Raw genomic sequence first — 51,010 nt, forward strand, 5'->3', positions numbered from 1 at the left:
GGAATGATTAGATACTTGGGTTAGCCATGTTTCAAATATACTCCCCATGCCATTTTTGTGTTATTTATGCCCCCTAATAGTACCATGCTTTGATGTAATACATGAACGTTGTTTGCCAGGCCTGAGGTCTGTCTTTAGGCGCCCAGACAGCTTGGAGAGCTCTTAGTGCATGGGCCTTTCTTCTCCTCTAATGCTGAATCCATTGAGATAGAGAGGGCCTTTGTCTCTGAGCTCTGATTATTCTCAAATTAAAGTAGCAACTTACCTCTGTCATGCCAGCTTTCTAAGAGAGTCGAAGCAGAGGTCTTTGTGTGTGTGTGTGTGTGTGCGTGTGTGTGTGTGTGTTCATGCATACGACATTTGCATTTTCGATATCAAAGAAAGGCTCTTTCTGTCTTGGACAACCACATCACAGAGTGATTTTAGGAACTCCTATAGGTAGATTCCCTAGGAAGAGGCTTCCAATGTTCTCAGTGTGTGTGCAATATGTAAACAAAGACATTGAGTAAACATTGATATGGTGGGTTCGATTTAATACCAGGCTACGTCTGGTTATTATGCTTTGGGAATATAATGTAGTGTATAATTATAAACATTTATGATAATGTTCATATTTAAATGTATCATGTTTCATCTTGCTTAAATTGTGTTCTGTAATTATAATATTGCGTTTCTGATAGATTTCGTTCCTCAAACACACGATCAGTTGTGCTACACCACACTTTGGCAAAATGACAGCATGCCAACATTAGAGTGTGTGTGCAACATATGTGGTATGTGTGTGTATACGTGTGTTTATGTTTATGTGTGCATGACATGTAGGGTGGGCAGGGGACAGTCTGACTTTGATCACAAGCTGAGTCAGCTGCCAAGGGAGGTTGTGACACACACACACTGGTTCCCCAGCAGGCTACATCCTCATCTCGACCCACCTCCTGTGCCCCTGTGAATCCCTCTGGAGCCCCCACTAACCGCCCCACCCCCCACCCCACCCCACTGTGTCTCGCCACTCTCAGCCTCAATCGATACCCACATCAAAGGTTATGTGGAGGTAGCTAGTGAGTCAAATTCTTTGAAGCTGTTTGCGCAGAACCCACGTTTGCTAAGCTAACACTGCCGAGGAACCTCCTCCAATCGCCTTGTTTGCCAAGCATTACCTCTGTTTGCTGAAACACCTAGTGGATTCTAATAGAGAACAGACTTTGCTCCCTTCCCTTCTGTGCCCTCCTCTTCCTTTTTTCCACACAGCAGTTGAATCCATAAACCAATCAATGCGGCCAATGACTTTCACTGATCTGATAGGCCGAGGCGTGTCCTGCCAAAGCTAATATTTATCTAACATTTTATTGGCTGGGGCTTGTTGGAGACCGTAAGGAGGAAGGTGGAGGCAACGTCGGGAAAAGAACTACGTGGAAGAGGACAATAATAAAGGCTGCCTGCTGCACGGTGCCAAGTTCAAGAGAATGGGATAATTAAATGGGATAATTGCGGCAGGAGATGTAGGGGAGCGATAGCAAACAATGTCATTATTGTTGCTGGCTGGCATTTATATGGCGTTGTCATTCACACAGGTCCACTCGGTGGATTTGAATATGGCCCAGGGCCAACGTTTGATGTAGAAGGTCCGTTGATGAGACTTTGTCCCACAGAGGTGACATTGGACCGGAGGACATTTAGCCTCACTACATCCAAGGCTATGCGATGCGGTGGAGGGGGGTTTGGGGGTGGTCATGGAGGAAGTGGTTGACCATGCAAAATGGACAGGAAGTTACTACATTTTTTTTATGACGTGGCCACTGAAAGGGCATGTGAACACACAAAGAAGAAAGGTCATAAATGTAATCCCCAAGCACAAACATTCCTACTTCACAGTTTTAGATTACATTACAAAAAGTAATTCATTGGCTTTCTCTGAATAAGATGTAGAAGCAGCAAACAGTCTCTGCACACCTCCAGTCAGATGCATAAGGATTTTAATAGTAGCTGAGCTTTCCATCATTCGACCTTCATCAGAGCAATAAAATAAATACGCTGGATATTCAAGTAAACATCAATTACAGGTAGTCTCTTTCCAAGTATCCATGTAGTCCAGAACTCAAAGCAAACACTATGGGAGCAACACGGCACCAGAGAGTAGATGGGTCCTTTTGTTATTCAAATTCAGCCAAGGGTCATATACAAACAGCAGTCACATAATGGTGTACTCCCTGTGTCTCGTGTGCACATAATGGTGTACTCCCTGTGTCTCGTGTGCACATAATGGTGTACTCCCTGTGTCTCGTGTGCACATAATGGTGTACTCCCTGTGTCTCGTGTGCACATAATGGTGTACTCCCTGTGTCTCGTGTGCACATAATGGTGTACTCCCTGTGTCTCGTGTGCACATAATGGTGTACTCCCTGTGTCTCGTGTGCACATAATGGTGTACTCCCTGTGTCTCGTGTGCACATAATGGTGTACTCCCTGTGTCTCGTGTGCACATAATGGTGTACTCCCTGTGTCTCGTGTGCAGACGCATAGATTTATGTCAATATTTTTTGTATTTGTATCTATTATGATCCCCATTCTTCCTGGGGTCCAGCTAAATGAAGGCAGTTCTAAACCATTAAAAACACGACATTTCATTTCATTACATTTCACAACAGATTTCACAACACATTAAGTGTGTGTCCTCAGGCCACTACTCTACTACCACATATCTACAACACAAAATCCATATGTTTGTGTGTGTGTGTTTGTGCCTGTACCTGTGTGTGTGTGTCTCTTCAATATGACAAGGAGGGGTCATGGTGTGTTCCACAGCAGATGTTAGACCCCTAGTCGACCCTGTAATGTTGTCATTAAGTTGCTGTAAACCCTGGGATTTACATTCAGTCTGACCACTCAAGCTGAAACAACAGTCAACATGCTTTACATACTGTAAACCAATCAGGATAAAGAGGGCAAGCACACATGACCAGGAGATGGCAGTACTGTCTATCACAGATGGTCAATCAGTCTCTCTCTCTCTCTCTCTCTCTCTCTCTCTCTCATAGAAAAATAGGGTCTTATCCCTACCCAGAGCCACCTATCTCTCTCCCTCTCTCACACCCTTTCTCTCTCTGTCTTGTCCTTATCACTGTCTCATTCTCTCTCACTCACTCACTCACTCACTCACTCACTCACTCACTCACTCACTCACTCACTCACTCACTCACTCACTCACTCACTCACTCACTCACTCACTCACTCACTCACACACAGCATAGCTTCATGGCATAATCAGGCTATTGACAAATGAACAGATTATTTTACAGCTTACTAAGCATTAGTGACCCCCCCCCCCCCCCCCACACACACACGCAATACTGAGAAACAGCTGTATTCGTCAGCACTCCCTAGTACCACACCAGATACTGATGAACCTGTTGGTCCACTGTGATGACAGACCTACGGACAACAGCCCCCACCTTGTGCCTATCGCTGATTGCAAACACTTATCTGAGCAAACACGAATTCAGGCTAATGTTTTACAGCCACACAGCTATTCCTCTTACAGTAAGGCTTTTCACGATAAAAACTCCCAGGAGTAAACACAATAGAGCCAAAATGGTGATAAGAGAGAGAAAAGTAAATTACTTATTAGCTTATTGAGTTGCTGTGTATTAGGTAGCAATAACATGAAAGGTGGACGTTAGCCACTTTGCTATTGTATACCACATGAAATGCTAACACAGAGAAACTGGAGACCGCAGTGTCCCAACCTGACACCTGCTCAGTGTGACACAGTGTGAGAGGATGCCATCATCACTTCCTTTAACCCTATAACGCACACACACACAACCCCCCCATTGGGTCATAACCTGAGGGAACCAGTCCTATAGGCCCAGCCGAGGCTGTGTTATTTCACTGTTGTTGTAATGCTGGTTAAACATCATTTAGAATGGCCAAACTCAATAGTGGCAGTGTTAGGCTGCAGTGTCAATATTATCATAGCACACAGAGCGGGGGGGTTGCTATGTGTGTAGCCGTGTGCTAAGTGTACTCTGTCAACTCTGGCCACACAGAGCGGGGGGGGGGGGGGGGGTTAGAGCAGCAACAACAATAAAGTTGGTGGAAGAAAAAAAGAACAAAGACTGAGGAATTCAGACTCGCTGCGGCTTCAGGCGCTTCCTTGTTTGACAAAGAAATACATTCCTCTCTTCATTACCAGCCCTTTTTATGTTGTGCAGAAAATTCTTACCATTATCTCTCTGTTATGTCTACACTGGCTGACTTGTTGAGGCAAACTATCCCAGCTGTGGAGGATTTTGTCCCTACGAATGCCTAATAATAATTTTCTTCTATGTTGTTATGGTAGAGATAAACCTGGAAAGGGTTCTGATTCAGAGCCCATGGTAAAGAATTATAGATGAATGTAATGGCAAAGTGCAAATATCATTCTGACTGTGGCAAAGTTGGACCTGTTCTGCTAAACAATTATTCCTGGAAATTGTCTAACCAAGGCTGCGTCTTCAATTGCACCCTATTCCCTAAATAGTGCACTACCCTATGTGGCTCTGGCTAAAAGTAGTGCTATATTGGAATATGATGTCATTTGGCCCAAGTGTATTTGACCCTGACGTTTGTTGTTCTGCCCACGTACAACCTCACAGAATGAATGTGGACTGTTCTCCACTGAGCTTCCATGCATCTGTCGAGGTTTTGTGGAAAGGTTCAGTGACCATGAAGTGGACGGCCAAGTCAAGGACACCCTTTGTCAATACAGATAGCGCAGATCAATGATTACTGGCTATGCCACCACGAAAGGAGAAGTGCCTCTGTTTACATGTCTTCGTGGGGAGAAGTTGGGTTAGTGGAAAGAGTCAAATAACAACTATTCAAACAAACGGCTGAGTTGGGGGAGTTGGTTGGTTGGAAGTCATTTCCATGTAAAAGGACCCATGAGCACCAACGTGACGTTGATGGGAGCATGTCAAATTGGGTGTCAAATGAAAGCTAAGACTCTATTTGTTTTATTATTATTAAGGCATATACAGTGAGCTCCGGAAGTATTGGGACAGTGACATATTGCTTGTTGTTTTTGCTCTGTACTCCACCACTTTGTAAGTTAGCCGTGACTGTACGGCTAACTTACAGTCACGTCAAACAGTGTAGACAGAATAACAACACTGGCTGCATTGGTTTAAGCTGTTTTCTAGTGACATTTATTTGGATACATCCATAACAATGAGCTAATGAGGCACAATTTCACCTGGCATAGAAAATGTGTTCTCTCGTCAGGACACTGTTGTTCAGAGGAGCTAGCCAACAACACAGCTAACACAATCACTTCAAACTGAAGCGGGAAAGACTGCAAACTAACTGCACTTTGTTTCCTTTGACCTTTTTTCAATCGACATTTCAATATTGAAACAATGTTGCAAATGTCGGAGAGACAGACAGTCAGGTTTATACAAATCTCCTCTGTTGAAAACAAAATATATGTGAGATAATGTCTAGATGCTTTTTATAGTGGAGATCAAGTTTATAACTTCCCTGCCAGGGCTGATGAGACAGTGGATTGCGCAATCAGATGGAACAGAGTAAATAGGCATTTCAACATCATAGAGCCGATGGTAACTTCTGGAATTGAGACTGGCTGGAATGCACATTCAGGATTAGACCCACCCGTTGTATAATCTACTGTACTGAACTCTATTCTAATGTACTGAACTCTACTGTGTTGTACTGTACTGTACTTTACTGTTCTGTACTCTGCAGTTCTCTATTCTACTCTACTGTTCTGTTCTGTACTGTAGTGTCCGGTTCTGTACTCTACCGTACTCTACTGTACTCTAATGTACTCTACTGAGCTTTGCTGTGCTGTACATTGATGTCCAAACTTGTGAAACATAGACTTCTATGATTGGTTCAAATTTGGTCTTGTTTGGGGGCAGAACTCATTAAAATAATAGATTGTGTGTAGAAAAATACCCCAAAATTGTTTGCATATTTCTACCTTTGTGTACATATTCGGGATACATCACCATGAAGAGAATGATATTCATAATTCTGCATTTCTGTATAGTACAGATCAGAGACCCCATGATGAAATTCCCTTAACACAGTTCTGTTACCGGGTGTAAATCCACTTCACTTACTGTAGTTCAATAACCAAAAGAGATTTGTGTCAGTGTGTCATGTCATAGCTGACACTCCATTCTTTCTGCAGACATCGTTGAACATTCATTCGGAGCAGATATTTAAGAGTTTCTGAAAAACCTTACCAAACTTTGCATCTGCAAAGTTCTTCCAGTAAATGTGTTTTTGTAAAAATGTTCAGTGTAAGTTATTAAATGTAGTCCTTGTGCATAGAGAGAGTTGTATGGTTTGTTACAATTTGAAATCAATGGTTTTTGTTTGGCATACATTTTAATTGAAAAATCAGAGTCTCAGTGCAATTCTGTAAAGTGTACAAATGGGAAGAACTCAAGTGAGCAGCTGGAAAAATGTTTACGGAGACTTTTACCTCACCAGTTGGGAGGAAAGAGAAGTAAACACTTAACTGTTCCAGTGACACCCCTCTGTCTCACTGTTTGTTCTGGGCCTGGCCATAGAGAGCCAATGTAACTGATAGGCAAGACAAGCAAACAAACTGGTCCATTAGGGGACCTGTTGTTTTTAGGGTTCCAAGCCTCAAAAATTTGAGGCTTATATACTGTTTTGTTATTACAAACTCCCCTTCCTACTGCTGTATATTCTAATGGCTATAAACTTCCATTTCTACTGCTGTATATTCTAATGGCTATAAACTCCCCTTCCTACTGCTGTATATTCTAATGGCTATAAACTCCCCTTTCTACTGCTATATATTCTAATGGCTATAAACTCCCCTTTCTACTGCTATATATTCTAATGGCTATAAACTCCCATTCCTACTGCTATATATTATAATGGTTATAAACTCCCCTTTCTACTGCTATATATTATAATGGCTATAAACTCCCCTTCCTACTGCTGTATATTCTAATGGCTATAAACTCCCCTTCCTACTGCTGTATATTCTAATGGCTATAAACTCCCATTCCTACTGCTATATATTCTAATGGCTATAAACTCCCCTTCCTACTGCTGTATATTCTAATGGCTATAAACTCCCCTTTCTACTGCTGTATATTCTAATGGCTATAAACTCCCCTTCCTACTGCTGTATATTCTAATGGCTATAAACTCCCCTTTCTACTGCTGTATATTCTAATGGCTATAAACTCCCCTTCCTACTGCTGTATATTCTAATGGCTATAAACTCCCCTTCCTACTGCTGTATATAAACTCCACATCCTACTGCTGTATATTCTAATGGCTATAAACTCCCCTTCCTACTGCTGTATATTCTAATGGCTATAAACTCCCCTTCCTACTGCTGTATATAAACTCCCCTTCCTACTGCTGTATATTCTAATGGCTATAAACTCCCCTTTCTACTGCTGTATATTCTAATGGCTATAAACTCCCCTTCCTACTGCTGTATATTCTAATGGCTATAAACTCCCCTTCCTACTGCTGTATATAAACTCCCCTTCCTACTGCTGTATATTCTAATGGCTATAAACTCCCCTTCCTACTGCTGTATATTCTAATGGCTATAAACTCCCATTCCTACTGCTATATATTCTAATGGCTATAAACTCCCCTTCCTACTGCTGTATATTATAATGGCTATAAACTCCCCTTCCTACTGCTGTATATTATAATGGCTATAAACTCCCCTTCTTACTGCTGTATATAAACTCCCCTTTTTACTGCTGTATATTCTAATGGCTATAAACTCCCCTTCCTACTGCTGTATATTCTAATGGCTATAAACTCCCCTTCCTACTGCTGTATATTCTAATGGCTATAAACTCCCCTTCCTACTGCTGTATATTCTAATGGCTATAAACTCCCCTTCCTACTGCTATATATTCTAATGGCTATAAACTCCCCTTCCTACTGCTATATATTCTAATGGCTATAAACTCCCCTTCCTACTGCTATATATTCTAATGGCTATAAACTCCCCTTCCTACTGCTGTATATTATAATGGCTATAAACTCCCCTTCTTACTGCTGTATATAAACTCCCCTTTTAACTGCTGTATATTCTAATGGCTATAAACTCCCCTTCCTACTGCTGTATATAAACTGCCCTTTTTACTGCTGTATATTATAATGGCTATAAACTCCCCTTCCTACTGCTGTATATAAACTCCCCTTTTTACTGCTGTATATTCTAATGGCTATAAACTCCCCGTCCTACTGCTGTATATTATAATGGCTATAAATAAAATCAAACTTTATTTGTCACATGCGCTGAATACAACAAGTGTAGACCTTACTGTTAAATGCTTAATTACAAGCCCTTAACCAACAGTGCAGTTCAAGAAGAGTTAAGAAAATATTTCTCAAATAAACTAAAGTAAAAAATAATAAAAAGTAACACAGTAACATAACAATAATGAGGCTATATACAGGGGTTACAGGATCCGAGTCAGGGTGTGGGGGTACAGGTCAGAGGGAATTTGTACATGTAGGTAGGGGTGACGTGACTGTGCATAGATAATAAACAGTGAGTAGCAGCAGTGTACAAACAAATGGGGGGGGGGTCAATGTAATATTCTGGTTGACATTCGATTAATTGTTCAGCAGTCTTATGGCTTGGGGGTAGCAGAGAAAACAGTCTATAACTTGGGTGACTGGAGTCTCTGACAGTTTTATGGTCTTTCCTCTGACACTGCCTATTTTATAGGTCCTGGATTGCAGGAAGCTTGGCCCCAGTGATGTACTGGGCCGTACGCACTACCCTCTGTAGCGCTTTGCAGTCAGATGCTAAGCAGTTGCCATACCAGGCGGTGATGCAACCGGTCAGGATGCTCTCTGGTGCAGCTGTAGAACTTTTTGAGGATCTGGGGACCCATGCTAAATCTTTTCAGTCTTCTGAGGGGGAAAAGGTTTTGTCGTGCCTTCTTCACGACTGTCTTGGTGTGTTTGGACTATGATTGTTCGTTGGTGATGTGGACACAGAGGAACTTGAAACTCTTGACCCGCTCCACTACAGCCCCGTTGATGTTAATGGGGGCCTGTTCGGCCCGCCTTTTCCTGTAGTCCACGATCAGCTCCTTTGTCTTGCTCACATTGAGGGAGAGGTTGTTGTCCTGGCACCACACTGCCAGTTCTCTGTCTCATCATTGTCGGTGATCAGGCCTACCACTGTTGTGTCGTCAGCAAACTTAATGATGGTGTTGGAGTCATGTTTGGCCACGCAGTCGTGGATGAACAGGGAGTACAGGAGGGGACTAAGTACACACGCCTGAGGGGCCCCAGTGTTGCAGGCATATTGTTGCCTACCCTTACCACCTGGGGGCGGCTTGTCAGGAAGTCCAGGATCCAGAGGGAGGTGTTTAGTCCCAGGATCCTTAGCTTAGTGATGAGCTTCCTGGGCACTACGGTGTTGAACGCTGAGCTGTAGTCAATGAACAGCATTCTCACATGACCAGCCTTTCAAAGCACTTCATGGCTACTGACGTGAGTGCTACGGGGCGGTAATCATTTAGGCAGGTTACCTTCGCTTCCTTGGGCACAGGGACTATGGTGGCCTGCTTGAAACATGTAGGTGTTACAGATTTTAAACTCCCCTTCCTACTGCTGTGTATTCTAATGGCTATAAACTCCCCTTCCTACTGCTGTGTATTCTAATGGCTATAAACTCCCCTTCCTACTGCTGTATATTATAATGGTTATAAACTCCCCTTCCTACTGCTGTATATAAACTCCCCTTCCTACTGCTATATATTATAATGGCTATAAACTCCCCTTCCTACTGCTGTATATAAACTCCCCTTTCTACTGCTATATATTATAATGGCTATAAACTCCCCTTCCTACTGCTGTATATTATAATGGTTATAAACTCCCCTTCCTACTGCTGTATATAAACTCCCCTTTCTACTGCTATATATTATAATGGCTATAAACTCCCCTTCCTACTGCTGTATATTATAATGGTTATAAACTCCCCTTCCTACTGCTGTATATAAACTCCCCTTTCTACTGCTATATATTATAATGGCTATAAACTCCCCTTCCTACTGCTGTATATTCTAATGGCTATAAACTCCCCTTCCTACTGCTGTATATTATAATGGTTATAAACTCCCCTTCCTACTGCTGTATATTATAATGGCTATAAACTCCCCTTCCTACTGCTGTATATTATAGTGGCTATAAACTCCCCTTCCTACTGCTGTATATAAACTCCCCTTTCTACTGCTATATATTCTAATGGCTATAAACTCCCCTTCCTACTGCTGTATATAAACTCCCCTTCCTACTGCTGTATATAAACTCCCCTTCCTACTGCTATATATTCTAATGGCTATAAACTCCCCTTCCTACTGCTGTATATTCTAATGGCTATAAACTCCCATTCCTACTGCTATATATTCTAATGGCTATAAACTCCCCTTTCTACTGCTATATATTATAATGGCTATAAACTCCCCTTCCTACTGCTGTATATTCTAATGGCTATAAACTCCCCTTCCTACTGCTGTATATTATAATGGCTATAAACTCCCCTTCCTACTGCTGTATATTCTAATGGCTATAAACTCCCATTCCTACTGCTATATATTCTAATGGCTATAAACTCCCCTTCCTACTGCTGTATATTCTAATGGCTATAAACTCCCCTTTCTACTGCTGTATATTCTAATGGCTATAAACTCCCCTTCCTACTGCTGTATATTCTAATGGCTATAAACTCCCCTTCCTACTGCTGTATATTCTAATGGCTATAAACTCCCCTTTCTACTGCTATATATTATAATGGCTATAAACTCCCCTTCCTACTGCTGTATATTCTAATGGCTATAAACTCCCCTTTCTACTGCTATATATTCTAATGGCTATAAACTCCCCTTCCTACTGCTATATATTCTAATGGCTATAAACTCCCCTTCCTACTGCTGTATATTATAATGGTTATAAACTCCCCTTCCTACTGCTGTATATTCTAATGGCTATAAACTCCCCTTCCTACTGCTGTATATAAACTCCCCTTCCTACTGCTGTGTATTCTAATGGCTATAAACTCCCCTTCCTACTGCTGTATATTCTAATGGCTATAAACTCCCCTTCCTACTGCTGTATATTCTAATGGCTATAAACTCCCCTTTCTACTGCTATATATTCTAATGGCTATAAACTCCCCTTCCTACTGCTGTATATAAACTCCCCTTTCTACTGCTATATATTCTAATGGCTATAAACTCCCCTTTCTACTGCTGTATATTATAATGGCTATAAACTCCCCTTCCTACTGTTGTATATTCTAATGGCTATAAACTCCCCTTTCTACTGCTATATATTATAATGGCTATAAACTCCCCTTCCTACTGTTGTATATTCTAATGGCTATAAACTCCCCTTTCTACTGCTATATATTATAATGGTTATAAACTCCCCTTCCTACTGCTGTATATTCTAATGGCTATAAACTCCCCTTCCTACTGCTGTATATAAACTCCCCTTCCTACTGCTGTATATAAACTCCCATTCCTACTGCTATATATTCTAATGGCTATAAACTCCCCTTCCTACTGCTGTATATTATAATGGTTATAAACTCCCCTTCCTACTGCTGTATATTCTAATGGCTATAAACTCCCCTTCCTACTGCTGTATATTCTAATTGCTATAAACTCCCCTTTCTACTGCTATATATTCTAATGGCTATAAACTCCCCTTTCTACTGCTATATATTATAATGGCTATAAACTCCCCTTCCTACTGCTGTATATTCTAATGGCTATAAACTCCCCTTTCTACTGCTATATATTCTAATGGCTATAAACTCCCCTTCCTACTGCTATATATTCTAATGGCTATAAACTCCCCTTCCTACTGCTGTATATTATAATGGTTATAAACTCCCCTTCCTACTGCTGTATATTCTAATGGCTATAAACTCCCCTTCCTACTGCTGTATATAAACTCCCCTTCCTACTGCTGTGTATTCTAATGGCTATAAACTCCCCTTCCTACTGCTGTATATTCTAATGGCTATAAACTCCCCTTCCTACTGCTGTATATTCTAATGGCTATAAACTCCCCTTTCTACTGCTATATATTCTAATGGCTATAAACTCCCCTTCCTACTGCTGTATATAAACTCCCCTTTCTACTGCTATATATTCTAATGGCTATAAACTCCCCTTTCTACTGCTGTATATTATAATGGCTATAAACTCCCCTTCCTACTGTTGTATATTCTAATGGCTATAAACTCCCCTTTCTACTGCTATATATTATAATGGCTATAAACTCCCCTTCCTACTGTTGTATATTCTAATGGCTATAAACTCCCCTTTCTACTGCTATATATTATAATGGTTATAAACTCCCCTTCCTACTGCTGTATATTCTAATGGCTATAAACTCCCCTTCCTACTGCTGTATATAAACTCCCCTTCCTACTGCTGTATATAAACTCCCATTCCTACTGCTATATATTCTAATGGCTATAAACTCCCCTTCCTACTGCTGTATATTATAATGGTTATAAACTCCCCTTCCTACTGCTGTATATTCTAATGGCTATAAACTCCCCTTCCTACTGCTGTATATTCTAATGGCTATAAACTCCCCTTTCTACTGCTATATATTCTAATGGCTATAAACTCCCCTTCCTACTGCTATATATTCTAATGGATATATATATATATATATATATATATATATATATATATATATATATATATATATATATATATATATATATATATATAGTGGCCTGCTTCAGCAGCACTTACAAGGAGTGCCAAACCACACCACGTAGACATTGGAAGGTAGTGCTTTTAAAGTAGTTCTAACACACATGTGGGTAAGTGAGAGAGGTTGATACTTTCTAATAATAACTACAGTTACACACGTTTACCTCTATAGAGTATTGTTCAAGGTGAAGCTGCTCGATGACTACCTACCTATTTTGCTACATCTGCACATTTTACTGGGGCCAAAGTGTTGTTTTTTTAATGACAAATGCAAATAGAGACTTTATTCCTAGCATAGAAAGCAACGTTTCTGAAAATGTAAAAAAAATGTGGACACACACTTTTCATATTAGGAGATACATATTTACAGAACTGATCAAGTGTATTTAGTGAAGTCTCAAAACATAGTAGGTGAAAGATTTGTGATAAAGAAGGAACCAGGCAGGGAAGACCATCTGTTTCAGTTTCATTTCCTGAAACACAGTCAAATGATGAAGAGGTGTGGTTGAGTTTTTCTATAGTCTGTGGACACTTCCTCAAGCAAGTTGGTGCCGATATCACGATGACAAAATGTAAGTAACCTTATCGTTTACATTTCTAACGCTAACATAAGATCATACTTTTCACATCTTTGACTATCAAAGTTTCCATTAGACATCAGAGTTTCAATTCCTGTAACACAGTCACCTGACTAGCAGGTGTGGTTGGTCTTATTATCACAATGACCAAATGGAAGTAACATTTAACTATCATTTACATTTGCTAATGCTTAATAGGATATCATTTTCCCTGTCTTGTTAGATTATCCTGTCATCTATCACTTTATTGGATTGTAAATATTGCTGATCAAAGTCGTAATATAGAGAGCGTAACTTCCATAAATGATGGAAAGTGATGCTTTCATCGTAACCAAATGATATTGCAACATAGAGGACATCTATTATCTATTATGCTTTTAGGATATTGCGTATAATATGTTGCTATATGTCAAATGCCTCTGCTGATATTATGTAGAAAAGTGTCTTACATTTATTTAAGGGCAGGGTTTCATAATTTCACCTACTGAATATTTATTGGCTAAATTGATCAATAATTTCAAATTACTTATACTGATGTCCACAATTTATTTTGTTATAGCAGATGTAGGCCTAAATGTTTTTCAGAGTAAATGTACCCCACATTTAGCTGAATGTAATGTGCTTTTATGTTATCTTTAAAGTAGCCCTGGTATTTGTTTTTTATAGAGGAGCGAAGGTCATAAGGAGTGGCCTGCTTCAGCAGCACTGACAAGGAGTGTCAAACCATGCCACGTAGACATTGGAAGGTGGTGCTTTTAAAGTAGTTCTAATACACATTACATAGCTATGTTAATCTTACAACAACAAAATATGCATTTATTTTAATTTCTGCTTATTTCTTTCCAGACATCATTGATTTCCATTCTTGTTGCTACTTCACACCTGATCAACAATACATTAAGTAAGCAATTCAATAAAATGTTTCCCACTGCCATATTATTAGACAAACTGAATACAGTTTGTAGTTGACATTTTACTAAATCCAGAATTCTCAGCTTTTACCTCCAATGGGTACATCACAGAAAATTGACTTGAATGTCCATTCTAATAGTTTAGTTATAATTATATAATTATAGATACACTAACGTTCAAACGTTTGGGGTCACTTAGAAATGTCCTTGTTTTTGAAAGAAAAGCAAATTTTTTTGTCCATTAAAATAACATCGAATTTATGTTATATATAGAAATACAGTGTAGACATTGTTAATGTTGTAAATGACTATAGTAGCTGGAAAGGGAAGATTTTTAATGGAATATCTACATAGGTGTACAGAGGCCCATTATCAACCATCAGTCCTGTGTTCCAATGGCACGTTGTGTTAGCTAATCCAAGTTTATAATTTTAAAAGGCTAATTGATCATTAGAAAACCCTTTTGCAATTATGTTAGCACAGCTGAAAACTGTTGTTCTGATTAAAGAAGCAATATAACTGGCCTTCTTTAGACTAGTTGAGTATCTGGAGCATCAGCATTTGTGGGTTCGATAACACTCTCAAAAGAGTAAGATTAGCCGATTTCGGTATAGTCATTAAGCTTTTACCTGGATTCACCTGGTCAGTCTGTCATGGAAAAAGCAGGTGTTGACTTTTTCCACATTTTGTTAAGATACAGACTGAGCCTTATTTTAAAATGTATGAAATCATTTTTTACCCTCATAAATCTACACACAAAATCCCACAATGACAAAGCGAAAACAGGGTTAATTGTTTTTGGCACAATTACAACAAGAAAAAGGAAAACCTTATTTAAATAAGTATTCAGATCCTTTGCCATGAGACTCAAAACTGAGCTCAGCTGCATCCTGTTTCCATTGATCATCCTTGATATGTTTCTACAACTTGATTTTGGTGTTTTGTATTTTATTCGGATCCCCATTAGCTGTTGCAAAGGAAGCAGCTACTCTCCCTGGGATCCACACAAAACATGAAACATAATACAGAATGACATAATACAGAACATCATTTGACAAGAACAGCTCAAGGACAGAACTACATACATTTTTAAAAAGGCACACGTAGCCTACATATCAATGCATACACACAAACTATCTAGGTCAAATAGGGGAGAGGCGTTGTGCCGCGAGGTGTTGATTTATCTGTTTTTTGAAACCAGGTTTGCTGTTTATATGAGATGGTAGGAAGTTCCATGCAATAAGGGCTCTATATAATACTGTACCTTTTCTTGAAATTGTTCTGGATTTGGGGACTATGAAAAGACCCCTGGTGGCATGTCTGGTGGGATAAGTGTGTGTGTCAGAGCTGTGTGTAAGTTGACTATGCAAACAATTTGGGATTTTCTTATAAAAAGAAGAAGTGATGCAGTCAGTCTCTCCTCAACTCTTAGCCAAGAGAGACTGGCATGCATAGTATTGATATCAGCCCTCTGATTACAATTAAGAGCAAAACGTGCCGTTCTGTTCTGGGCCAGCTGCAGCTTAACTAGGTATTTCCTTGCAGCACTGGACCACAGGACTGGACAATAATCAAGATTAGACAAAACTAGAGTCTGCAGAACTTGCTTTTTGGAGTGTGGCGTCAAAAAAGCAGAGCATCTCTTTATTACGGCTAGACCTCTCCCCATCTTTGCAACCATTGAATCTATATGTTTTGACTATGACAGTTTACAATCTAAGGTAACACCAAGTAATTTAGTCTCCTCAACTTGTTCAACAGCCACACCATTCATTACCAGATTCAGCTGAGGTCTAATACAATGCTCTTAGTTTTAGAGATGTTCAGGACCAGTTTATTACTGGCTACCCATTCCAAAACAGACTGCAACTGTTTGTTAAGGGTTTCAGTGACTTCATTAGCTGTAGTTGCTGATGCATATATGGTTGAATCATCAGCATACACGGGCACACATGCTTTGTTTAATGCCAGTGGCAGGTCATTGGTAAAAATAGAAAAGAGTTGAGGGCCTAGAGAGCTGCCCTGCGGTACACCACACTTTACATGTTTGACATGTTTTACCTGAGGTACATTCAATTGATTGGACATGATTTGGAAAGGCACACACCTGTCTATATAAGGTCCCACAGTTGACAGTGCATGTCAGAGCAAAAACCAAGCCATTAGGTCAAATACATTTTCCGTAGAGCTCCGAGACAGGATTCTGTCGAGGCACAGATCTGGGGAAAGGTACCAAAACATGTCTGTAGCATTGAAGGTCCGCAAGAATACAGTGGCCTCCATCATTCTTAAATGGAAGCAGTTTGGAATCACCAAAACTCTACCTCGAGCTGAACGCCCAGCCTAACTGAGCAATCCGGGGAGAAGGACCTTGGTCAGGAAGGTGACCAAGAACCCGATGGTCACTCTGACAGAGCTCCAGAGTTCCTCTGTAGAGATGGGAGAACCTTCCAGAAGGACAACCATCTCTGCAGCACTCCACCAATCAGGCCTTTATGGTAGAGTGGCCAGATGGAAGCCACTCATCAGTAAAAGGCAAATGACAGCCTGCTTGGAGTTTGTCAAAAGGCACCTAAAGGACTCCCAGACCAAGAGAAACAAGATTCTCTGGTCTGATGAAACCAAGATTGAACTCTTTGGCCTGAATGCCAAGCAGCACATCTGGAGGAAACCTGGCACCATCCATCCGGTGAAGCATTGTGGTGGCAGCATCATGCTGTGGGAATGTTTTTCAGCGGCAGGGACTGTGAGACTAGTCAGGATTGAGGGACAGATAAACGGAGCAAAGCGCAGAGAGATCCTTGATGAAAATCTGTTCCAGAGCGCTCAGGACCTCAGACTGGGGCAAAGGTTCACCTTCCAACAAGACAACGACCCTAAGCACACAGCTAAGACAACGCAGGAGTGACTTTGGGACAAGTCTCTGAATGTCCTTGAGTGGCCCAGCCAGAGCCCGGACTAGAACCCGATCGAACATCTCTGGAGAGACCTGAAAATAGTTAAGCCGCAACGCTCCCCATCCAACCTGACAGAGCTTGAGAGGATCTGCAGAGAAGAGAAGAATGGGAGAAACTCCCCAAATACAAGTGTGCCAAGCTTGTAGCGTCATACCCAAGAAGACGCAAGGCTGTAATCGCTGCCAAAGGTGCTTCGACAAAGGATTGAGTAAAGGGTCTGAATACCTATGTAAATGTGATATTAAAGTTTTTTTTTTTTTTACAAATTTGCAAAAATGTCTAAACTGTTTTTACTTTGTCATTATGGGTTATTGTGTGTAGATTGATGGGGGAAAAAACGATTTAATCCATTTTAGAACAAGGCTGTAACGTAATAAAATGTGGAAAAAGTCAAGGGATCTGAATACTTTCCGAATGCACTGTACATTATTTTAATAGCAGGACACTGTAAAATCCAATATTCCTCTGAAGAGTATGAATTAGGCTGTTTGAGAAGGTTTGATTCCTAAGCAACCTGCATACACATTGTTTGAAGTACAATTTAACCTAATTTCTACTGTAGTAGGTCAAAGCAGTGTGCTGGAAAACCTTGGTCGAGCATGGGTGAAGTAGGCATTGTGATGCTCATGTGAATTTATTTTCTGTTTCGACTTCGGACCAATGCCTACTTCTCACTTAAAACATATTTTTTTGTTTTTAATTTCAATGGTTTATTCACCCTGAAGGTGATTATACAAAATTATATAACATTTCCACATGCAAAAGGTGTCTTTCGAAATGTAATTTGCGCTTCAAATTGTGTTCATTTATTGTCCAGGGCCTGGTTTCCCAAAAGCATCTTGCTAAGTTCATCGCTAGAACCTTCGTAGTCACATCGTAAAATCTCAGACCTGTTTCCCAACACTTATTTACCGACTTTCTCAGACCACTAGTAGAACAGCTAACTGGGTAGTTAGATGCTTTTTTGCCCTTCAGCATCACTTTATAAGCAGAAGTTCTCCACTAAACATAGAATCAAGATGTTTATCTGTCTCTATGGCCGCCGATAACTTCAGAACAAAGTTGACTACAATACAACGTTGCCAATGTCTTTGCAATTGTTATGAACAAGAATAGGGTTAAGCAAGGTTTATATGACTGTACCTGACTTAACCTTTTAACATAGGTAATAATAGAGATGTCATCCCACAGATCTACTGTACCTGTAGAAGCAGATGTTTGAAGAATGAATATCGTCCCAGGTCAAATCCAGTTCCAATTACAATTACCAACGGGGCCTGTGGTTCCAAGGAAAACGGATCCAATTATAAAATGCATTATTGACAGAAAGTTGGAGAAACTAAAGAAATTGATCAGAGGCGGCAAGGACTTGAATAGACTGTACCCTTGTGCTGACTGGAATGATGATGTTACCCCTTTAATTGCTGCTGTTGCACTTACAAATGACAATATTTGTAAATTTCTTCTGAAAGAAGATGCTAACCCCAACATGCAATCAGCAAATGGTTGGGCTCCTTTGCATTATGCCGCAATGTCAAAAGCTCCTGTCAGTGTAGTGAGTAGATTAATCGCAGCAAAAGCAGATCCAGAAGGGACACCAATCCAGATCTTTACTCCACTTCAACTGGCGGCAAACAATGACAGAGAAGACATTGTGAAAGAGTTGATGATGTCTGGAGCATTTGCTGAAAGAAATCTCAAAGCACATCCCGCTATTGACCAAAAGATAGCAAGCATGATTCAGAAATTCTCTTTAGAGAGTGAGAAGTTTGTCAAATTGAAGATTTTTTATGATTTTTCTTGTGCAATAGGACTCAAATCAGTGGAGGATGTTTTCAATGAATATGGCAAACACATGCTGGTGGTGAACCCTGTGAATCATCTTACACTATATGACATGTCCTTTAACGCCACTGGAACAAATGCGGAGCAGTATCTTCAAGCATCCATAAAGTGGCTGAGAGAATCTCAGAAAATTGATCTCTACATTGAAGAGGCGACCAATCGTTTGCCTAAAATTCCCAAACATTTACAAGATATGGTTGTGAATTGCTTGACAGCTGTTTTTAACATTATGAAAGAAATATCTCTTAGACTGTCACTGTTAGTAATACCCACTCTTCTGAAATACCTCATACTTGAATCCAAAATTACTCCTCAAGGACTAAATCGCAACATTTCAGTTATCAGACTACTGTATGTGATTACTCAGAAAACTCCAAATCACAAACATGGCTGGACCCTCCCTTTTGTAGAGGAGTTATGCAAGAGGATCATCTCATTCACTGATCATGCATATATCGCCAATCCTCAGACCTCAAACTTAGGTGTTTTAACTTTTGGTCTGCTTGCAGATCTGTACACCTTCGATTGTGTACCTGCGATTATCACATCACAAGGGATAACCTCTGTGCCGGAGAAAATACTTGTTACTGCCGAAATGCAGATGGATGAAGACCTGAAAGAAAAGCTGAGGAAATTAGATATGTCCCTACAAAGTCCAGTCCCACCAACAGATGCAACTGAACAATTGCAGGGAATGAATCTATCAAAGAAGAAGAAGAAGAAGAAGAAGAAAACAATTCAGGAAGAGTTGTCGGTAGAGAAAAGTACACCTGACATGACTGAGAAGCCAGATCTTGATACTTCATCAATTCCAGTTGAAGAATCCGGTTTACATGGTGAACATTCCAGTGTTAAACCATTTCCCTTCACCACCGATGAATTGAAACCCCGGAAATGGCACAAAGTTAGTGAGCGGTGGAGGCCTCAGTTGATGGTACTCAGCAACATAGATGCAGGCAAGATTTACAGATTGGGAAATCTCAATCTTGTGGTCCATCCAGATTTCCAAATAGCCAAAGGAAGTGATGGAACTGAAGTCTTTCTGGGCTTGAAGGATGATGGTACTGAGGTAGCCGTGAAGAGAATGCTCAAGTCAAACTATCAAGATCTGAAGAGAGAAGAGGGTTTTTTACGACTACCTCAGCTGGATAGTCCCTGCATTGTGAGATATGTGGACTTTGCAGAGGACGAGCACTTTGGTTACCTTGTTCTTCAGCTCTGTGAATACACCCTTGATGAATACATCAAAGACCACCTACCAGAGGACAAAACCCCTGTCCTGAAGAAAATAGTGCACGAGGTGCTCTGCAGTCTAAGCGTTCTCCATAGTCTAAACACAAAAATTCTGCACCGGGATATCAAACCCCAGAATGTTTTAATAGGTAAGACCAGACCGTGTAGTGAGTCAACAGAAATCTGGGCTAAAGAAATATTAATTTGATGTGTTGTTTATTAACCTATGTTTCAATGGTACATTTTATATGATCTTCTTTTCAGATGTTACAGGCAGAGCGAGATTAGCCGATTTCGGTATAAGTCGACAATTGAACATGGGACAAACAACTCTATACACAATCAGTGCAGGAACAAAATGTTGGAAGGCCAGAGAAACTTTAGATGAAGACAGTGGGATCGGATATAAGAGAAGCACCGATATTCAGGTTAGTTTTCAATTTTAAATAAGTCAGCATACTTGGTTAGAATGTATACTATTCTATGTTGTGAAGGAGGAGAAGTCCAGTGGCGACATGACACCTGCTGGTTCCCAGAGTAGCCCTCTACAAGATCGTCACCAGACACTTCCTCCACCTTCTGATCAAGCCATGAACTGTCCCTCTCTATCTTTGGAGGATGCATGTCCTCAAAGACTCGGCCTCTATTGGTTGACCTAGCTAACTATAGCTAGGCTACTCATGATGATGTATTGGTTGACCTAGCTAACTACAGCTAGGCTACTCATGATGATGTATTGGTTGACCTAGCTAACTATAGCTAGGCTACTCATGATGATGTATTGGTTGTTTGTTTTTTGCTATTGAAGCTCTTTGAGATTGTTATCAAAAGCGCTATAGAAATGTAATACATTATAAATTATTATTATATACTTTTCAGGTGGCTGGGATGTTAATGTATTACATCATCTCTGGTGGACATCATCCATTTGGCAAAGGCATCCATTGTGAAATGAACATTTTTCAAGGGAAGTACACACTGGAACATGTTGATGATGAGGTGACCAGGGACCTCATTGAGTGGATGATCAATGAAGAGCCAGAGAAGAGACCTACAGTGGAGGACACGCTGGCCCACCCATACTTCTGGGCAGAAGAGAGGTGAGGAGCAGTGCTAACACTTGTCAATTAGAAGGTTAGTTAAGATTAGTGATTTACTTTTTCCAGTGGACATTTACCTTTTTTAATGGGTTCAGGTTTTAACCATTGAAGTTCATAAACGTTGGTTTGGTCCCAGAACAATGAGGACAAAGCGTGACATTGTCGAACGGGTTGCAATGCTCAATTCTAACAACGATTTATCCCAGTGGAAATGTGATCGCTGTTTGACACTGACCCAGTTGAATGCATTTAAAGGTACACTGTTGTTTTTCAGGAGAGTGGAGTACTTACGAAAAATTGGTAACGAGAAGGAAGCAGAGAACTGTCGCAAATCAGACCCAAGACTCCTTCATGCTTTGGACCAGTGTGCTGAGGGGAGGTCCTTCACAAACTGGAAGTCCAAGGTGAGTAAGACGCCATTTTATCCATTTTCTTTACCTGTACATTCATCCTAGTGTAGTGTCTAGTAGTAGTCACACTTACTGTTATTTACCTGTACCTTCATCCTAGTGTAGTGTCTAGTAGTAGTCACACTTACTGTTATTTACCTGTACCTTCATCCTAGTGTAGTGTCTAGTAGTAGTCACACTTACTGTTATTTACCTGTACATTCATCCTAGTGTAGTGTCTAGTAGTAGTCACACTTACTGTTATTTACCTGTACATTCATCCTAGTGTAGTGGTCTAGTAGTAGTCACACTTACTGTTATTTACCTGTACCTTCATCCTAGTGTAGTGTCTAGTAGTAGTCACACTTACTGTTATTTACCTGTACATTCATCCTAGTGTAGTGTCTAGTCTAGTAGTAGTCACACTTACTGTTATTTACCTGTACCTTCATCCTAGTGTAGTGTCTAGTAGTAGTCACACTTACTGTTATTTACCTGTACATTCATCCTAGTGTAGTGTCTAGTAGTAGTCACACTTACTGTTATTTACCTGTACCTTCATCCTAGTGTAGTGTCTAGTAGTAGTCACACTTACTGTTATTTACCTGTACATTCATCCTAGTGTAGTGTCTAGTAGTAGTCACACTTACTGTTATTTACCTGTACCTTCATCCTAGTGTAGTGTCTAGTAGTAGTCACTCTTACTGTTATTTACCTGTACCTTCATCCTAGTGTAGTGTCTAGTAGTAGTCACACTTACTGTTATTTACCTGTACCTTCATCCTAGTGTAGTGTCTAGTAGTAGTCACACTTACTGTTATTTACCTGTACCTTCATCCTAGTGTAGTGTCTAGTAGTAGTCACACTTACTGTTATTTACCTGTACCTTCATCCTAGTGTAGTGTCTAGTAGTAGTCACACTTACTGTTATTTACCTGTACCTTCATCCTAGTGTAGTGTCTAGTAGTAGTCACACTTACTGTTATTTACCTGTACATTCATCCTAGTGTAGTGTCTAGTAGTAGTCACACTTACTGTTATTTACCTGTACCTTCATCCTAGTGTTGTGTCTAGTCTAGTAGTAGTCACACTTACTGTTATTTACCTGTACCTTCATCCTAGTGTAGTGTCTAGTAGTAGTCACACTTACTGTTATTTACCTGTACATTCATCCTAGTGTAGTGTCTAGTAGTAGTCACACTTACTGTTATTTACCTGTACCTTCATCCTAGTGTTGTGTCTAGTCTAGTAGTAGTCACACTTACTGTTATTTATTTGTGTACACAGATGCCGCCTGAGTTGATGGACAAGTTGGATGGTAAAAAGAAGGCCTACCCTGACAACACATTGGGTTTGTTGCGCTTCATACGCAACCTTCATGAGCACTAGTAAGACATATTCATAGTTTTGTCTAAAACCATGTACATTAACTTTATTTACTCTCTTACCATTGAAGGTGGTTTAATATTTTGTCTCTCTCTCTCTGAAGCACTGAGGATGCGGATTCTGTTGACATGATGACAATGTTCCCTGATCTCTTTGGATGCGTCTACAAGTTTGCCAAGAAAATGGAGTGGAATTCAAGGAGTAGCCTGAAGAAAATGTTTCACAGAGAAGATGTAAGATATTGATTCTGACATTTGGAAGATTAACACTGACTAACTTCTGAAATCTTGGTTTGACTTTTCTGTTGCCATTAAACGACTCACTAGTGTAAGTGTTAGATGATTGATATACTGAATGTTCTTTCAAGGAATCAAGAGGCTATGCAGCACTTTGCCTCTGTTTTCCTACTTGGTGTTTCGGCCATTTTCTTACATCATTATAACAGTACTTATCTTATAAGCTTACATGAAATATATAAAAGATTTTTATTAGAATATGAAATGTAACAATACTTCGTAATATTATTCAATTTGCCTCAGTTTATTCATGGTTTGTTTACTGTATGTATAATAGCAATGACACATTCTGTACATACATACAACTTCTTTGTTGAAAAGTCTTGAAACGAGCTGAATCTATTAATAAAGTGTAACATCTGAATCATATAGCCTACAGTACATGCCTCTTTCTTCACTCTATACAACAACCGGCTTAGTTCATGGAAACCCCAAAACATCAAAGATTTAGAACATATACTGTTGAAGTCGGAAGTTTACATACACCTTAGCCAAATACATTTAAACTCAGTTTTTCACAATTCCTGACATTTAATCCTAGTAAAAATCCCCTGTCTTAGGTCAGTCACGATCACCACTTTATTTTAAGAATATGAAATGTTAGAATAATAGTAGAGAGAATGATTTATTTCAGATTTAATTTATTTCATCACATTCCCAGTGGGTCAGAAGTTTACATACACTCAATTAGTATTTGGTAGCATTGCCTTTAAATTGTTTAACTTGGGTCAAACATTTCAGGTAGGCTTCCACAAGCTTCCCACAATAAGTTGGGTGAATTTTGGCCCATTCCTCCTGACAGAGCTGGTGTAACTAAGTCAGGTTTGTAGGCCTCCTTGCCAGCACATGCTTTTTCAGTTCTGCACACAAATTCTCTATAGGATTGAGGTCAGGGCTTTGAGATGGCCACTCCAATACCTTGACTTTGTTGTTCTTAAGCCATTTTGCCACAACTTTGGAAGTATGCTTGGGTCATTGTCCATTTGGAAGACCCATTTGCGACCAAGCTTTAACTTCCTGACTGATTTCTTGAGATGTTGCTTCAATATATCCACATCATTTTACTTCTTTATGATGCCATCTATTTTGTGAAGTGCACCAGTCCCTCCTGCAGCAAAGCACCACCACAACACGATGCTGCCACCTCCGTGCTTCACGGTTGGGATGGTGTTCTTTGGATTGCAAGCCTCCCCCTTTTTCCTCCAAACATAACGATGGTCATTATGGCCAAACAGTTCTATTTTTGTTTCATCAGACCAGAGAACATTTCTCCAGAAAGTTCGATCTTTGTCCCCATGTGCAGTTGCAAACTGCAGTCTGGCTTTTTTTATGGCGGTTTTGGAGCAGTGGCTTCTTCCTTGCTGAGCGGACTTTCAGGTTATGTCAATATAGGACTCGTTTTACTGTGGATATAGATACTTTTGTACCCGTTTCCTCCAGCATCTTCACAAGGTCCTTTGCTGTTGTTCTGGGATTGATTTGCACTATTCGAACCAAAGTACGTTAATCTCTAGGAGACAGAACGCGTCTCCTTCCTGAGTGGTATGACGCTGCGTGGTCCTATGGTGTTTATACTTGCGAATTATTGTTTGTATCGACGAACGTGGTACCATCAGGCGTTTGGAAATTGCTCCCAAGGATAAACCAGACTTGTGGAGGTCTACAATTGTTTTCTGAGGTCTTGGTTGATTTCTTTTGATTTTCCCATGATGTCAAGCAAAGAGGTACTGAGTTTGAACGTATGCCTTGAAACCCATTCACAGGTACACCTCCAATTGACTCAAAGATGTCAATTAGCCTATCAGAGGCTTCTAAAGCCATGACATCATTTTCTGGAATTTTTCAAGCTGTTTAAAGGCACAGTCAACTTAGTGTATGTAAACTTCTGACCCACTGGAATTGTGATACAGTGAATTATAAGTGAAATAATCTGTCTGTAAACAATTGTTGGAACAATTACTTGTGTCATGCACAAAGAAGATGTCTTAACCGACTTGCCAAAACTATAGTTTGTTAACAAGAAATTTGTGGAGTGGTTGATAAACAAGTTTTAATGACACCAACCTAAGTGTATGTAAACTTCTCACTTCAACTGTAGCATGAACATCAACAGGTCCATGTTTGTCCTCGTCTGAAAGTTTGTCATCAATTCACAGCAACGCACGGATTTTAACACAGCACTGTGACAACCAACTCCCGTGGAAACCAGCCCTGCCATCCCATACACAAAGCTATAGGACATTTCTCAGATTCAGATCCACTAGCAACTAAGCTACTAAACAGTAACTGTTTGAAAAAAATATCCTATCTTTATGAGTGCTAATTACAGACTTTCCTCTTTGTTAATCGCCTTTTCTAATGGTCTTTATTAGGCCTGTGTACCCTTAGACTGAGTACTCATGCTACTCAAGTAAAAAAATAAATAAAAGCCAGCTGGTTTGCCACAAGCTAATAGCTAACCACTGCTAATAGCAATGCAACAAACATTCCATGTCGATGGACTAAACTGTGCTTCCAGCAGTACATTATGAGCACTGAGCTGATCTAACGCTCACCCAAGTCAATTTGAATTCGCATTACCCTTAGGCCTCTGTGGAAACACGTACCCGGTGCTGCTGTTAGCCTCAGGGCCTCACCTGTTACACTGTATCCAGACAGCGTCAGGAAGCCCGAGCAGCTCCAACTCTAGCCCCAGGCTGCTCCCCCGGCCTGTGCCGACAAGCTGCTTTCTCACCTCTCTGATGGCACATCAAGTGAGTCGTGTGGAAGGAATTGCATTATTATATTTGTGTGATTCCTGCTCACACCTTTTCCTGTGTGTTTGTACGTGTTTGTGTGTGTGTTTTTCTGTGTGTGTGTGTGTTTTTTTCTGTGTGTGTGTGCGTGTGTGTGTGTGTGTATCTTTGCACACTTGCATGTTTGTAATGTGTACAGAATGTACGTATGTGTGTATATGTATAGACCATGTGTGGGTGTGTGTGTGTGTGTCTGTGTGTATGCGTTCATACATGTGTGTGTACATGTGTGTGTGTGTGTGGTCTGAATTTCAGAGGGAGTGTTCCAGTTAAAGCTGATGCAGAGCCACAGAGCTCAGACTGGGAGGTGAGACTGGGAGGTGAGACTGGGAGCTCAGACTGGGAGGTGAGCCACAGTGCAGAGCTGAGACTGGGAGGTGAGCCAGAGTGTAGAGCTGAGACTGGGAGATATTTACTGTTGCCAGGATCCAGAGACCTACCTGCCTGTCTGTCTGTCTGTCTGTCTGTCTGTCTGTCTGTCTGTCTGTCTGTCTGTCTGTCTGTCTGTCTGTCTGTCTGTCTGTCTGTCTGTCTGTCTGTCTGTCTGTCTGTCTGTCTGTCTGTCTGTCTGTCTGCCAGCTAAGACTAACAACTGGGTCTGACTGAATGCAGTCATCCTTTCTCTCTCATGGTCAAGTACAGTGATACATCCTATTAGCTCTGTGGACACACAAACCCCCTAGAAATAGCATTTGACCTTGAGGGGACTAACAAAATGTTCCCAGTTGGTCAATTATTTGATTGTTTACTATTGTCGTGGAGACTTCTGGTCCCCACAAGTATAGTTAAACACACACAGACAGACAGAGAGGAACATTTATGGGGTGTGGGGAAGAAAGAGGATGTCGCACCACTGTCATTTGCTGACGTGGTACAGTGTGTGGCATGAGAAGAAGCATATACTGTGTTATACTTTACCATAAATGATGTTGTTCAATATTCCACCCCCTGGATCATGCAGGATAGACACAGTGAATAAGCTAATACTTAATCACTACTATCAATGATATCGAGGTGATGTTATTCCATAGTAATAACAAAGATATGTATTTAATATGCAGGTTATAATGAGTTAGAATTCCACAGTAAGAATCAGTTTAAGTTAGTAATAGGATCCATCGTGTGTGTGTGTGTGTGTGTGTGTGTGTGTGTGTGTGTGTGTGTGTGTGTGTGTGTGTGTGTGTGTGCGTGTGTGCGTGCGTGCGTGCGTGCGTGCGTGCGTGCGTGCGTGCGTGCGTGCGTGCGTGCGTGCGTGTGTGTGTTTACATGTTGTGTCTGCTGCATTGCTCCCAGTAGGTTACAACCTGTTCTAGTCACTTGGCTGTATTTCAGGGCTCCTACTCGTGCTTCCACAGGGTTTGGATCCCTGATTTATTTCAGGGCTCTGACTGGTGCTTCCACAGGGTTTGGATCCCTGATTTATTTCAGGGCTCCGACTGGTGCTTCCACAGGGTTTGGATCCCTGATTTATTTCAGGGCTCCGACTGGTGCTTCCACAGGGTTTGGATCCCTGATTTATTTCAGGGCTCCTACTGGTGCTTCCACAGGGTTTGGATCCCTGATTTATTTCAGGGCTCCGACTGGTGCTTCCACAGGGTTTGGATCCCTGATTTATTTCAGGGCTCTGACTGGTGCTTCCACAGGGTTTGGATCCCTGATTTATTTCAGGGCTCCGACTGGTGCTTCCACAGGGTTTGGATCCCTGATTTATTTCAGGGCTCCTACTCGTGCTTCCACAGGGTTTGGATCCCTGATTTATTTCAGGGCTCCGACTGGTGCTTCCACAGGGTTTGGATCCCTGATTTATTTCAGGGCTCCGACTGGTACTTCCACAGGGTGTGGATCCCTGATTTATTTCAGGGCTCCGACTGATGCTTCCACAGGGTTTGGATCCATGATTTATTTCAGGGCTTGTGTGTGTGTGTGTGTGTGTGTGTGTGTGTGTGTGTGTGTGTGTGTGTGTGTGTGTGTGTGTGTGCGCGACACACACCTCTGGCGTGTTGTAGAGAGCGAGGACACATCTTATGGCATGCCACAGCAGGCCTCATGTCTACACTAGAGTCAGTCAATAGTGCCACTTTTTCAGATGGTGGTTTCTTTAGAATTAGGAATTAGAATAGTCATTTAATAGGATCTTTATTGAGTAAATGGAATGGCATCATAAACATGCTTTTCATGTGTTGGATACTATTCCATTCACTCCATTCCATCCCTTACACTCCATTCCATCTATTCCACTCCATTCCATCCCTTATACTCTGTTCCATCCCTTACACTCCATTCCATCCATTACACTCCATTCCATCCCTTACACTCCGTTCCATCCATTACACTCCATTCCATCCCTTACACTCCGTTCCATCCTTACACTCCGTTCCATCCATTACACTCCGTTCCATCCCTTACACTCCATTCCATCCCTTACACTCCATTCCATCCATTACACTCCGTTCCATCCATTACACTCCATTCCATCCATTACACTCCGTTCCATCCCTTACACTGCATTCCATCCCTTACACTCCATTCCATCCATTACACTCCGTTCCATCCCTTACACTGCATTCCATCCCTTACACTCCATTCCATCCATTACACTCCGTTCCATCCCTTACACTCCATTCCATCCATTACACTCCATTCCATCCCTTACACTGCATTCCATCCCTTCCACTCCATTCCATCCCTTACACTCCATTCCATCCATTCCACTCCATTCCATCCCTTACACTCCATTCCATCCTTTCCACTCCATTCCATCCTTTCCACTCCATTCCATCCCTTCCATTCCGTTCCATCCATTACACTCTGTTCCATCCCTTACACTCCATTCCATCCTTTCCACTCCATTCCATCCCTTCCATTCCGTTCCATCCATTACACTCCATTCCATCCATTACACTCCATTCCATCCATTACACTCCATTCCATCCATTACACTCAAGTCCATCCCGTATACTCCATTCCATCCATTACACTCCATTCCATCCCTTAAACTCCGTTCCATCCCTTACACTCCATTCCATCCTTTCCACTCCATTCCATCCCTTCCATTCCGTTCCATCCATTACACTCCATTCCATCCATTACACTCCATTCCATCCATTACACTCCATTCCATCCATTACACTCCATTCCATCCCTTCCATTCCGTTCCATCCATTACACTCTGTTCCATCCCTTACACTCCATTCCATCCATTACACTCCGTTCCATCCATTATACTCCGTTCCATCCATTACACTCCGTTCCATCCCTTTACACTGCATTCCATCCCTTACACTCCATTCCATCCATTACACTCCGTTCCATCCATTACACTCCGTTCCATCCATTATACTCCGTTCCATCCATTCCACTCCGAGTCAATCACCACCTTCCGTAGACACCTGAAACCCCACCTCTTTAAGGAATACCTGGGATAGGATATAGTAATCCTTCTAACCCCCCCCCCCCCAAAAAAAGATATAGATGTACTATTGTAAAGTGGTTGTTCCACTGGATATCATAAGGTGAATGCACCAATTTGTAAGTCGCTCTGGATAAGAGCGTCTGCTAAATGACGTAAATGTAAATGTAAATGTTCCATTCATTCCACTCCATTCCATCCCTTCCACTCCATTCCATCCATTCAACTCCATTCCATCCCTTATACTCCGTTCCATCCATTACACTCCGTTCCATCCCTTAAACTCCGTTCCATCCCTTACACTCCGTTCCATCCATTACACTCCGTTCCATCCCTTACACTCCGTTCCATCCATTCAACTCCGTTCCATCCATTACACTCCGTTCCATCCATTACACTCCGTTCCATCCATTATACTCTGTTCCATCCATTGCACTCAGTTCCATCCATTCCACGCCGTTCCATCCATTCCACTCCATTCCATCCATTATACTACGTTCCATCCATTATACTCTGTTCCATCCATTCCACTCCCTTCCATCCCTTCCACTCCATTCCATCACTTCCACTCCATTCCATCCATTCCATCCATTCCATCCCGTAAACTCCATTCCATCCCGTAAACTCCATTCCATCCATTACACTCCATTCCATCCATTGTACTACATTCCTGACATTATTATGTCTTCCCATCAGCAGCCTCCACTGGTTGATTCCCATTGATGTGTTCCATAGGCTACATAAACTGTGTGTTAATGTGGACTTTTCTAGTTTACATAAACAGCTATGCAAGCACATTTCAGCTGTAGTCATACAAGCTAAGTGGGTGCATGGTGTCAATTCAAATCAAAGTTAATTGGTTTTGCAGTACACAGTTTTGTAGATGTTATCTCAGGTGCAGCAAAATGCTGATGCTTCTAGCTCCAACAGTGCAGTAATATCTGGCAATACAATAGCAATACACATACAGTCAAACATTTTTTTTTAAATAACAAGAAATGAAGACATGTCAGAATGAGCAATGTTAAAGTCTGTAATATATATACACTACCGTTCAAAAGTTTGGGATCACTTAGAAATGTCCATGTTTTTGAAAGAAAAGGAAAAATTTGGTCCATTAAAATAACATCAAATTGATCAGAAATACAGTGTAGACATTGTTAATGTTGTAAATGACTATTGTAGCTGGAAACAGCTGATTTTGAATGGAATATCTACATAGGCGTGCAGAGGCCCATAATCAGCAACCATCACTCCTGTGTTCAAATGGCACGTTGTGTTAGCTAATCCAAGTTTATCATTTTAAAAGGCTAATTGATCATTAGAAAACCCTTTTTGCAATTATGTTAGCATAGCTGAAAACTATTGTTCTGATAAAAGAAGCAATAAAACTGGACTTCTTTAGACTAGTTGAGAATCTGGAGTATCAGCATTTGTGGGTTTGATAACAGGCTCAAAATGGCCAGAAACAAAGCACTTTCTTCTGAAACTCGTCAGTCTATTCTTGTTCTGAGAAATGAAGGCTATTCCATGCGAGAAATTGTCAAGAAACTGAAGATCTAGTACAACACTGTGTACTACTCCCTTCACAGAACAGCGCAAACTGGCTCTAACCAGAAAATAAATAGTGGGAGGCCCCTGTGCACAACTGAGCAAAAGGACATCTGTTTGAGAAACAGATGCCTCACAAGTCCTCAACTGGCAGCTTCATTAAATAGTACCCGCAAAACACCAGTCTCAACGTCAACATTGAAGAGGCGACTCTGGAAAGTGACCCCAAACTTTTGAACGGTAGTGTAAATATATACTATACCAGTCAAAGGTTTGGACACCTCTACTCATCAAGGTTTGAATCCTAAGGAACCTGCATGCACATTGTTTGAAGTAGAATAAACCAACATAGCTACTGTAGTAGGTCAAAGCTGTGTGCTGGAAAACCTTGGCAGAGCATGGGTGCTCATGTGAATTTACTTTCTTTATAGGCTTCAGACAAATGCCTACATCTCACTTAAAACATATTTTTATATACAGACCAGTCTAAAGTTTGGACACACCTACTCATTCAAGGGTTCTTCAATATTTTTTACTATTTTCTACATTGTAGAATAATAGTGAAGACATCAAAACTATGAAATAACACATATAGAATCATGTAGTAACCAAAAAAATGTTAAACAAATCAAAATATATTTAAAATGTTAGATTCTTCAAAGTTGCCACCCTTTGCCGTGATGACAGCTTTGCATACTCTTGGCATTCTCTCAACCAGCTTCATGAGGTAGTCACCTGGAATTTCGATTAACAGGTGTGCCAGGTTAAAAGTGAATTTGTGGAATTTCTTTCCTTCATAATGCATTTGAGCCAATCAGTTGTGTTGTGACAAGGTAGGGGTGGTATACAGAAGATAGCCCTATTTGGTAAATGACCAAGTCCATATTATGGTAAGAACAGCTCAAATAAGCAAAGAGATATGACAGTCCATCATTAACTTTAAGATATGAATGTCAGTCAATGCGGAAAATTTCAAGAACTTTGAAAGTTTCTTCAAATGCAGTCGCACAAACTATGAAGCGCTATGATGAAACTGGCTCTCATGAGGACCGCCACAGAAAAGGAAGGCAAAAAGTTACCTCTGCTGCAAAGGATAAGTTCGTTAGAGTTAACTGCACCTTAGATTCCAGTCCAAATAAATGCTTTACAGAGTTCAAGTAACAGACACATCTCAACATTAACTGTTCAGAGGAGACTGTGTGAATCAGGCCTTCATGGTCAAATTGCTGCAAGGAAACCACTACTAAAAAACACAATAATAATATGAGACTTGCTTGGGCCAAGAAACACGAGCAATGGACATTAGACCGGTTGAAATCTGTCCTTTGGTCTTTGAGATTTTTGGTTCCAACCACTGTATCTTTCTGTGACACGGAGTAGGTGAACGGATGATCTCTGCATATGTGGTTCCCACTGTGAAGCTTGGAGGTGGAGGTGTGATGGTGTGGTGGTGCTTTGCTGGTGACACTGTCAGTGATTTATTTAGAAATCAGGGCACACTTAACCAGCATGGATACTGTATCACAGCATTCTGCAGTGATATGCCATCCCATCTGATTTGCGCTTAGCTGAACTTTCATTTGTTTTTCAACAGGACAATGACCCAAAACACACCTCCAGGCTGTGTAAGGGCTATTTGACCAAGGTTAGTGATAGAGCGCTGCATCAGATGACCTGGCCTCCACAATCACCCGACCTCAACCCAGTTGAGATGGTTTGGGATGAGTTGGACCGCAGAGGGAGGAAAAGCAGCCAACAAGTGCTCAGCATATGTGGGAACTCCTACAAGACTGTTGGAAAAACATTCCTCATGAAGCTGGTTGAGAGAATGCCAAGAGTGTGCAAAGCTGTCATCAAGGCAAAGGGTGGCTACTTTGAAGAATCTAAAATCTAAAATATATTAACATTTTGTAAACACTTTTTTAGTTACTACGTGATTCCATATGTGTTATTTCATAGTTTTGATGTCTTCACTATTATTCTACAATGTAGAAAATACTAAAAATAAAGAAAACCCTTCAATGAGTAGGTGTGTCCAAACTGCTGACTGGTACTATATATATATATATATTTATATATATATATTTATACACTGCTCCAAAAAATAAAGGGAACACTAAATAACACATCCTAGATCTGAATGAATGAAATAATCTTATTAAATACTTTTTTCTTTACATAGTTGAATGTGCTGACAACAAAATCACACAAAAATAATGAATGGAAATCCAATTTATCAACCCATGGAGGTCTGGATTTGGAGTCACACTCAAAATTAAAGTGGAAAACCACACTACAGGCTGATCCAACTTTGATGTAATGTCCTTAAAACAAGTCAAAATGAGGCTCAGTAGTGTGTGTGGCCTCCACGTGCCTGTATGACCTCCCTACAATGCCTGGGCATGCTCCTGATGAGGTGGCGGATGGTCTCCTGAGGGATCTCCTCCCAGACCTGGACTAAAGCATCCGCCAACTCCTGGACAGTCTGTGGTGCAACGTGGCGTTGGTGGATGGAGCGAGACATAATGTCCCAGATGTGCTCAATTGGATTGAGGTCTGGGGAACGGGCGGGCCAGTCCATAGCATCAATGCCTTCCTCTTGCAGGAACTGCTGACACACTCCAGCCACATGAGGTCTAGCATTGTCTTGCATTAGGAGGAACCCAGGGCCAACTGCACCAGCATATGGTCCCACAAGGGGTCTGAGGATCTCATATCGGTAGCTAATGGCAGTCAGGCTACCTCTGGCGAGCACATGGAGGGCTGTGCGGCCCCCCAAAGAAATGCCACCCCACACCATGACTGACCCACCGCCAAACCGGTCGTGCTGGAGGATGTTGCAGGCAGCAGAACGTTCTCCACGGCATCTCCAGACTCTGTCACGTCTGTCACGTGCTCAGTGTGAACCTGCTTTCATCTGTGAAGAGCACAGGGCGCCAGTGGCGAATTTGACAATCTTGGTGTTCTCTGGCAAATGCCAAATGTCCTGCACGGTGTTGGGCTGTAAGCACAACCCCCACCTGTGGACGTCGGGCCCTCATACCATCCTCATGGAGTCTGTTTCTGACCGTTTGAGCAGACACATGCACATTTGTGGCCTGCTGGAGGTCATTTTGCAGGGCTCTGGCAGTGCTTCTCCTGCTCCTCCTTGCACAAAGGTGGAGGTAGCAGTCTTGCTGCTGGGTTGTTGCCCTCGTACGGCCTCCTCCACGTCTCCTGATGTACTGGCCTGTCTCCTGGTAGCGCCTCCATGCTCTGGACACTACGCTGACAGACACAGCAAACCTTCTTGCCACAGCTCGCATTGATGTGCCATCCTGGATGAGCTGCACTACCTGAGCCACTTGTGTGGGTTGTAGACTCCGTCTCATGCTACCACTAGAGTGAAAGCACCGCCAGCATTCAAAAGTGACCAAAACATCAGCCAGGAAGCATAGGAACTGAGAAGTGGTCTGTGGTCACCACCTGCAGAACCACTCCTTTATTGGTGGTGTCTTGCTAATTGCCTATAATTTCCACCTGTTGTCTATTCCATTTGCACAACAGCATGTGAAATTTATTGTCAATCAGTGTTGCTTCCTAAGTGGACAGTTTGATTTCACAGAAGTGTGATTGACTTGGAGTTACATTGTGTTGTTTAAGTGTTCCCTTTATTTTTTTGAGCAGTGTATATATGGAGAACCCTTCTTTGTCTAAACCCAGTCAGCGTCATTCACACCCTCTTAAGTCTTATCCCCACCAATCTCTTTAAGGATTCACGTGAGGTCATGTGCTAAACAGAGTGAGTAGTTTAGTAAACAACCTCAGATTCCAAGACTAAAAGTGATGAAAGTAGTAGCTTACAATAAGGAAAAACTCCAGGTAAAAAGAAACTTTATCTAGTCCTTGGTCTATATCCTAATCTGACTTTGATTTAGGTCATGTTGTTCTTCACATTACTGTCTCTGGTAAACACACACTGTTTATTTGTCACATGCACAGGATACAGAAGGTGTAAATGGTATAGTGAAATGGTTACTTTCATAGTAGAAATATCAAAAACAGAGTGTCCAGATAAAAATATTTTATGAATATTTTATAATTATTAGATGATGCTTACCCAACACACTTGTATAAATCAATGGGTCATGTGAAGGAAATGCTATAACCAACACCCAGCCACATCTAGCTAAGTGGATGGGTCACTATTGTCTAGACATGTACACATGTTTATGAAATACAATAGATGGCCGTAATCACATCCAGATACACCTGGCTAACTTGATGGGTTATGTAATCAATCATCTGGCGAAGTGGAGTCTTTTGTTTAGACATGTAGCTAGCTAGCTAAACAATGAACTGGAATAATCCCAACTCCTACCAATACAAACATTTTCATAGCTGTAGTAGGAATCTGCAGGTAGCTAAAGAGCTAACCAACTAGGTTCAATGTTAGCTAGCTAACATTAGGCTTTAACTAGCAATGCAAATGGATCATACACGTAACGTTAGCTAGTGAGCCAGCTAGCTAATGTTCGCTAGCTAGCTAACAGTATGCTTTAACTTGCAATGAAAACGACTTTCTGACAAAATTTGAAATGTATAATATCTGAAAATGTAGCTAGACTGTAACCCGTATACATAGATGAATGCTTCACGGCTGACTGGAACCATTTGGCTCTGTTTTGTTTGTAGCTGCATCTTTGGACAGCATTGTGTCAAGTCACTCAGGTTCACACTGACCGTGGCATGTGCAGAAAGTAGCCCATCACTTTTTCCAACTGATCTGTCGACTGCGCCCGCTAAATTCAGGGCATCAATGTTGTTGAGAAAAGTAACAAAACTTTTGTAGTTCTCGATGGCTAACGTTATGTCTTTAAAACAGTAGAAATGTGCAGTACTATCAACACATACTGAGCAGTTGACGTTATAGACAGAAACATGCTACATGCCAGACCAATCCATATTCATCTCCCGGCATGTCCAGCCCAGCTATTATCTCAGCCAATCATGGCTAGCAGGAAGGTTCCTCACTTTTTCCGTAGCTAAACCAACTAATTAATTTAACAATTTTATTCATATTTATGGATGGAATACAAGTTTGTTATTAAAACACATGAAAGTTCACATTTTCCAGAAGGCATTTCTACCAACAAAAAAAAGCGCATTTTGATTTGAAAAAATTATGTTCAAATGCCTCACCTGTGGAGTAGTGATGTACATGACATACGCCTAGTTTCCTGAAATGAGTCACATATATGATTGGTGTGTACATTCAGTGTGGACATTATATGAATAGAAAAGGTGTGTACAGCAGTAGTTATATAGGATGAGCCATGACTAGAACACACTATATACATCTGAAGTGGGTAAAACAGTATGTAAATATTATTAAAGTGACCAGTGTTCAATGACTCTATGTTCATAGTGACAGTATCTAAGGTTCAGGGCAGGGTAGCGGGTGGTGGCCGGCTAGGGATGACTGTTTGACAGTCTGATAGCCTGGAGATTGAAGCTATTTTTCAGTCTCTTGATCCCAGCTTTGATGGACCTGTACAGTCTAAGCCTTCTAGATGGTAGCAGGATGAGGTTCTTGATGATCTTCTTGACTTTCCTGTGACACCGAGTGCTGTAGAAGTCCTGGAGGGCAGGCAGTGTGCCCCCGGTGATGCATTGGGCTGGCTGCACCACCCTCTAGAGAGCCCTGTGGTTGCGGGCAGTGCAGTTGCCATACCAGGTGGTGATACAGCCCGGCAGAATGCTCTCGATAGTGCATCTATAGGAGTTTGTGAGGGTCTTAGGGGCCAAGCCAATTTTCTTTAGGCTCCAGAGGTTGAAGAGGCGCTGTTGTGCCTTCTACACCATGCTGTTGGTTGTGAAGCGACCATTTCAGGTAGTCAGTGATGTGCACACCGAGGAATATGAAGTTTTGACCCTTTCCACTGCGGCCCTGTCGATGTGATGTGGGTGTGCTCTCTCTGCTGTCTCCTGTAGTCCACGATCATCTCCTTCATTTTGTTGACGTTGAGGGAGAGGTTATTATCCTGACACCACTCCGGCAGGGCTCTCACCTCTTACCCTGTAGGCTGTCTCGTCGTTGTTGGTAATCAGGCCTACCACTGTTGTGTTGTCAGCAAACTTGATGATTGAGTTGGAGACGTGCGTGGCCACACAGCAATGGGATAGTAGTGAGTACAGGAGGGGGCTGAGCATGCACCCCTGTGGGGCCCTCGTGTTGATGATCAGAGGATCAGCGTCTTGGATCTTATTGGAGGTTAAAACAGGAAGTTATTGAGTTATTGCGTGTTTTTATTCCTGTGTCCCTTCTGTAACCAGGCACCTCTTTCTGTATGAACTTATTCTCCCCGTCACACTGAAACGTTTCATCCATGGTGTTACTCTCACCAGGCCGGCACACTTATCCTCCTGTTTACTTTGGACCTGTAGTCTGGGGTGTAACAACAGCACTCCATATTTCCTCCAGCTGTGAAGAGGGGAAGTCATGAACATGTCAGTGGTTCCACTTAATTAACCGTGTACTGTTTTCGTTTGCTACGCCACATGACGTAGTGCCTTCAGAAAGTATTCATACAACCTTGATTTATTACACATTTTCTTGTTCCAGCCTGAATTCAAAATGGGTTGAATTGTTTTTTTTCCCCTCACCCATCTACACACAATACCACATAGTGACAAAGTGAAAACATTTTTGTTTTTTTCTTCTAAAAATGAAATACAGAAATATCTCATTAACATAAGTACTGAATCAATACATGTTCAGGGGTGTAATCACCATTGGCAGTGATTACAGCTGTGAGTATTTCTGGGTAAGTCTCTAAGAGCTTTCCACACCTGAATTGTACAATATTTGCCCATTATTCCTTTCAAAATACTTCAAGCTCTGTCAAATTGGTTGTTGATCATTGCTAGACAACCATTTTCAGGTCTTGCCATAGATTTTCAAGTAGATTTAAGTCAAAACTGTAACTCAGGAACATTCACTGTCTTGTTGGTAAGCAATTCCAGTGTATATTTGGCCTTGTGTTTTAGGTTATTGTCCTGCTGAAAGATGAATTCATCTACCAGTTTCTGGTGGAAAGCAGACTGAACCAGGTTTTCCTCCAGGATTTTGCTTGTGCTTAGCTCCATTTATTTTTTATCCTCAAAAACTCCCCAGAATTAACAATTACAAGCGTACCCATAACATGATGCAGCCACCACTATGCTTGAAAATATGGAGAGTGGTACTCAGTAATGTGTTGTATTGGATTTGCCCCAAACATAACACCTTGTATTCAGGACAAAAAGTGAATTGCTTTGCCACATTTTTTGCAGTATTACTTTTGTGCCTTGTTGCAAACAGGATGCATGTTTTGGAAAATGTTTATTCTGTATAAGCTTCCTTCTCTTCAATTAGGCTATTATTGTGGAGTAACTACAATGTTGTTGATCCAACCTCAGTTTTCTCCCATAACAGCCATTAAGCTCTGTAACTGTTTTGAAGTCACCATTGGCTTCATGGTGAATCCCTGAGCAGTAACCGAGTTAGGAAGGACGCCAGTATCTTTGTAGTGACTGGGTGTATTGATACACCATCCAAAGTGAAATAAATAACTTCACCATGCTCAAAGGGATATTCAATGTCTACCAATCAGTGCCCTTCTTTGCGAGGTATTGGAAAACCTCCCTGGTCTTTGTGGTTGAATCTGTGTTTGAAATTCACTGCTCGACGGAGGAACCTTACAGATAATTGTATGTGTGGGGTACAGAGCTGAGGCAGTCATTATAAAATAAATGTTAAACACTAGTATTGCACAGAGACTGAGTCTATGCAACTTATTATGTGACTTGTTAAGCACATTTTTACTCCTGAACATATTTAGGCTTGTCATAACAAAGGGGTTTAATACTTATTGACTCAAGACATTTCAGCTTTCGATTCTTTATTATTTAGTACAAATTTCCAAAAACAAAATTCCACTTTGACATTATGGGGCATTGTGTTAAGGCCAATGACAAAACAAATCTAAATGTAATCAATTTTAAGTTCAGGCTGTAACAGAACAAAATGTGTAAAAAGTCAAGGGGTTTTGAATACTTTCTGAAGGCGCAGTATTTAATATTAAACAGGATACAACCTGATCCAAGAACCTTTCCCCCCTCTTCCCTCGCCCTCCCACGGGTTGAGAGAGAAAGAGCAAGAGCAATGTGTGGTGGAAAGACATATCATGTAAGTTCCCAAAAGTTCCAAAACATTTATATATTCCACCAGTCTGCTAGCATCGGGGAATAGATCTAATTTTCAGAGAGGAAATTGACGCTCCGACCATGAAATTAACCTCTCATTAATCATGGACTAGATTTGGAAGTTCGCAAATTGATTTTTGTTGAGTCCACACAGACATCGCTGCCTAACCTCTCGGTAAACGTTTCCGTGTTCTCTTAATTCCATTTGGCCCTGCTTGTGGCTCGGCACACGGCCATCTCAATTGAGAGCATGGGCATTAGTCTTCCCCCTCGGAGAGTGACTTCATCAGATTGGTTCCTTCATGACATTCTGTTCCCTTGCAGATTCCTAGACAGCCACCTGTTCCGCTCAGAATCATTACCAAACCATTAACATCCAAAACAGCTACACAGCTCCATTCAAAGTCCTCAGTATCATTCAGTATTTCCCTCACATTTCATAAATCCACATTTCAGGGCCAATTCAGACTCATTCATGCATGGCCGAATGGGGGATTTTTCCACAGGCCAGGGCCAGAAGACATAGCTGTTAAGAGTGTATTGTCAGGGCCCGAGGTGGATGAAGTTTTCTGCGCTGTCTCTTTCTGACAGGGAAGATTTGTTCTCCTGCAGGGAGAAGGGCTCCAGTCTACCATTCTATTGTCCCTCAGCTGACAGCCCTCCTAACAGCCTGCTTGCATCCAGCCCCAAACCTGAGCCAAAGAGCAGCTCACTGTCTGTCAGCAATACAGCTCGCAACTGTCCAAAACAATTATGACCCTACCGAGTAAAACATTATTAACCCAATCCACTACAGTAATATCAATAAAAATAACCCATTATAACCACAATCTATTGTGGTACTGTCAATAGAAATAACACATTAGAACCCCAATCCATTACGGTACTGTCAATAGAAATAACACATTAGAACCCCAATCCATTACGGTACTGTCAATAGAAATAACACATTAGAACCCCAATCTATTATGGTACTGTCAATAGAAATAACACATTAGAACCCCAATCTATTATGGTACTGTCAATAGAAATAACACATTAGAACCCCAATCCATTACGGTACTGTCAATAGAAATAACACATTATAACCCCAATCCATTACGGTACTGTCAATAGAAATAACACATTATAACCCCAATCCATTACGGTACTGTCAATATAAATAACACATTATAACCCCAATCTATTGTGGTACTGTCAATAGAAATAACACATTATAACCCCAATCCATTACGGTACTGTCAATAGAAATAACACATTATAACCCCAATCTATTATGGTACTGTCAATAGAAATAACACATTAGAACCCCAATCTATTGTGGTACTGTTAATAGAAATAACCCATTTTAACCCCAATCCATTACGGTACTGTCAACAGAAATAACACATTAGAACCCAATCTATTGAGGTACTGTCAATAGAAATACATTTATATTCAGTACTGTACTGGACCATGTATTTATATTACTCCGTAGAGGGTGTGTGTGTGTGTGTGTGTGTGTGTGTGTGTGTGTGTGTGTGTGTGTGTGTGTGTGTGTGTGTGTGTGTGTGTGTGTGTGTGTGTGTGTGTGTGTGTGTGTGTGTGTGTGTGTGTGTGTGTGTGTGTGTGTGTGTGTGTGTGTGTGTGTGTTTACTTGTGCGGTGCATGCGTCTGAATGTGATTGTGTATGTTTGTAATTAACCAAAATGCCCAATAACAGGCTCTTATTTCCAGCAATGGCCCCGGACTAAGATGCGAAGAGATCCGGCCAGTCTGATTACAATGTCGTTGCCATGCTAATCTTCATTAGGACAGCTAATTGGCTGGCTGCTGAGGAAGTTTCCAGCCACTCGGCACCATGGGAGCCCAGAGGACTGTGGGACAGGGACTGCAGGCGTCCAGATGACTCTGAGGATTATGGGTAATCCCTCTCATAAAACCACCGACAGGGACTGTTCGGATGGAGACAAAAAGGCAAGTGGAAGAAATTGATTTGTCACTGTAATGTTATCCGTCTCCTGGCGGCCAGTGTGGTGTGGTGGGGAAGCTGCTGGATAAATGTGAGGGCCAAAGAGCAGCCTTCATTTGAAGAAGTGTGAATGCAGAGGGGAGGGAAGGATAGAGAGGGACACTGCAGAGAGACCAGGAAGAGAAAGGAGGTGTATGCTCACCCATAAACATGTCAGTGTGAATCCACACATACTGTACAATGTATGCAACAGTAACATATCTCAGGAAGGACATGAACACATTCACATATCTGGTAACACCGTGTGACTGGGTGTGTCCGTCCCCCATATCTATCTATGAATACTCAGTATGTGTATAAATCCTAACCACCAGTGGCACAGTAGTCTAAAACACTGCATCTCAGTGCAGGAGGTGTCACTGCAGTCCTTGGTTCAAATCCAGGCTGCATCACATCCAGCTGTGATTGGGAATCCCATAACGCAGCACACAATTGGCCCAGTGTTGTCTGGGGTAGGCTGTCATTGTAAATAAGAATTTGTTCTTAATTTAAAACTGACTTTCCTAGTTAAATAAAGGTTAAATTACCGCCACAGCATGTAAATGTCTCATTCATAGCCAGCAAAAAGCACCACGCTCAGTCACAGGAATAAAGACCCAGACAGACATTTACTACACCCATTCCAGAAGGAGAACACTGTGGTCGAAACCCAACAACCATCTTGTCCTCTCTGCCAACATTTAGGAGAGATAACAGGAGGAGAGATAAAGGAAAAACAGCTTGATGACACAGACAGCATTAATTATGTAGCGCTGGCAACCAATGAAAGCTGGTTCTGCTGGTCCCCTGACAAGCTCTGGATAAAAGAGTGATGATGATTAGTTAAATCACGGAGGAACCCGGACAATGCATAAGAGATGACTTTTCTGGTTGGCCTTGTGGAGGAGGCGGGGCCAGCTGCCATACACTTCAACCCACCTATCATTCCTCCACTCTCCAGCCTCATGGAGATAACCACTGCCACAGACATTCATCCTTCTGCTGTCTGCTGCATCAACTGATACTATAATGAATTTATATTGACCTTATTATCACTAGCTGTCTGCTCCAGCCAGAGGCAGCCAGGCATACTTTCTACAAATTAAAGACCTCATTTATGGTCATTTGTGAAATCTGGGAGGGGACACAGAGTGTGAAAAGGAGGGGCGTGGGGGGTGCTGCTGTGATTTCTGGGGATGAAGGAGTGTGTGTACATGGTGGAGGTGCAAAGGGGTGTGTGTGTGTGTTTGTGAGGTAAAGAGCAGGTAGGGTTAGTCTGATGAAATGTGAGATACTGTACCTCATACCATGAGGTGGTTCTGTTCTGTCATGTCGACATGGTGCAAACCACAGGTTACACAAGTCTGGAGGGCCCCACACCCTTCCCTCTCTCCTCCTCCTCCCTTCTTCCAGTCCTCCTCCCCGAACGTACCACCTGCCAGGACTTTCTTACTGTTGGCCTTGTAATGTCATCTCAGCTGTGCACAAACAGCCCCAAACCAAACCTGACTGGTATCTGTCTGTGTGTCTCACCATGAATGTCAGTGTGAGTGAGTGAGGGAGTGAGAATAAAGCCACACCCAGCTGTTCTTCCTCTCCACTCAGCTGACTAGCAGAGGGAGGTAAAGCTGAAGTGAATTGACATTATTATTAGTCACACAGTCAAATATGCTGACTGACGATAACAAACTGAAACAGCTGTTAAACCTTATCGTTGGTCAGCCACAGGAACACATCTCCAGAGAGGGCCACTCACTCTTGTTTCCCCTTTTGTAATTCACAACACATTAAGGAATTGGCAAAACATCACTTGTAAATCAATCAAACGCTGGCTCACAGCACTGACAGAGCCTTCTGGCATACATCTGAGTTTACATTGATTCATTCAAGGTGAGTGGGTTTAATGTGTACATACTATATGTTCAATCATGTATATATGTATAATACCCACAGTACAGTGTGTGGTCTGGAAGGTCTTGGCTATGGTACTTGGTAAGGTATTATGGTAAGGCCTAACAGTTATTGTTTGGGGTACAATCTCCGAGTATAAGTGGATTAATGATGGGTTAACAACATTAGCTTAATGTTGTACATCAGAGGAAAGCCATTCACCATAAATATACCTCCTTCTCTCTAACCTTTCTCTCACCTTTCTGCCCTGCAGTCTAACCTTCCCCTTACCTGTCCTCCCTGCTCTCTCCACCTACACTAGTTTCCCTCCCAGAGGACCTGTCCAGACTTGCCCTCCTGCTGGCTCTTTCTGAGTATGTTCTCTCTCCACACAACTCTCCCATTAGCCTGCTGCTTGACCTCTGAGGGACCCTGACCTCTGAGTGGCCCTGGGCCTACGGGGAAGAATGTCTCTTTTTTCAATGTAGTCGGATACTGAGCGCTGTCGAGAGCATTGGTTTCAATGGCTGAGGAAAATGGTTGTTGAAAAATGGAGGGATTGAGGTGTCAGAGAGGTGAGTGAGTTGTGATTTTCACAACATGTGTTGATGAAAGTTACTTGAGAAGGAGACCAAGTCAAGACGCTGGACCAGGTGGATTCAGTATATAGTAAGGCTGTTTATTATGAGACAAAGATATTTGGCTGAGCGTGCACGGACTCGTTCGTTTAGCTCTTAGGGAACTAGCAGAAGAGAGAGCCCCGAAAACATAGTGTGCGTTTTATTTATACAATGAAATAACAGTGTGTTGACGTAGGTTGAGTCTAGTGGGTCCGCTCTCCTGACTGGTCGATGAGTGGAGGAACGGTCCATTCTCCGGGAGTGTCGACTTCCCATTGGCCCTTGGCAGTGTCCTTTGTCCTCGGAGTCCAACACCCCCAAGTGTGTGTGTGTGTGTGTGTGTGTGTGTGTGTGTGTGTGTGTGTGTGTGTGTGTGTGTGTGTGTGTGTGTGTGTGTGTGTGTGTGTGTGTGTGTGTGTGTGTGTGTGTGTGTGTGTGTGTGTGTGTGTGTCTGCTAAGTCGTGTCTGGGTAGTTGCGATAGGTATGGGGTGTTGTTTTTTACACCAGTGGTCAGTTCGTGTGGCTAGGGCGCTTCCTGTTTTGTCATGTTATGTGAGTGCTTAAGTCAGCCAATTGTCTCTGAGTGTGCTCGTGATTGGTATCAGTTGGTTGCCCAATATGTCTCTGGAGCCCTGCTGTGCACCGCTGCAAAGCATGTCGTGCAAATGCCCTCCTTATACATCACTAGGTAAAAAGTTAGATTATCTTTATTACAAATGGCTGAAGGGAAAGACACCATAACTGTTTTGTGTTTAGAACAGGAGTTAGCATGATTCCTAGTACAAGTGTGCGCGTTCACACACACTCACACCCTTCTTGGCCTCTCCCATGCAGGTGACGAGCCATGGTCACACACCACTTCCTGGCCCGCGTCAGCTGAGGTCACCAACGCCCCTGAAGAAGAACACACTGCTCTGTCTGCTGTGAGTACCACACACACACACACACACACACACACACACACACACACACACACACACACACACACACACACACACACACACACACACACACACACACACACACACACACACACACACACACACAAAACCGCTGATAAACACAAACGCTAGGAAGCCTGCTGGAATGCGCCCTGGTTGTTGACTGATGCCGGTTCAGATCTCACTGAACCGCGGCGAGTCCCCTCTGGAGGAGGGTTTGCTGTTGCACCCACACAGATTATCATCTGCCCCCGCTCCCTCCTTCCCCCTCTCTCGTCTTGTTTTCTATTATTAAATGAGAGTTTGTTTGGCTGCTGGTAGGCGGCGGTTGCCAAAACAGCGCCTTGCTCTATCTAATGAGTGATTACTTGGCAGTGGGAGGAGCGGCCCACACAGACCGACCGCTCCACTGCAGGTAAACAGACAAAGAAATACAACAATTACAATGAATGGAAGTGACTTCTTGGATTTAACAATTTAACAGAAAGTCACTCAAAAGTGTGATTGATTTTCATTTGTAGGTTTAAACCCATAAGGAAGTGTTTAAACCTACGATGAGGCCTTTATTCCTTGACCTAATACAATGCTTAATTGTGTAATGTAACCTTTTCTGTGGGGTAATCAATGGTAAAAAGCCTAATTGTAGGTTGTGGTAATCCATTGACAGATCAGTGAACAAATGCATACCTTATAATCAGCACCTTCATTCTGGATACTCAACCGAAAAAACATTTTAAAACCAAGTATTTACACAAAGGATTAAACCCATTTAAATAAAGATGTCTGTGGCGGCAGGTAGTCTAGTGGTTAGAGCGTTGGGCCAGTATCCGAATCGTTGCTGGCTCGAATCCCTGAGCTGACAAGGTAAAAATCTGTCGTTCTGCCCCTGAACAAGGCAGTTAACCCACTGTTCCTAGGCCGTCATTGTAAATAAGGATTTGTTCTTAACTGACTTGCCTATTAAATAAAAAGTTTAGTCTATTTCTATGGAGACTTTTGTAGAAATGTTTGTATCCTATCACCACTCACAAGCTGACTACAAGGATCTCTGATTTCTAGACTCTATCTCGTATCCACCACAATCACCCTACGTGCCCCTATGGTCAGTCAGCATTAACATATTCCCCACAAACAATCACCCTACGTGGTCTGTCAGCACCCTACGTGGTCTGTCAGCATTAACACATTCCCCACAAACAATCACCCTACGTGCCCCTATGGTCAGTCAGCATTAACACATTCCCCACAAACAATCACCCTATGTGCCCCTATGGTCAGTCAGCATTAGAACACAATACCCAGAAACACACGGTCTGTCAGCATTATAACACATTCCCCACAAACATATGGTCTGTCAGCATTAGAACAGATTCCCCACAAACATATGGTCTGTCAGCATTAGAACAGATTCTCCAGACAGACACTGAACCCTATTGTCTGTCAGCAGTAGAACACATTCTCCAGACAGACACTGAACCCTATTATCTGTCAGCAGTAGAACACATTCTCCAGACAGACACTGAACCCTATTGTCTGTCAGCAGTAGAACACATTCTCCAGACAGACACTGAACCCTATTGTCTGTCAGCAGTAGAACACATTCTCCAGACAGACACTGAACCCTATTGTGTGTTAGCAGTAGAACAGTTACTCCAGACAGACACTGAACCCTATTGTCTGTCAGCAGTAGAACAGATACTCCAGACAGACACTGAACCCTATTGTCTGGCAGCAGTAGAACACATTCTCCAGATAGACACTGAACCCTATTGTCTGTCAGCAGTAGAACACATTCTCCAGACAGACACTGAACCCTATTGTCTGTCAGCAGTAGAACACATTCTCCAGACAGACACTGAACCCTATTGTCTGGCAGCAGTAGAACACATTCTCCAGACAGACACTGAACCCTATTGTGTGTTAGCAGTAGAACAGATACTCCAGACAGACACTGAACCCTATTGTCTGTCAGCAGTAGAACACATTCTCCAGACAGACACTGAACCCTATTGTCTGGCAGCAGTAGAACACATTCTCCAGACAGACACTGAACCCTATTGTCTGTCAGCAGTAGAACACAATCTCCAGACAGACACTGAACCCTATTGTCTGGCAGCAGTAGAACACATTCTCCAGACAGACACTGAACCCTATTGTGTGTTAGCAGTAGAACACATTCTCCAGACAGACACTGAACCCTATTGTCTGTCAGCAGTAGAACACATTCTCCAGACAGACACTGAACCCTATTGTGTGTTAGCAGTAGAACAGATACTCCAGAGAGACACTGAACCCTATTGTCTGTCAGCAGTAGGACACATTCTCCAGACAGACACTGAACCCTATTGTCTGTCAGCAGTAGAACACATTCTCCAGATAGACACTGAACCCTATTGTCTGTCAGCAGTAGAACACATTCTCCAGACAGACACTGAACCCTATTGTCTGTCAGCAGTAGAACACAATCTCCAGACAGACACTGAACCCTATTGTCTGTCAGCAGTAGAACACATTCTCCAGACAGACACTGAACCATATTGTCTGGCAGCAGTAGAACACATTCTCCAGACAGACACTGAACCCTATTGTCTGTCAGCAGTAGAACACATTCTCCAGACAGACACTGAACCCTATTGTCTGTCAGCAGTAGAACACATTCTCCAGACAGACACTGAACCCTATTGTCTGTCAGCAGTAGAACACATTCTCCAGACAGACACTGAACCCTATTATCTCTCAGCAGTAGAACACATTCTCCAGACAGACACTGAACCCTATTGTGTGTTAGCAGTAGAACAGATACTCCAGACAGACACTGAACCCTATTGTCTGTCAGCAGTAGAACACATTCTCCAGACAGACACTGAACCCTATTGTGTGTTAGCAGTAGAACAGATACTCCAGACAGGCACTGAACCCTATAGTCTGTCAGCAGTAGGACACATTCTCCAGACAGACACTGAACCCTATTGTCTGTCAGCAGTAGAACACATTCTCCAGATAGACACTGAACCCTATTGTCTGTCAGCAGTAGAACACATTCTCCAGACAGACACTGAACCCTATTGTCTGTCAGCAGTAGAACACAATCTCCAGACAGACACTGAACCCTATTGTCTGTCAGCAGTAGAACACATTCTCCAGACAGACACTGAACCCTATTGTCTGGCAGCAGTAGAACACATTCTCCAGACAGACACTGAACCCTATTGTCTGTCAGCAGTAGAACACATTCTCCAGACAGACACTGAACCCTATTGTCTGTCAGCAGTAGAACACATTCTCCAGACAGACACTGAACCCTATTGTCTGTCAGCAGTAGAACACATTCTCCAGACAGACACTGAACCCTATTGTGTGTTAGCAGTAGAACAGATACTCCAGACAGACACTGAACCCTATTGTCTGTCAGCAGTAGAACACATTCTCCAGACAGACACTGAACCATATTGTGTGTTAGCAGTAGAACAGATACTCCAGACAGACACTGAACCCTATTGTGTGTTAGCAGTAGAACAGATACTCCAGACAGACACTGAACCCTATTGTCTGTCAGCAGTAGAACAGATACTCCAGACAGACACTTAACCCTATTGTCTGGCAGCAGTAGAACACATTCTCCAGATAGACACTGAACCCTATTGTCTGTCAGCAGTAGAACACATTCTCCAGACAGACACTGAACCCTATTGTCTGTCAGCAGTAGAACACATTCTCCAGACAGACACTGAACCCTATTGTCTGGCAGCAGTAGAACACATTCTCCAGATAGACACTGAACCCTATTGTCTGTCAGCAGTAGAACACATTCTCCAGACAGACACTGAACCCTATTGTCTGTCAGCAGTAGAACACAATCTCCAGACAGACACTGAACCCTATTGTCTGTCAGCAGTAGAACAGATACTCCAGACAGACACTGAACCCTATTGTGTGTTAGCAGTAGAACATATACTCCAGACAGACACTGAACCCTATTGTCTGTCAGCAGTAGAACAGATACTCCAGACAGACACTTAACCCTATTGTCTGGCAGCAGTAGAACACATTCTCCAGACAGACACTTAACCCTATTCTCTGGCAGCAGTAGAACACATTCTCCAGACAGACACTGAACCCTATTGTCTGTCAGCAGTAGAACACAATCTCCAGACAGACACTTAACCCTATTGTCTGGCAGCAGTAGAACACATTCTCCAGACAGACACTTAACCCTATTCTCTGGCAGCAGTAGAACACATTCTCCAGACAGACACTGAACCCTATTGTCTGTCAGCAGTAGAACACAATCTCCAGACAGACACTGAACCCTATTGTCTGTCAGCAGTAGAACAGATACTCCAGACAGACACTGAACCCTATTGTGTGTTAGCAGTAGAACAGATACTCCAGACAGACACTGAACCCTATTGTCTGTCAGCAGTAGAACAGATACTCCAGACAGACACTTAACCCTATTGTCTGGCAGCAGTAGAACACATTCTCCAGACAGACACTTAACCCTATTGTCTGTCAGCAGTAGAACACATTCTCCAGACAGACACTGAACCCTATTGTCTGTCAGCAGTAGAACACAATCTCCAGACAGACACTGAACCCTATTGTCTGTCAGCAGTAGAACAGATACTCCAGACAGACACTGAACCCTATTGTGTGTTAGCAGTAGAACAGATACTCCAGACAGACACTGAACCCTATTGTCTGTCAGCAGTAGAACAGATACTCCAGACAGACACTTAACCCTATTGTCTGGCAGCAGTAGAACACATTCTCCAGACAGACACTTAACCCTATTGTCTGGCAGCAGTAGAACACATTCTCCAGATAGACACTGAACCCTATTGTCTGTCAGCAGTAGAACACATTCTCCAGACAGACACTGAACCCTATTGTCTGTCAGCAGTAGAACACAATCTCCAGACAGACACTGAACCCTATTGTCTGTCAGCAGTAGAACACATTGTCCAGACAGACACTGAACCCTATTGTCTGGCAACAGTAGAACACATTGCCCAGACAGACCTGTTTGTCTCTCTTTCCTCTTATTTTACCAACCAGTGTTTTCAGTGTCCTTAACCCCACATAGATAAAGTACCAGTATTGATGTTTGGTAGGCATAGCATTGATGTGGGTGAACTCTAGTTCTGCTCTATTGAAACTCATTACAAAACATTCGGCTAGAGGAAAGGAGAAAACTGAGTACAATAGTATGAGGAAGCTAGAGTGGAATTTAAATGATAAAAGACTTCCTAAAAATGTAAACGTCGTTATCTAACGAGCCTTTGTGCTAAACAGGACTCCGATTATTTTTAAGTTTCCACCGCAAATGAGCAATCCACATGCCTAAATACTATAATCCATTACAATACCTGAATGTGTATATGTCAACTTCAGTTGATGTATACAGTACCAGTCAAAAGTTTGGACACACCTACTCATTCAAGGATTTTTCTTTATTTTTACTATTTTCTACATTTTAGAATAATAGTGAAGACATCAAAACTATGAAAGAACACATATGGAATCATGTAGTAACCAAAAAAGTGTTAAACAAATCAAAATATATTTGATATTTGTCTTTACCATTATTCTACAATGTAGAGAATTTTACAAATAAATAAAAACCCTTGAATGAGTATGTGTGTCCAAACTTTTGACGGTTACTGTTTGTATAATCAGATTAGTAGAAGTCAATTTCAGAGCCCTCTATACCTGTAGGGCAGGGGTATTCAAATCTCACCCTACGAGGTCCCGGGTACTGCTGGTCTTCTGTTCTACTTGATAGTTAATGGTGCCCACCTGGTGTGCCACGTCTAAATCAGTCCCTGATTAGAGGGGAAGAATGAACAAAAGCAGTGGAAAGGGCTTTGACGTGCAGATTTGAATTTGAGGCCTGTAGGGAATTAAACTACCCTGTGACACGTTTTCAAGGGGCGTTATGTATCATTTACAACTCATTTCAGCTCTCCTAAAAGCTACGTCTTGATTCAGGAAATGGACAGGAAGTGTTTTGTGCTACATAGTTGAATGCACCAATCAGGATACATTTAATTAAAAGTGTCTCATGGGATAGTCCATGATTGTCAAGTGTATGGAATTCTGAAAACATTAGTGTCATA

At 41.9% G+C, this 51,010-nt stretch overlaps 1 protein-coding gene across 5 annotated transcripts; it reads left to right on the forward strand.

Annotated features, from left to right (window-relative positions):
• The first annotated feature begins 12,829 nt into the window (after window positions 1-12,829).
• LOC106591064 (sensor for unfolded proteins in the ER ire1) lies at window positions 12,830-23,837 on the forward strand. 5 transcript variants are annotated; one of them, XM_014182247.2, is made up of 9 exons: window positions 13,207-13,345; window positions 14,018-14,097; window positions 14,198-14,252; window positions 18,411-20,446; window positions 20,562-20,725; window positions 21,177-21,397; window positions 21,672-21,801; window positions 23,074-23,174; window positions 23,276-23,837. In XM_014182247.2, exons 4-9 carry the CDS (start codon window positions 18,445-18,447, stop codon window positions 23,415-23,417), a joined length of 2,760 nt encoding a protein of 919 aa, XP_014037722.2. In that variant the 5' UTR covers window positions 13,207-13,345; window positions 14,018-14,097; window positions 14,198-14,252; window positions 18,411-18,444; the 3' UTR covers window positions 23,418-23,837. The 5 variants fall into 5 exon arrangements, with proteins under 5 accessions (XP_014037723.2, XP_014037722.2, XP_014037724.2 ...); XM_014182248.2 differs by lacking the exons at window positions 13,207-13,345; window positions 14,018-14,097 and adding an exon at window positions 12,830-12,848; XM_014182249.2 differs by lacking the exon at window positions 18,411-20,446 and having other exon boundaries at window positions 13,208-13,345.
• The last annotated feature ends 27,173 nt before the right edge of the window (window positions 23,838-51,010 follow it).

Source organism: Salmo salar, chromosome ssa11, assembly GCF_905237065.1.
Source record: "Salmo salar chromosome ssa11, Ssal_v3.1, whole genome shotgun sequence".
NCBI lineage: Eukaryota > Metazoa > Chordata > Actinopteri > Salmoniformes > Salmonidae > Salmo > Salmo salar.

Excerpts from the sequence above, each read along its gene's own strand:
- LOC106591064 (XM_014182248.2), top strand. The coding sequence starts at position 18,445 with ATGAATATCGTCCCAGGTCAAATCCAGTTCCAATTACAATTACCAACG. Across the intron at positions 20,447-20,561 it reads ACCCCAGAATGTTTTAATAG|ATGTTACAGGCAGAGCGAGA; the intron begins GTAAGACCAGAC and ends TCTTCTTTTCAG. Across the intron at positions 21,398-21,671 it reads TACTTCTGGGCAGAAGAGAG|GAGAGTGGAGTACTTACGAA; the intron begins GTGAGGAGCAGT and ends GTTGTTTTTCAG.